The 72,089-nt window shown below is 36.6% G+C and overlaps 1 long non-coding RNA gene, 1 other non-coding gene and 1 pseudogene across 2 annotated transcripts; 1 reads left to right on the forward strand and 2 right to left on the reverse strand.

The window, feature by feature from the left end:
* The first annotated feature begins 14,787 nt into the window (after positions 1–14,787).
* LOC128289895 (small nucleolar RNA R71) lies at positions 14,788–14,894 on the forward strand. Its single transcript, XR_008279537.1, has one exon. It is a non-coding gene; the product is annotated as a small nucleolar RNA R71 (small nucleolar RNA).
* Positions 14,895–25,594: 10,700 nt separating this feature from the next.
* LOC108462609 (polygalacturonase-like) lies at positions 25,595–46,725 on the reverse strand (annotated as a pseudogene).
* Positions 41,642–44,094, reverse strand: LOC128285458 (uncharacterized). The gene is made up of 2 exons (XR_008275928.1): positions 43,986–44,094; positions 41,642–41,812 (listed from the first exon to the last, which is right to left on the reverse strand). It is a non-coding gene; the product is annotated as an uncharacterized LOC128285458 (long non-coding RNA).
* Positions 46,726–72,089: the final 25,364 nt, after the last annotated feature.

The following is a 72,089-nucleotide window of genomic DNA, read 5'->3' on the forward strand; positions in this document are numbered from 1 at the left end:
GCTAAAAGAGAGGCTCGAGTTGCGAGCAAGAGGTCTAGGGTTAAAACACTCTCATTCTCCACGAAGAAAGCTAGGAGCTAGCATGAATGCTCCACTTCGTCAGTGGGATATTCAGGTAGAGCAAGAAGCTCTAAGCGACGAGGTCAAAGGTCTTCCTCCCCAATGGTAACTAGTGTGGGGAGCGTAGATGATCAAAAGATGAAGTGTAAGATTTGCAACAAATTTCATTTCGGAGAGTGCCGAATGGAGAGTGGTGCATGTTTTAGGTGTGGTTCTTTTGATCACTTTCTCAGAGATTGCCCGTAACAAGTCGAAAAAGAAGTGGATGTATCTCTGAAATCGGGTACTCGTATTCCTCAAGGTAGACCTCTGAGATACCCTGGGAGTGCTAGTGGCAGTCGAATTGTGACTAAAGACGCTGCAAAATCAGAGGTTCGAGCCCCGGCAAGAAAGTATACGATACGCGCTCAAGATGAAGCCTCTGCTCCTGATTTTATTATGGGTACTTTTTCCCTTTTTAATACATGTGTTATTTCTTTAATTGACCCGTGGTCGACGCATTCATATATTTGCATGAGATTGGCGTCTAGAATGAACATACTTATTGAACCTACGAAATTTATTATTAAAGTGTCGAACCCACTAGGCAAATCAGTCCTGGTTGATAAAGTCTGTAAGAATTGTCCTTTGACAATTCAAGGTCATTGTTTTCCGGCTAACCTTATGTTGTTACCATTTGATGAATTTAATGTAATACTTGGTATGGATTGGTTAGCCCTGCATGATGTAATTGTAAATTGTGGTAGTAAGTATATTAAATTGAAATGCGTGGATGGTGAGATTCTACGGGTCGATTCAAGAGAATTGGATTCGCCACCGGTTGTAGTCACAATAATGGTTGCTCAGAGATATATGAGAAAAGGGTATAAAGCCTATCTTGCATTTGTATTGAACACTAAGAAAACCGAGTTGAAGATTGAGTGTGTGCCTATAGTATGTGAGTACCCAGATGTATTTCCAGATGAATTACCCGGATTACCTCCTGAAAGAGAAATAGAATTTGGTATTGAGCTGGTGCCAGGGACAGCTCCTATTTCAATTGCTCCATATAGGATGGCACCAATTGAACTGAGAGAGTTGAAAGCACAGTAGCAAGAGCTGATGGATAAAGGTTTTGTAAGGCCGAGCTTTTCACCTTGGGGTGCTCCCGTTCTATTTGTAAGGAAGAAAGATGGTTTGGTTATGCATAGATTACCGCCAACTGAACAAAGTAACTATCAAGAATAAGTATCCTTTACCAAGGATTGATGATTTATTCGATCAGTTGAGAGGAGCCAAACTTAAGGTCTAGCTATTATCAACGCGAGTCAAAGAATCGGATGTACTAATGACAGCTTTCAAAATGAGGTACGGTCATTATAAATTTCTCGTCATGCCGTTTGGGTTAATGAATGCACTAGCCGTATTCATGGATCTAATGAATAGAACCTTCCGACCATATTTGGATAAGTTTTTCATTGTGTTCATTGATGACATCTTGATTTAATCCAAAGATGAGTCAAAACATGAAAAGCACTTGAGAATTGTGTTGCAGACTTCGCGGGAAAAGTATTGTATGCTAAGTTTGGCAATAATGAGTTTTGGCTTCAAGAAGTTGGATTTTTGGGTCATATTGTTTCGGGTGAAGGCATCCGAGTCGACCCAAGTAAGATTTCTGCTATCGTCGAATGAAAACCACCTAATAATGTAACCGAGGTTAGGAGCTTTTTGGGCTTAGCCGGTTACTATCGAAGATTTGTGAAAGGATTCTCCATGATAGCAACTCCGATAATGAGAATTCTATAGAAAAGCGTTAAGTTTGAATGGACGGAAAAGTGTCAACAAAGTTTTGAGAAGTTAAAGACACTGTTAACTGAAGCTCCTGTTTTAGTGCTACCTGAACTGGGAAAAGAATTTGTGGTCTACAGTGATACATCCTTAAACAGATTGGGTTGTGTACTTATGCAAGATGGCAAGGTGATAGCTTATGCTTCACGACAGTTGAAGCCGCTTGAGAAGAACTATCCTACACACGACCGAGAACTTGCCGCCATCGTTTTTGCTTTGAAAATTTAGAGGCATTATTTATATGGTGAGACTTGCCGCATATTCACTGACCACAAAAGTTTGAAGTATTTGATGACTCAGAAAGAATTAAATTTGAGGCAGCGGAGGTGGCTAGAGTTAATCAAGGATTACGAACTGATTATTGACTATCACCCGGGAAAGACGAATGTAGTCGCTGACGCGTTGAGCAAAAAATCCTTGTTTGCATTAAGGGCCATGGATGCTCGTTTGGCATTGCTTGATGATGGTTCAGTCTTGGCTGAGCTAGAGGCTAGGCCAACATTCCTTCAGGAAATCTATGATGCTCAAACTAGTAATGACTTGCAAGCCAAAAGAACTCAACGTGAGTCAGGTATTGAATCAAATTTTCGGATTGGTTCTGATGGATGTTTGATGTTCAGAGATAGGGTTTGTGTACCCCAAAACAATGAAATTATTCAAAAAAATTTGCAAGAAGCACATAACAGCCATTTGTTAATTCACCCGAGAAGTACCAAGATGTACAACGATTTGAAGAAAGTGTACTGGTGGAACGGCATGAAACGAGATATTTCTAAATTTGTGTCGAAATGCCTAGTGTGTTAGCAACTTAAAGCTGAACATCAAGTGCCTTCAGGTTTGCTACAGCATGTGATGGTCCCCGAATGGAAGTGGAATAGAGTTACTATGGATTTCGTGACAGGATTGCCATTGACTCCGAAGAAGAAAGATGCTGTATGGGTTGTAGTGGATAAGTTGATGAAGTTGGCTCATTTCATTCCGGTGAGGACAAATTACTCCCTCGATAGATTGGCCGACTTGTACATTTCTGTGATTGTAAGATTACATGGGGTACCACTGTCGATTATGTCGAACAGAGACCTGAGGTTCACTTTAAGATTCTGGAAGAAGTTACAAGAAGCCTTGGGTACGAAGTTGAGCTTTAGCGTAGCTTTTCACCCTCAGATTGATGGTTAGTCTGAGCGGATGATTCTGGTTCTCGAGGATATGTTGCGTTGTTGCATCCTCGAATTTCAAGGTAGCTGGGAAAAATACTTGCCGTTGGTAGAATTTACCTACAATAATAGTCTTCAAACAAGTTTGAATATGGCACCTTATGAAGCCTTATATGGCAGGAAGTGTCGAACTCCATTGTACTGGATAGAACTTAAGGAAAATTAGATTCACAGAGTTGATTTAATTAAAGAAACTGAAGAGAAAGTTAAAGTGATATGAGACTGTTTAAAAGCGGCATCGGATAGGTAAAAGTCATATGCTGATCTGAAAAGAAAGGAAATTGAGTTTCAAGTTGGAGATAGAGTATTCTTGAAAGTGTCTCCATGGAAAAAGGTGTTGAGGTTTGGCCGGAAAGGCAAACGGAGTCCGCGATTTATCGGATTGTACGAGATTATTGAAAAAGTTAGACCGTTAGCCTATCGCTTGGCATTGCCACTTGAACTGGAAAGGATTCACGATGTGTTCCATGTATTTATGTTAAGGCGATACCGATTAGACCCCTCTTATGTGATTTTGTCGACTGAGATTGAAATTCAACCGGACATGACTTATGGAGAGGAACCGGTTAAGATATTGGCTCGTGAGGTTAAATAGCTGAGGAATAAAGATGTGGCCTTAGTAAAAGTTTTATGGCATCAACATGATGTAGAAGAGGCTATATGGGAACCAGAAGAAACCATGAGAAGCAAATATCCGAACCTGTTTATTGGTAAGACTTTCGAGGACGAAAGTCCTTAAGGGGGAAGAAATGTAACATCCCGAAATAGGGCTTAGTCGGAATAGTGGTTTTGGGACCACAAATCTGATATCAAAATATTTATTTTACGATTATTATGAGGCCTGGAATATGAGTATATGCATGTGTTAAAGTTTAATGAAGAAATTCTTTGAGTAAGTCCTTAATTGGAAAATTAGGGACTAAGTTGAATAAATTGTAAAACTTGGATTCTAGAAGCAATTTGCATGAAATTGTAAAACTTGGATTCTAAATTTTTGGACAAAAATGGGCTTGCATGGATGAAATTTCAAAGAAAGGGCTTAAGGGCATTTTGGTCATTTGGCATTTAAGTGAAATAAAATGGGAAAATTGAACCAAAAATTAGCCATTCTCTTTCTCCATGCTGCCGAAATTTCTAATGTTTCCATAGCTAGGGTTTTCAAGCTTTCCAAGCTCAATAGTAAGTGCTCCCAAGCCCCGTTTTTAATGTTCTTTGTATTTTTGAAATCCCGGTAACTTGCTCTCTCCATTTCTACCCATATTTCATGCTAAGGTTCATGTTTAAAAATTTACCCATGCATGAGTCACTTGTATTTTGATGGATTATGGAGGAACATGAAAGATGAATATGTGTTAAACATCTTTTCCTAGGTGATTTTCATGAAAAACCCTTATAGGGACCATTTTACAAAAGTTGTAAAATGTGTGGTAGAAGTGTGAAAATAATGGAAAATGAGGGCTACCATAAGAAGGAAAAGTGTTCGGCTAGGCTTGGGTAAGGTAGAAATTGCATGTGTTTCATTATAGGAGCTTAAGAACTAAATCGTAAAAATATCAAAGGTTAGGGGCAAAACGGTCATTTGGGTCGGGGTGAGAATTAGACTTGTGATGTATAATCTAGGGTATTAATGATATGATTTTGTTGTTATAGACCCCTAGGAACAAATTCCGGAGGTCAATCGAGGTAAACGCAAGGTTTCAGAATAACTGAAACACAACTCCGAAACAAATACCAGGTAAGTTCGGATAACTTAAAGTAAACCCCTAATATGCATAATTGTATAATTTATGAATGCATGATGATTGCATTTATTATTGGCATGAAATATCATAGAAATGCATATTTGATGGTAACATGTGAAAAATGTCTCGGTTGAGGTTAAGAAAGGGAATTCAATTGTAACCCGTAATTACATGTGATTTGAGATCCTGCATGTGTTGCAGCAAGGATTTAGCCCGAACGGGTGCTCCTTGAAGGATCGAGCCTCTCGAAGAATATGTATGCTTTATGGATTTAGCCCGGATGGGTAATCTGATTTATGTCTAAATTTAGCCTCGACTGGTAATTCAGATCCGAGCTCATTAAGGGTGTTTGTCGCTATAAGGGATTTAACCTGGACTGGTAATCCTGACATTACCCTATGAGTTTACATTGCAGTGGATTTAGCCTAGACTGGTAATCCCGTAGTAAGATGTGAGGTTCGCGGGAGTGCATATATGTGAAATGATCATTCGTAAGAATTGACGGATAATGGGTATTCCATCGAGATTCTTAGAAATTCAATGGGATTGTTATGATGTTTGTCAATAAAATGATGAATGATGAGCTCATCTACATAAATTACATGATGCTTTGTTATGTAACTAACTCATTGATTCAGTGCATATGATAGGGAATCATTTCATAATTGATAATTTCAGATTTAAATATGGATGGATGATAATTAGTCGGTAAGTTTACTTTCTGGTTATTCAAGCTTACCAAATAGGTAAATGCTTACCCTTCTCTTTTTCCATCTCACAGAGCTTGAAGACTCATTAGTACTGGAAGACGATTGGAGAGTCGACACACTATCAACTAGTCAAGCTTTGGTATAAAGAAATTTTTATTTTGTTCAATGGCATGTATAGGATTTTTGAGTATTTTGTTATATGTGTCATTTGATTTGCCAAATGAAGGCATGTAAAAATATGTTTATCTTTTTGTATATGGCCATGAAAACTGGCTTAATTGAAGTAGGCTATGACCTACGAATTTTTGTATAGTTTTATTTACAAGTGATGGGTTGTTACCAATTGGCAATGAGTTACATGAACAAGCCAATTTCGGATGAATTAAAGTGACATGGAAACCCATAAACACTGAATGAGAAATAACCTTTCATGTATGAAACCAATGATATGAGGTTTCCATACGACTAGTTTTATCAAGATTATTACAAGCGTATAATCATGTTTTCCTTCGAACTTGGTAACCACTAGGTATAAGGAGTAAGTAGGGGTGACTTAAGGTTTGGAAAATAGCCTATTAGGGTCCACATGGTCGGACACGCGGGCGTGTGTCTAGGCCGTGTGTGACACACAGTTCCTTCCCATGGGTGTGGGCTATGGCCGTGTGTCCCCTGCACTTAAAATTTTAAATAAAAAACACACACGAGTAGGCCACACGGGCGTGTATCCTTGCTGTGTCTAAAAGATAGTGTTGTCCACGGGCAGGCAGCACGGGCGTGTGCCACGGCTGCGTTGACAAGTCAGTGTCACACACGGCTGAAGGACATGGGTGTGTCCTAAGTCACACGGGCGTGTGAGTCCACACGGCCCATCTACAAGGCCATGTAACACTTTAAGATACGAAAAAATTTTCTGAGGAGTCTAAGGTTTATCGAACGTGCCCTAATTTGTCCCGTACTGCCTTTAGGTACGCTATAGACCTCGAAGGCCTATATAAGGGACAAGATATTCATGGCTGAAAGGTTTTAAATTTGAGCAAGAATTTGGGACCCAAATAGTGTGTTATAAGGGTAAAGCCCCGGTAATACCTCGAACCCTATCCCAGTGTCAGATGTGGGTGAGGGGTGTTACAGACACGATGACCCAGGTGATGTTTAGGATTTTACAAAGGGTTGCTGGAGCCCAAACTAGATCGGGGAGCAGGGGATCTGTTGCGGAGAGACTCCGAACGAATGGGTTAGAAATGTTCGAAGGTGTTGCTGGAAAAAATCCAACGGTGGCTGAGTATTGGGTGGAGTCGGTGGAGAGAATTGTGAAAGATTTAAACTGTACTTCAGAGTAGAAGTTGAAGAGCACAATGTCCTCGCTAAGAGAAGAGGCATATCATTGGTGGTAATTTGCCATACGAGGTATGCATGTTGACCGCATAAATTGAAAATACTTTCAAGAGGCCTTCCAGAAAAAGTATGTGGGCACGAGGCATACGGAGGCTCGTAGGCTGAAATTTATCGAGCTAAAACAAGGAGGCAAGTCCGTGGCAGAATATGAGGCTGAATTCCTGAGGCTTAGCGGATATGCTCAAGTTATGATCACCATAAAGCAGGATAAATGCTTGAGGATGAAAAATGGGATGCGTTTCGACCTCAAGATTCAAGTTGCTCAACACTAAAAACGAGTGTTTTAGACCCTAGTGGAGAAAGGAAAAATAGTGGAAGAGATTTGATGGTCGTGAAACTAACTAAAAATTCGACTGAAGGAAGCGCACCTATCGAACAGTAGTATAGTTATGGTTAGACCAGAAATATTGTTTCCACGAGGACTTAAAGTACTAGTAATTACTATCTTTTTATTATCTAGCCTAAGAGTTAAAGTGTGTTTTTAAACTGAAACTATTTATCTAATTAACTAAGATTACGATAAAGATAAAGTTTGGAAATACTTTAGGAAAAACCAATGGAGAAGATAATACCCAAGGAAGAATCCACCTAGACTTCACTTATTACTTCTGAATTAGACAATTTATTCACTTAACTTAATTCGTAAAAATCCCTAATTTATGTTAATTTCTCTCTCGAGAATAAGAACAACTGACTTTAGGTTGATTAACTGAAATCTCTTTCTAATTAAAACCCCTGTTGTCGCATTAACTCGATCTATGGATTCCCTTATTAGATTTGACACTAATCCGACAGATTTATGTTGTCCTATCTCTAGGATTGCATTCAACTCCGCTTAATTATAAATGATCTACTCTTAAACAAGGACTTTTGATTCACTAAAAAAGCACATCAAAACCTGAATTAATACCCTGGAATATGAAAACAAGAATTTAGAACTCACAATTAAGAATAAGAATAAGTCTTTATCATATAATTCAAATAGTAATAAGATTCCTCATAGGTTTCATATCCCTTAGGTATTTAGGGAGTTTAGTTCATAATATTAATGGAAAACATCTCAAATTTTGGAAAACAACAAAACATAAAGAAACCCAAAGAACTTCTAGGAAATTGGATGGAAATCTTAAGTCTTGAAGTAGATCCTGGCTCCAAGGTGATTCCGATGGCTGTTCTTGAATACTTTCTGCCTCCAACTCTCTCTGTCTCTTCTAATCCTCTTCTAGGGTGTTTATATAAGCTTTAGAATGCTTAAAAACCCTCAAAAGCTCCCTTTTCTGAATAGAACTAGGCTTGGGCTCGACAGAGACACGGCTGTGTGCCACGCCCGTGTAAAGTTGCTCAGGCCGTGTACAATACTGAGTTGGTTCTTAGTCGACACGACCATGACTCACGGGCATGTAGTCTACCTGTATGTCACACACGGGCATGTGGATCACCCGTGTGGAAGTGCCTAAGCCGTGTGAAACACTAATTTAGGCCCAATTTGTCTGTTTTCGGCCCGTTTCTTGCTCTTTTTGCTATCCTAAGCTCTCCTGAGTAGAAAACATGAAATTAAAGGATTAGGAGCATCGAATTCACTAAAACCAAGGAAAAAAACCATTCATAAATATGACAAGCACGAGGTAAAAATAAGTATATATTACGGTTTATCAAATATCCCCACTCTTAAGCATTTGCTTGTCTTCAAGCAAAATCCTCAACTCACAATCAAAATAAATTCTTCTCAACTTATAATTCTCATCAATAATGTTTCAAAATACTCCACAAGCAGTCATACATTGAAAATTTAACTCAAAGAACATTAAGGTTTCAAATAGTCAAAGTTGAGCATTTTAATCATAAAATTATAGGCATCCCCCTTTATCTAAGTAACTATCTTTAATTCCAAATTGACATTGATTGACATTCTCACTAAAGGTTCACTCAAATCACTCAATGTGTTTAAGGTTCAATGATTAAGCACTCATTAGTCAAACATGAGAAGTTATTATCATAGGCTTGCATGAAAATCAAATCTCCACCACTATAAATGAGATGATACACAAATCAAAAGGTCTTTGAAGGGTTGTAATGGGGCTTTGGGTTAAGGTGTGGATAAAGGCTGAAAAAGAAATGGTTAGAATCGAAATTAACTTGATAAATTACCTAACTGGAAAAATAACTAACATCAATTGAATAAACATGAGCTTCATCTTAGAATATGGAATTAAATACTTAAGCTCAAAAACAAATAATTACTACCAATATGTCTGTAACTATGTATGTTTTTTTTTAAGAATAAGAATAATTAAAAAAATAATAGAGAATTATATAATTCGAATGAAAGAAAATTGTTAGGCAATTAACCAATTCAAATCTCGACAAAAAGGGAATCAATAAAATGGGAAAAATTCTCAACGAATCAAAAAGTATGATAAAAGGGTTAAAATTTAAGGTAAATTAAAAAAAATAGTTTGTTAAGCTCAAAGGGGTTCACTAAGGGTCAATTGTGTAGGTAGGCTTTTTATGAGGAAAAAATGGGTTAAAACCTAAGTGCCTTTATCATTTTAGTATATCAAATCAATGGTGTGGTCTTGCCATGTATAATCGATGCAAGTTCTAGAATAACAAATCAATGTTGACACACTCATAATCAATAAAATCAGTGAACAAGAAGGATATATGCTCTAAAAGGCTCAAAATCTCACAGAAATTATGGGTGTTTGATGTCAGTCATGTAAATTCAAAACTTCAGGATAATACCTCAATTCAGGGAAACAACCTAGTAGTTTTAATTCTCAAAAATTTCAACTTATCATACTTGATTCTCTAATGTCTTAAAGTTTAAACAATCAATGCACAGTTACTTATGGTTCAATTCAAAACATATCAATAAAAATCATAGATCAATCAAAATTTACTCTAATAATGATATGAGAAAATTATTTGAGAACAAGATAAAAATTCAGGGATTTTCTGATAATCACATAAATAACTTCCCCACACTTAAGATGTACATTGTCCTCAATGTACAAAGATAAATAATAAGAAGATAAACATAATAGCAGAAGAGAGGGACTGAAGCGAAACTGCCCTGAATATTTGGATGAGATCCTTGGACTAACGAGAGCAAGAATTGTAGAGAAACTCGAATAAAAGGTATGATTCTGAGGTACTAATAAGAAAATAAATATCACTATGTAAGATAATTAAGGGATAATTCGATAACAATCATAAAGATGAGCAGAGTTTCAAAATATAAAACATAAGTCTTCAAAAATAAATAAGAGGAAAGAAAATTTAAATAAAAATAATAGTAAAATAAAGGGACTCAAAAGTCCTCATTATCGGAGTTGTGAGCCGGTGGCGCTGGAGGAGCGATATGGAGGTGCTTGTGAATCTGCCACAAAGTTTCGTCGATACTGTCGAACCTTGCATCAAGACTGTCAAACCTCTGAGCACAGTACTGACGGAAATCAGTTAACTCCTCGAAAGCTGGCAGCAGAAGGAGTGTTGCGCTGACTCGATGGTGGAGGCTGTGGTGGATCCTTGTGAGGAGGAGAGACATCATTAGTAATGTCTTCATCATCATCCTGGGCGTCAGAGTGCAACAAATGGTACTGATGAGGACCCACCCCACGTCGTCGCTCAATCATCCTCATATTTGTCATACTTGAGATGCCCTAAGGGGACATATGGCCTGCTAAGGTAAGCGTCGAGGACTACTCTGGTGTGTCGAGTAGATCGAAGTATTGAGTGATGCGAGTCACGTACGGGCCTAAAAGGGGACCCCTCCTATGTCGTTCAATCTGATGGCAGAATGATAGTGCGATGAAGTAGGACAAATAGATAATATGGCCGTAGGCCATGCTCCAATGGAAGTAGGCATCATGAGTGCTGACGACACTCTCTCTTCGACCGGTCAAGGTGTGAGCTAGGAGAGCGTGGATGTACCATAAGACTGGAAGGAGAGAAGTCGCTTTTGAGTGACTCACGTCATATGTAGTCTGACCACCTGTGAGATCGGTCCAACAACACAAAGGAGAATGATGAATGTATCGATGAAGCTAGAGGAAGTTCTCGGTAGACATGAACTCCTATGTATAAAGGCCCATAGCAGTATCGAATTCTGGGACACTCATGTGTCGCATCAAGCCACCGAGGTAGAAAGAAATAGTGTTGGGCTCGTCCTGGATCGCCATGACCTGTTGGGCTGAAAAGGTAGCACTAAACTCCAAGGTGAGCTTCGTGTAAGTGGGCTCGATGATATCGAAGAATCGGTCTCATGGAGTGGTAGCGATAATAGCACGCACGTCATCGGCAAGTCAGACTTGCTCCAAAGCAGCCCAATTGATACATCAGCCCAAACCAAGTGGTCGAGCTCGATGTAATTGGTATAAGTCCTCATGGGGGCCCGCCTGAAACCAGAGATAGGGATGGCAAGCCTCGGTAGATGGGCTCGATGTGGAGGTCGAGCCAGGTCCCTTCTACTTTTTCAAAGCGGGAACGGTAGTCTTCTGGCCTCGTGTCATGGTGTGCCTGAAGGAAGAGTAAAAGAATGGATTAGTACACAACATTACCAAATAGTCAACCACATGCTCGAATAGATAAAACCTAAGTAATAAGAATAAAACTATATTTCTAAAAATATGCCCGAACACTCGTAGTAGCAAAGGGAAGACTAATCACAACTATAGAGTAATAGAATAATAATATTAAGGAATAAAAAAAAGAGTGATGTAACATATAAAGAAAATTCATGGAATGAAATCATAAGCGAGATAGATGCAAACATAGAAAAATATGGAATAAATACTAACATAATAAAATAAGATAAAAGAAAATAAAAATAAAAATAAAGCTAAAACAATGATAATAATAACTAAACTATTATAATGACTATTAACAATAATAAAAATAATAAGGACTAAAATAGACAAATAAATAAATGAGATAATTAAGAAATGAAAAATGGTAGAAAGCGATGGACCGTCGGTGATTGGTGGTCGGAGTGGCGGTCGGCGGTTCGGGTGGTTAGGGAGGCTTGGGTTTGGGTCGGCTAGGACTGGGCACGAGGGGCATGGGCATAGGATTGGTGAGGTGCGAGGCTAGTGTGTGTGTGTGCGCGATGAGGGAAGAGTAGGGGGTGCATGGCCGTGGGGGAAGGTAAGGAGTGGGTGGCCGGACGGAAAGGGGAATGGGGGTTTGTGGCGTTTAGGGTTTTGAGAGGTAGAAGAACACAAGAGGAAAGTTAGGGGTTAGGGTTTTAAAGGGAGCACGTTCGTGTGAAGCCCGTGTTGGGCCACATGGCCGTGTCACACGCCCGTGTGGCTCTTGTTTAGCTCGTGTTTATCGCAAAAATTAAATGACCTTTTGTTACACGGCCTGGGGACACGCCCGTGTGTCCCAGCTGTATGGTTCACAGAGTCGTATCGCACGACCATGTACGATGCTATTCGCTTCTCCCATGGGCGTGTGGTACCCCACACACCCGTGTGTCCGAACACACGGCCGTGTTCCTTGCCCGTGTGGCTTCCTGTATTAGTTAAAGTTTGAAAATTTAGCTCCAGTTTTCACATAGCCTAAGACACGACCGTGTGTCTAGGACGTGTGCGTCACACGAACATGTCACACGACCGTGTGGATTGAGTTAATGACCGTGTGGCTCAATTTTTGGGGATTTTGTACCCCTGTTTCCACACGGCCAAGGACACGCCCGTGTGTCCAGGCCGTGTAGGCCACTGTACCTGCACAAAAACATTAAAATGGCTAAAATAAAATTAGTTAGTGGTGTTAGTGCTTGAGTTACCTCCCGAGAAGAACTTATTTAGAGTCTAAGCTCGACTTACCTCTCATTCGCATGATTAAGGCAGATCTCAGAGTCGAGACTCCTCTTTCTCACTCTTAATTCTATTATCCACATAGAGTCTAAGTTGAGTAATATTTACCTTAAAAGTGCCGAATTGAGAATGATTTACCTAGACTGTACCATATGGGAGAACATTCAGTACCGTGAAAGGAGTCGCTCTATTTGTATTAAGCTCTGAAGCAAAAATTTTGGGGTCCTTTTCATCTAACAATACTTTATCCCTGACTTTAAGTTGCTTTGTTTCATCCTTACGCTCATCGTGGTGTCACTTTGATTCTTAGTTTTCTTTTGGTTTCTCCGTGAAATGTGTTCGCCATTCGTCTAGTTCATCGATCTGAAGCCTTCATTCTTCGTGAGTCGCTCTGTTTTCGTTGCATGGATTAGAATGAGGCTCCATTACATTCTCCCTAGAGGACTCTTGCAAAGAAGTTTGAGTTGTAATATTATTTAAATTAACCGATTCATCTCAATTACTAGCTATTTTAACAGAATCACGAGCTTGGAGAGTAATTGTGTCATCCCCTACACGATGTATTAGTTCACCTGTGCTAACATCAATGATAGTTCTAACAGTTGCTAAAAAGGGTTGCCCTAAAATCAAAGGTACGTCATTATCCTCTTCCATGTCTAGAACAACAAAACCAATTGGGAATATAAATTTATCGATTTTAAATAGAACGTCTTCAATAATATCCCTAGGAAATCTAATTATTTTATCAGCCAATTGAATGCTCATCCTAGTTTGTTTGGGTTTCCCAAGACCTAGTTGTTTAAACATTTTATAGGGCATGACATTAATACTTGCCCCTAAATCAACCAAACCATTGTTAACATTTAAACTACCAATTAAACAAGGAATTGTAAAACTCCCTGGATCTTTCAACTTGTTGGGTAGCTTATTTTGTAGAATGGCTGAGCAAACTGCATTCAACTCCACATGCGATGCCTCATCCAACTTCCACTTATTTGCTAAATGCTCCTTTAAAAATTTAACTGCGTTCGGAATCTGCGAAAGAGCTTCAATAAACAATAAGTTAATATGTAATTTCTTTAATAATTTAAGGAATTTACCGAATTGTTCGTCCGTGTGGTCTTTCCTTATCGCACAGGGGTATGGCACACGAGGTTTATATTCTTTACATACTGATTTTTGCTCACTGTGGTCCACCTCACCTTTACCTTTACTTACCACAATTCCTTGCCTCAATTCTGGTTCAGGTTCAACTAACCCTTCCTCATCTCGAATAGTAATTGCATTAAGTTGTTCCCTTGGGTTAGTTTTAGTATTACTCGGCAAGCTACCTTGTGGTCGTTCAGAAATCAACTTAGCAAGATGTACTATTTGAGTTTCGAGTCCTTGAATTGATGCTTGTTGATTTTTAAGAGCTGTCTTGGTATTCTGAAAATGAGTTTCTGACACCGAGATGAATTTTGTTAGCATCTCCTCAAGGTTCAACTTCTTTTCCAGCTGGTAAGATGGTTGTTGAAAACCTGGGGGATGTTGTGGCCTTTGATTTCCTTAACCACCCCACGAGAAATTGGGATGGTTCCTCAAACCTGCATTATAAGTGTTACTGTATGGGTTATTTTGAGGTCTAGAATTATTATTACCTATATATTGAACTTGTTCCTCCTTGGTGCTAGGGCTGAAGGTTGGATAATTTGTGTGTACTACTCCTCCACTTGAATCACACCTCATTACTGGATGTACCTGAGTAGAACCGTACAAACCGTCAATCTTTTTATTTAAAAGCTCTACCTGGTTAGATAGCATAGTAACTGTGTCGAGGTTTAAAACACCAGTAGCTTTCGTCGGCTTCGTTCTTATGACTTGCCACTGATAGTTATTCAGTGACATCTCCTCAATAAATTCATAAGCCTCTTCAGATGTTTTGTTGTTCAAAGTTCCACCGGCGGCTGCATCGATAAGTTACCTTGTTGAGGAGTTCACACCGTTGTAAAATGTCTGAACCTGCAGGCATAGAGGTAACCCATGGTGAGGACACCTTCTTAATAAGTCCTTGTATCTCTCCCATGCATCATAAAGAGTTTCTAAATCCATCTGCACAAAAGAAGAGAGATCATTCCTTAGTTTAGATGTTTTAGCTAGCAAAAAATATTTAAGTAAAAATTTTTCAGTCATTTGTTCCCAAGTTGTAACACCCCTAACCCGTACCCGTCGCCGGAGGGTTAAGGAGTATTACCATACAAGCACGAAATTCCATTTAACTTTATTCGAATAACTCCCGTTGGCACACTTATAAAACCGAATTCCAACTTGTTTTTTTTTTCAATTATACAATATACAAAAGAGTCATCTCAAGTTAATGGGTACATTGATTCATTCTTAAGTTCAATTCACATCAAAACATGGAAAAAATTAATCGAATATCAACCACACATTCACATTAACTATGTGGAACACATATAGTAACTTAACAAGCCATTTTCGCATGGCTATACATATATACATCATCAAAAAGATACTTATTTAACATCAAAAAGTCAAGCCTATACATGCCATTATCAAAGTTTAGCTACTAGAGTACCGAATGGGCTTAAATAGTGTGGACGACTTCGACTTTGAGATTCCCGAGACCGTAGCTAACAAACGAGATCTATAAAACTGAGAATTAAGGACAACAGAGTAAGCATTTCTATGCTTAGTAAGTTTTAAGCAATGAAATCATTTAAAATTAAAGCATAGCATTCATAAGGCTTATCATCTTTTCTTTGACCGAATGTAACCATGACTAAAATATACCACTATTGTTCATGCATGTTATTTTAAATTTTTCCTTAAACACAAATTCATATCACGTAGATAACTTCTTTTTATCCAACCAACTTCATCATTTGGCCGAATACATCTAATTCAATTACAAGGCTAAATAAATACATATACGCATATTCACATATTCATGTTACTTCACACTTCAACCAATATACTCACATGCTCAAAGGCAATCTTAACATATTTCCACTTGAATCAAAATTCATGTATCCTGAATAAGCTATAGACTTCATACAACCCTAAGCAATGGCCGGAAGAGCACTATCCAAATGAATAATCACAATTTAAACCGAATCAAAATTTACAACGTATATATGGTACATACCTGACCATCTTAGGGTTGTGAGCACATTAATTGGAATTATTACGGCAAGATCACACATTTCCAACACAAATGCCTTCGGGACTTAGCCCGGATATAACACCAGCACAAATACCTTTGGGACTTAGCCTGGATATAACACCAGCACGAATACCTTCGGAACTTAACCCGGATATAACACCAGCGTGAATACCTTTGGGACTTAGCCCGGATATAACACCAGCAGGAATGCCTTCGGGACTTGGCCCGGACATAACATCAGCACGAATGCCTTCGGGCCTTAGCCCGGATATAAATCTCACACAAGGCCTGCGGGTCTTAGCCCGGTTATAATCCTCAATAATCATGCACAGATATATATATATATATATATCATAAAACATTAGCTTTTCATTTACATTACTAGAACACAAGCACAACATGCTTATCAACTATTCCACTTTTGGCTCAATAGCCACATACAAAAAACACGATTTCGTTTCGCTATCCAACATGATTTCTATAACCATTTAGCTACAAGTCATATACACAAATTATTTATCTCACTTCATAATTCAAGTAGAACCATTAGGTCACAATTTATTTATTATGCTTATATATCATGATTTTATCAAATCATAAGCTAAGTTCCATTACTCAAAGACTTACCTTGTATCTTTCTGAACAAATTTCGGGTTGGCTATTCTGTGACTTTAGCTTTTCCCTTATCCGATGTTGCCTTTCTATGCTCTTGAGCTATGTTAAACAAGTTTAATTTTATTAAAGCTTATTCATACCTCTCATTCAATAATTACACTTTCATTCCAATATGACACACACACACACACACACACAATTTTCCTTTACATACACATTCGGCCAAATACAGCTATGTTACAAGTCACAACTAAGTTATTGATTTGATCAAGTTTACATAATCTTTTAATCAAACTCATTATTCATGACATAATAATCATTAAGAGCCGAATATGTGATCACTTAGTAAGCTTAAATTCATGTGAACTTAAGTGTCAAAAATTTCTATGAAATATTTACTCACTATCTTCTATCTTTAACTCAATTTCCTAGCTCCCAATTGACACACTAGGACCATCTTAATTCATTTCTCATCTTGTTAACATAAACATGGCAAAGCTAATTCCCATAAACAATTATCATCAATTCATTCGTTCTCTAGGGACAAAGCCGAATGTTTAATAAGCAAATAAGGCACACAAAGCATGACTTCTTCAATTAAACCTACCATTCTCTATTTCATTGATTTTAACATCAATTTTACTTAGCAACTTCTCACTTTACAATTCGGCAACCATGAAAGCTTCTTTTTAAGCATATTGACAAAATCTCAATTATCCAAATATTAACAAAATCTAGCTAATGGCCGAATATAAATACTTTGCCCCATACCCACGAATTCACCTATTCTAAGCTCAATTTGGCAATTAAGTAAATAATACTAATGTTGAGCATTATTTGACAATTTGTCTTAAGTAGCCGACTAAATTCATGTTCCTAATTCTTAATTTCAAGTATTTCATTCACAAGTTACACAAATTATGCTCAAAACCTCAATTCAATTTCGGTAAGCACAAACATGTTAGCCAAAATTCCCCAAAGCACCTAAACCACTACTATGCATATCTAACAAGTTTAAACCTCACTTATCCATCTTTACTCATAAGAGCATAAAATAACCACCATTTCTTACCACCCATATCATGGCCGAATGCCCAAATCACCATAGAATTCAAAATTTCAAAATGGGCTAAGTCAAATACTTAGCTATCAACCACACTTAAAAAAAAATTCAAAGGAAATAACATGAAATTTTTACCTTAATCAAGCAAAAATCAAAGAGTGACTGAAAGCCTAGCTTTCCCTCCTATATTCGGCAAATGAAGAACAAAAGATGAACTAAGCCTTATTCTTTTCACCTTTCACTATTTTATTTATTTTATTTTAACACCAATAACATATATAATTATAATTATATTATAATAAAAATATATGTATAAAATACATACATTTCAATGATTATTCCACATAGACGGCCACTATAAAAAAAACATGTTAATTTGACATACAACTCCTTGTGTTTTAAAGTCACATAATACAAGGCCATTTCAAAATTTACCTAACACATTCTCAAAATTTTCACACAAGTCCATTTTCAATTAATTTCACATCAATTTGCAAAAATTAAAGCATTTAAAAATTCACACAGGCATAAACACATATTTTAGACATAAAATATTATATTCAAATATTTCGGTGACTCAGTTTAGCGGTCCCGAAACCACTTCCCGACTAGGGTCAAAATAGGGCTGTCACACAAGTAGTGATTAACCCTCGTGGTAACGAGTTCAACCATTGTTTAGCTTTGTTCCTCAATGAGAATGGAAACAACCGAAGGCGAATGGCATTTTCAAAAATGCCATTGATCTTAGAAGTGTTGCAGAACTCCAGAAAATTCGCCAAATGAGTGTTTGGATCCTCGTCCTGCAAACTATCAAACTGAACAAACTATTGTATCATTTGAATTGTGTTAGGTTTCAGTTCAAAATTATTTGCAGCAATAGCAGGTCTAACTATACTCGATTCAGCTCTTATTAAAGTAGGTTTAGCATAATCGTACATAGTACGAGGAGCACGATTTTGATTTACTAGTTCTGCAATAGCCACAGGAGGTAATTGATTATTTTGATTATCAGTCATCTCCTCGGTTGTGGTTTGAATATTGTCCTCCTGTCCTTCCTCTATGTATCGTAGGCTTTGCCTTATTTCTCTTCGATTTCTACGATCTGTGCTTTCAATCTCACTGTTAAAAAGTAGAGGTCCTGACGGGTTTCTACTAGTCATAAACTATAAAAACCTGCCAGAAGTAAATAAAAGAAGATTTAGTGATATAAACAAAATTAAAATTAAATTAAATTGTAATAAAATAAATGGCTAAAGTAATAAAAATTAAGCGTTCCTAATATTTTAGTCCCCGGCAACGGTGCCAAAAACTTAATGGTTGTGAAACTAACTAAAAATTTGACTTAAGGTAAGCGCACTTATCAAACAATAGTATAGTTATGGTGAGACTGGAAATATCGTATCCACGAGGACTAAAAGTACTAGTAATTACTATTTTATTATTATCTAGCCTAAGAATTAAAGTGTGGTTTTAAACTAAAACCATTTATCTAATTAACTAAGATTACGACAAAGATGATGTTTGGAAAATACTTTAGGAAAAACCGATGGAGAAGACAATACCCAAGGAAGAATCCACCTAGACTTCACTTATTACTTCTGAATTAGACAATTTATTCACTTAACTTAATCCGATAGAAATCCCTAATTTATGTTAATATATCTCTCAAGAATAAGAACAACTGACATTAGGTTGATTAACTGAAATATCTTTCTAATTAAAACCCCTATTGTCACATTAACTCGATCTATGGATTCCTTTATTAGATTTGCTCTAATCCGGTAGATTTATGTTGTCCTATCTCTAGGATTGCATTCAACTCCGCTTATATGAATGATCTACTCTTAAACAGGGACTTTTGCTCCACTGAATAAGCACATCAAAACTTGAATTAATACCCAGGAATATTAAAACAAGAATTTAGAACTCACAAATAAGAATAAGAATAAGTCTTTATCATATAATTCAAATAGAAATAAGATTCGTCATAGGTTTCATCTCCCTTAGGTATTTAAGGAGTTTAGTTCATAATATTAATGGAAAACATCTCAAAGTTTGGAAAACAACAAAAATAAAGAAACCCAAAGAACTTGTAGGAAATTGGATGGAAATCTTCAGTGTTGATGTAGATCCTAGCTCCGAGGTGATTCTGATGGCTGTTCTTGAGTACTTTCTGCCTCCAACTCTTTGTGTCTCCTCTAATCCTCTTATAGGGTGTTTATATAGGCTTTAAAATGCTTCAAAACCCTCAAAGTACCCTTTTTCGAATAGAACTAGGCTTGGGCTCGGTAGAGACACAGTCGTGTGCCACGCCCGTGACGGTGCTCAGGCCGTGTGCAATTTTGAGTTGGATCTTAGTCAACACGGCCATGACACATGGGTGTGTGGTCTACCCGTGTGTCACATACGGGCATGCGGATCACCCGTGTGGAAGTGCCTAGGCCGTGTGGAACACTAATTTAGGCCCAATTTATCCATTTTTGGCCCGTTTCTTGCTCTTTTTGCTATCCTAAGCTCTCCTGAGTATAAAACAAGAAATAAAAGGATTAGGAGCATCGAATTCACTAAAACCAAGGAAAAAATCAATCACAAACAAGCCAAGCATGAGGTAAAAATATGTATATATTACAGTTTATCAAGATTAAACTAGTGAATCACAAACAACGAGAGAAAAGTAAGGTCCTAGTTAAAAGAGATTTGGGTTCCACTAGTTCAAACTTTCTTCCTGTAAAATGATTTAGAGAGGGTAGACCGCAGACAAGGGGCGCAATAACTAACTCTAGGGGTAAGGTTTACCACTGTAAATATTCTAGAAACTGCCACCTAGGAGATTGTTGGAAGAAAATGGGTGCATGTTTGAAATGCGGATTAATGGAGCATTTGATGAAAGATTGTTCTCGCTCGAGTAATCAAGCACAAACTTTGACCCAAAATTAGGGAGTGGGCTAGCTACCTCTAAGGGGCCATTGGCAAAATAGGCCTGCAAATACTGTAGCAACCGGTACGATTAAAACCTAGGCTAGGCAACCAACTCTTGTTTAACATCGTTATAGGTCGTGAGGAAAGGGATGTGTCTGCGATCATCACAAGTATTTTTTCCATTAAGTCAATCTCATACTTTGCCTTAATTGAAATAGGACCGACCCATTCATTTGTTGCATGTAATATGTCTGTTAAATTAGGTGTTGTGGTAGAGGAAACCATTATTGATGTAACCATAGTAAGCTCTTTAGGATAGTCAGTTATTATATATAAAGTCTATAGGAGATGTCCATTGGAGGTTTAAGGGGTAGCGTCTCCAGTAGACCTTATGGAGTTACCGTTTGGGGAGTTTGATTTAATTATAGGTATGTATTGGTTATCAGAACACCAGTTCCCTTCTGGGTTGTTACAACCAATCAAAGTACCTTAGTGCAAGTGGAAGCGAATAACGATGGACTTTGTTAGCGGGTTACCCTTAACACCCATTAAAAAAGATCTAATTTGATTAATAGTAGGTCGACTGACTAAGTCAACACACTTCTTTCCTATCCACAAAGATTACTCATTGAAAAAACTCGTTAAGTTCTATGTTTTCGAGATAGTACGGTTGCATAGGGTGCCCATATCGATTATCTTTGATCCAGATAGAATTGTTAATTGAATGCGATTATTCTATATGTTATTATTTAATATGTTTTAACGACTGTTTGCTCTGATTTTCTTATGAAGTGACTCACACTAAGCGTCATAGCTCAATCCCCCATTTATTTCCATCCTTATAGGTGACCCACCAAGTTAAAACGTGGACACGACATCCAGAGGGTCTCGGCTCAGTTTTTATTTATTAAATTGTTTAGGCTTCTTATTCAATTTATTTAATTATTCAAAGTTTGAATAGATTTTATTTTAAACTATGGCATGGAATTTAGGGTTTAGGTTTTGTTTTTTTATATTGCATGACTCGTAAATAGAATTTAAGGATGACACTATATAGTTAAGTATAAACCCCCGGTTTTTATTAAAAATACATACTATTATCACTTAGCCACTGCTGAAGGAAATGAGCTTGCGAAAGTTCAGTGAATACACATGTACACAACACAAGAGAACACATCAATAATTTACAAACTAAATAACTCACTTATAGATAGATCGCATAAAGTAGTTCACACATAAATAGTTGTACACGTAGGTTGTTTGCATACAATCGGTTCGCATGTCACTAATTCACATATAATCAACCCCATTTAGTTTAATGATATATTAGAAGTTCATGAAAATGAAACATAATTAAATAATATACTTATTGGACAAACGGTTCTGCTAAAACACACCCTAAGACTCATAGAGTCACTCAAATCGCCATATAAGTGTAGCACAAATGCACACTATCTCCGGTGAATGAAGCATTACTAGACATTCCCTTATTTCTTCATCAAATCTTTGGGCCATAATGCCCTATCGCATTACATAGGTAAGCACTCACGATCCTATGGCAAGCCAACTATATCTAATGGTTCCAAAAATTCACAATGCCAACATATCATAGTAATACACATTTACAGATCATGTCATTTTAAGCTTACAATTTGTAATAGAGTTCATAGTACCACAACACATCATAGAATAGCTTGCAAAACAGAAAATTAAGCATAAAAAAAAAAAAGCTTAGTAGACTTAGGGTTCGCACACCACATATATATACATTTATATATAATAAATAGAACAACAATTTTAATGCAAAGATATATAAATATATTTTTATGTTAAAACCCACGCATGCATACATATAATACAAAACCCTTTTAATGCAAAGTTATGTACATATATTATTTCTAATAACCTTTGCATATGCATTCATTATATATAACAATTCCTTTTTACATCAATGTATATACACTACATCAATTAAAAGCCACAAACCTATATATAATATATAAGAGTACACACAAATTATATTATATAACAAAATTTAGAGGCCTATATATATCATATATTTATCCTAACCCTGGACGCATGTATAAATTTTACTCAAGGTTCGCATAGCATTTAAAAACACACAGACATAGATTCATGCTAAGAGTTCGTAGAACGCATAGATGAGGTTTGCACAATGCATGGAAGAGGTTCGCACATGCATATGTTCAATTCACGACAGAAGATAGGGTTCATACTTCTTGCTTTTGGTAGAGTGCGACCTCATTTCTGGATGCAGTATATAGTGTACTCACATTATTCACCACAATGTCGGTTATGTGACCTTTTCCTTCCCTTTGTCTCTACAATCGATACCCCTTTGGTATTTTTAGCTTTGAATGAATAAATACACATCACATATTGTCTAAAACAATTTAATTTATTCTCTATTCAACAATAGCCTACTACTTACGTTATTTCTTGGAGATTTGTATTATTCTAATACTTACCCCATTTCCTAACTTTTAACCCTCCTAACATACATATATTTGTAGATCTAAACAATTAATTAAACGTTAATCTCACCTAAATCTTTCCTTTAAGAATAAGCCACCGTTCATCATCTTCCTCAAGAGCAAAACCATTTTAAACAACATTTCTTAGCTTCGCCAGCTTCAATCCACCATTTTCATGAAGCCAAATCATAAAAAAACAAAGATTATATATTTTCTAACTAAACCGTTGATACTTTAGTCAAAAGCATTTCATGCATATTTAGTATGAAAGTAGATTGTTTACCTAGGGTCTTCCTATCCTTCGTGACTTTTGAGTGGTCTGCTCAATAACCGAACCAAAGTTTAAGAAGAAAAAGTTGGTGTTTTGCTTGATAATTTAAAAAATAAAATGGTGCTTGGGTGCTTAGAAATGTAATGCGCAATAAAATTTTGAAGGAAAATTAACTACCAAATGCAACAGCTTTTGAAATGAAGAAGGTGTAAAAAGAAAGAAAAAAAAAAGAAATTAAAACATGAGAAGCAAATGAGCAGTGACAGCTTATATAGCCAAATTCATTTATAAACTTGGTTTATTTATCTTATAGATCCCTCCTAATTCTACCCTTGTTTTAATAAATCCCACACTAACCATTAGTCCTAATTTACCTATTCAAGTTCTCTACTTAGCTATTATTCCTATTGAGTCCTAATTACTATCGTGATTTCTATTTACTCTATTTTTAATCTATACTTTAATGTCAATACCATCGGTCTGATTTCTAGGATGTGACAATCTAACGTTGGGATAAAAATGGGTAGGTATGGTTAGAATTAATACATACCTACAAGGCCGAAAAGTATAAAATAAAGTGCTGCAAAGATGGGGAAAGGTATGGATGCAAACACTGGTCCAAAATTTCCTACACAAAATATCATATATGTTAAGATTACATCACTATTTGGATCTATTTTAGTAACTTTTTTACATTGGAGTCTGCACTTTTTTTGCCAAAGTTAGGTTTTGAGCTTAGTAAATTGGTCTCCCATTGAGACTTGAATTAGGGAATTGTTCCCACTTTGGGCCTTAAACTTTTTTTTGTCCAGGTTAGTCCTTGAACTTGACAATTGTTCCCACATTGGGGCCTAAACTCTAGGGTTTTTGAGAACTAACTTGAACCAAAAAAAATTCAAATCCCATTCTGAGAACAACTACAAAATTCAAGGTTTAATTTAGAGAAAAAATTCCAAGCCCTAAAGTAGAATCAATTGTCAAATTTAAGGTTTTGGGTTCCACAATATGGGAAAATTTGTCAAGTTCAGATCTCAAAATGTAATTTAACCCTTTTTATTACCTAAATTTTTATTTCTTTTCAACATATATTCATGTATTCATATAAGTATGATTGTTCAAATCTATATATATATAAAAAAGATCAAGCGTATCAATGTTGGACTTATACCAAATATAGAGAAAAACAACATGAAGCCAACAATTATCTTATTAACTCGGCGACTTCCAACTCGGGTTATCCTAGGAGTCTGACATTTTCCTTGAAACATAACTATGATAGCGCCAATAAGGGATTGGTCCTTATTGTAAGGCCAATGAGGCCTTAAGTTGGAGTTTCATAATGTTTGAGTTTAATCTAAGGAGGATTTTCTTTAGTTATACGATGGTTTTTAGGTAACATGTTCTCGATTTTTCCTCGAGAAGGGCTTGTCTGATTAATAGTTATGTTAAACTATCATACCTACTAGCTAATGCCACGGTTAATACGTAAGCTGAAGGAGGGGTCACTAATTCGTTGCAATGATGGGTCGTTTAGTATATAGGCTATTGGGTTAAACCATCGTTTTTTGATTCAACCAGTTTGATGGATTCCATAGCCAAACATTTTATAAGACTTTGACAGCTTTTAATATTGACATGATAGTAATTTTAGCTCTCATTGTTTATACATTGTGTCAATTTAATCTTTATTCTAAAAAATTCAACTCCTAACATTTAAATAGTGCAATTTTGTATTTTTACAGCTTTTGCTTTTATTTGTAACATTCAAGGTTAAATTTAAAACAATAAAAAAGATAAAATTATTATATTAAATTTTTAGATTTTTAATTTTAATATATTTTGGATCAAATTTAATTGATAAATTTATTTTTTTAGCTTTTAAGGTGAAAGAGTCATAAAAGAACTAAAAGAAAATCAAATTATACAAGATGTAAACGTTAAAGGTTATTTTTAGAATCAAAACTGAATTGATACAATGTATAAATATTGATTATTAAAATTTTATTATGCCAATTTTATAAATAAAAAACAACAAATTTATATAAATAAAAACAAAATAATTAAATAGTATGTGGTCCAAAGAAGATTCTAAAAATAATTATATCATAAGCCTAAATGCATAAAATGTTATCACATTGCAATATTTTTTGTTGAAGTATATTTTTAAAAAAATTAAGTTTAAGAAAAATATTCTTAATAACATAGAATGTAAAACAAAAACAAAATTTGTTTGCAAAATAAATATAATTATAAGAGTTACAACGTCATCAAAAAAAATTATACCTATGCTATTGATTAAGCGGCCGGGGTAGGTTTTGCTGGGATAGGGCCAGAACATGCAGCTGGATTTTGTTTACCACTAACTTTAGGCTTCACATTAGAACATTGTGATACTGCAGATCCAGTCGGTCCACTGTGCGTAATTTCAGTGTCTGCAAGTTCCACATTTTCACAAGGCAAAGTAGCACTACAAATAATCTTTGACAGCTTCTGGACGCGCAGAAGTGCCGTGAATGTTTTTGAAACTAATGTTGCTTAGTTTAACTTTTGATTCTTCCTGCATCAACAAAATAATGATTCAATGATCAGTTAACTCTTTTTGGTCTCTTACGATTTTGATAAATATGTACATACATTTATTTTGCATTTGTTCCATGGGCAATATTTCTGATCAATTATAATAGGAGAACTAACATTGGTCACGGTAATATCCTCAAAGTGAATGTTCGAACAAGTGCCAGGTTCAGCACCTGGCCAAGTTTTTATCCTAACACCATTGGAAGTATTAGTCATGGTGCAATTTTTTACTATAACTCCATTAACTGGCTCTTCATTTTTAAACAATCCAAGACTGCCAATACTGATACCATGTCCTGGTCCACAAGTTACTCCATTGATAACCAAATTTTTGGAACCATCCCCAATTAAAACACAATCATCACCAGTTTTAATCTTTGAGTTAAGAACATTGACCCCATCTGATCTCCCAATGTGAATCCCATCTGTGTTTGGGCTTTCGTCAGGAGCAGATATGGTGAAATGTTCGAAAGTAATGTTTTTGCATCCTAGAACATTAGCCTGGAACTACTTGCTGTCTTTGGTAGCTATATCTTGTATCATTGCGTTGGTTAAAAAATCAAACCTTAGGTTCTGTTTAATTCTAGAATGAAACAAAAAATAATTATTACTTAAATCTATTTATAAAAACAAAAGTCATACCTTCTCAATAAGAAAATAACTTACAATAGGAAGTGAACCACAATAATCATGACCTTTGCAACCTTCCCTTTTATAAGCAGTGTAACACCCCAAACCCGGCCTGGAAGTTTGGCTCGAACTTGGCGTGTCACATTGAAGTGTTTTTCGAAAACCATGTTTCCATTAAAAACCCTTCTTAATAATTAAAAACTTATACCCTTTTTAAACCTTGTTAGAAAACCTCAATTGAATAACATTCTTAACAACTTTGTAAAAATCTTGGTAGTTGTGGAAACTTACTTTAAAAACAATTGCGGTTACGTGATGTTTTGAACAACGATGAGTTGCTTTGGAAAATCGTGTTCTAATACTAGCAATTATAAGAACAATAAATAAAATTCCAAATTTGAAATCCGAAAATTACAACGGCTTTACTACAACCCACATAAAAACATTTAAAAGCAATAATCAAAAGCGTAACATAAATAGTGTGTGTGGCTTCCTCCGAGCCCTCGCATGACCCGATCCATCTAAGGTGGAAATTACCGAAGGTTAATAAACGGGTGAGTTTACGAAAACTCAGTGAAATCCCTACTATAAAAAGGAACGATCAGGTCATATAAAAGAATTAAAATCGCCCCACCTTTACTTGCGCCAAGATCAATTGGGCCTTAGCCCACTATAATGACAGATGCAGATAGGCTTTAACCCATTACGAATAAGAAACATTATCGAACTAGAATCGAATCGTAATCGAATCGAATCGGTGATGTAATCGTAATCAAAATCGATGATCGTAATGTAATCGAATCAAAATCATTATCAAGTAATGTAATCAAAATCAAAATGTGAATGCAATCCCAACCCAATCCAATCGATACACCCCGTACCAACCCTACACTCCATGTGGGAATAGCTCAACCCACCCAAATTTACACTCCACAGTTGCGGCATTGATTGCCGAATGCATATTGTGACAGAGTCACCAGATCTGATATTTGTGGCATAGCCACGAGATTAGATAATGTGGCAAAGCCACTTAATGAAATACATGGCACAAAGCCATCGATAACTGTAATAACTTGGCATATAGCCATCGGTGGATTTGTAATATAACCGCACACGACCTTCGATAAATATGATCGACATAGAGTCGTCAACAAATATGTTAGGCACATAGCCACAGGTAAATACGTTTGGCACGAAGCCATAGTCAAGATGGCACAAAGCCATATTTAGGTTGGCAGAGAGCCATTAATAACGGGTCTATAATCGGTACGAAGCCCACAACAACGGCACACAGCCTTCGGTAACGTGATCGGCACTCAGCCATCGATCGGTCAACAGATATTGTGACAGAGTCACTAGATACAGATATTGTGGCAGAGCCACCAGAACAGATATTTGTGGCATAGCCACCAGAATGCTTCCTCCGTAAAAAATCCCAACCCATGCAACATGTCATGTATGCAGAATGTCATGCCCATATTTGAATCAAACAATCACAGTCAAGTCATTCATATCACCAACATATATTCACAATCAAATCCACAACCACACAAATCCAAGTCACCACTTGCCCACAAGGGCAAAATAAATCATCTAACACCCTAGGGGCAAAATGGTAATTTTACCCCACAAAGGTATCTCGGTAATTCTACCCTACAGGGGTATTTCAGTATTTCTACCCTACAAGGGTATTTCGATAATTCTACCCTACGGGGGTATTTCGGTAATTCTACCCTATAAGGGTATTTTAGTAATTCTACCCTATAGGGGTATTTCGATAATTCTACCCTACAGGGGTATTTTAGTAATTTCACAATTGAGGGTAAAATAGTAATTCTGTAAATCGAGGGCGAAACGATAATTTTGTAAACCAAGGGTAAACCAGTAATTCTATAAATCGAGGGTAAAACGGTAATTTTACAAATCGAGGGTAAAACAGTAATTCTGTAAACTGAGGGTAAAACGATAATTCTGTAAATCGAGGGTAAAACAGTAATTTTACAAATTGAGGGTAAAACGGTAATTCTATAAATCGAGGGTAAAATAGTAATTCTGTAAACTGAGGGTAAAATGGTAATTTTGTAAATCGAGGGTAAAATGGTAATTCTATAAATCAAGGGTACTTTGGTAATTTTATAAGTCGAGGGTATTTTAATAATTTTACAGGTCGAGGGTATTTTAGTAATTTCACAAATCAGGGGTATTTTGGTAATTTTACAAACTAGGGGTATTTTGATAATTTTACAAACCAGGGGTACTTTGGTAATTTTACAAACCAGGGGTATTTTGGTAATTTTATAAACAAAGGGTATTTTAGTAATTTTACAAACCAGGTATTTTGGTAAGTTTGTAAACCAAGGGTATTTTAGTAATTGGTAAACTAAAGTATTCTAAACATAGATAACAATACGAATGGGCCTAAAGCCTATTCTCGGCCCAAACGGGCCCACACGCTCGTGTGGCCCTTTTAGCCCAAACCTAGCCACAGATATGCGATTCACCTAGCATAGTCCAATATTTACTACACAATCAAACAACTTATCCAATTGGGCCCGTAGGCCCATTAGGCCCACATGGCCCATTTCAGCCCATCGCGGCCCGAAGTAGCCATCCTACAGCTAGAGTAGCGAGAAATACACACCTGATTGGAGACTGGAGTTAATCCACGCTCCGAGCACTCTTAGCCGACGCCCAACCCAAACGAGCACGCCATAAAGCGAAAGGGATCAGCCAAGAAAGGTACCTTTACTCTCCTCATGGTTCTCTCTATTTAAAGCCAGCTTCCCATCCACTCTTATGTTAGCTTCCCGATGTGGGATCCCTCCAACATCAGAGTTTAAATTCAACACCAACTCTTGCCGCCCCCTGTTAGCAAAATAAATGCTCTTTGCTTGCCATGGGATTCAACCCATGCCTCCCTCGATGCTCCACACTTTTTACCACTAAGCCACAAGGCTTTTTGTGTCACATTTCTCCAACAATATTCTTAAGGCCTACCCTCTTTTTCGTGGTTTGATTCACCTTAAACCAAATTTTTGCTAGAGTCCGTGTTTAAACCCAGGACTTCTCCAAGACTTCTCAACACACTTAACCACTAAAACAAGCCTTCATTAACGAAATTTGCATGCACAATGAATATTATAAGTCGCCTTCAACCGCTCCCATGCTCAAGGCCCAAAACTTCTAGGCCCAAATTCAGGGTGTTACAACTCTACCTCCCTTAAAGAATTTTCGTCCTCGAAATTTCCATCTAACAGGTAGTCGTGTAACATCTACCCCACTACGCTACCATCACAAGACTCGATCCTACTATCACTATCACACTTCAACTAGAACTTGAAACATCTCATACATACAACACTTATTCACCGAAGCAGACACATATTTATCACACATATAGACAATTTCTATATCCAAACATCACATCCACATAAAATAAATACCAAATTTAAATTCAGACCAATATCTAAGGAATCCATAGTATTTCAATTTCTAAATAGACAAAAGTATTCAGAAGACTTACAATTAATGCAGGAGACTCGGTGTGCCACACTTTTTAAGAGAAATACTTCAAACAGACCACGTGGTTGAAAATAATTTTCTAAAATTCAACCTTTGAAAACCCAATCCACAGCCGAGTTGTTGCAACCCAAGCTCTGATACCACTAAATGTAACACCCCAACCCCAGCCTGGAAGTTTGGCTCGAACTTGGCGTGTGACAGCCCAAAATTGACCCTAGTCGGAATGTGGTTTCGGGACCACAAAACCAAGGCATAAAAATAATTTAAAATTTATTTTGATGCCTATGATATGTGTTAAATTGTGTGTGACATTTTTGATGATTTGATTTAGTGTTATAAATGTGAATTTCACTAGAAAGGGCCTAGTAGTAAACTTTGAAAGTATGATGTGGGATGACTAGTTGATCATGCATGCAAAAATAAGGGATTTGCATGTCAAATTTCCCCAAAAGAAGCATAGTGGCCGGCCAAGGTAGGTGTTGATGGGCAAGGGAAACATGTTTCCAACATGTTTGGTTAGTGAGTTATGTATGAAGAAATAAAATAAGAATTAGCATTAAAGAAATGAACAAAAAAAAAAAGATGAGCATGGATGCCCCCCCTATTGCCGTGCAACTAAGAAAGAAAACAAAAAAAAAATTTGTTCATCCTTGTTCTCTCCTTTTTGGCCGAAAATACTAAGAGGAAGAAGAGATTTTTGCTTCATTTTCTTTGTTTAGAAGAGATCTAGAAGGAAATTTGGCTAAACTTGCATCAAGAGTAAGGTATGTATGAGGTTGTGTTATGAGTTTCATGCATGTTTTAGTTGCTAACTTGATGTTCATGTTAGCCATGGTTCAAATCCTTGTTATGCCATGGGAATGGTATTTGGCCAAAGTTGTTATTGTGTTAAAGCCATTGCATGCTAAATGTGAAGCTTGCTAATGATGCATGCAATGATGGATTTTCTACTCTTGAAATTTCTTTGTAGCCATCTTGAGTAAGACATTGAGTTTTCTTTTGTTTAACCATGATTGAAGTTGAAAGGGCATGATTGTGATGTATTCGGCCATGATGCATTCATGAGCATGGTTCATGCTTCTTGCATGTTAGTAAAAATTTGTGTTTTGGATGGCTATGGACACCTTGAAATTGACCTTGCACCTATATGTGTATATATGATTGCACATGATATTTTGATTATGAAGAAAGTGATAAATATGTTGTTTAAAGAAGAAATTTGTTGAAGAATGTTGTGAAATTTGCATGTACAATCGGCCTAGTACACATATGATGTGAAAATCTTGCAATTTATTGTTGATTTTGTGCAAGTATGACTAAGTATAATCGGCCACATGGGGGAATTATTGTGCATGTATTCGGTTAGAGGCAAGCTTAATGATGCCTATTCTTGACTTAGGTAATCGGCTACCTTGTTGTGAGCTAAGGCCGAATGTGTGCGTAATTAAAGAAAATTGACTAAAGTGCTTAGTTATGTGATGTTGAGTCAATGATATGTGTATTCGCCAAGGCTAGCAAGCGAGACTTTAATGAATTGAATTTGTTTGAATTAGCTCAAGAGCTTAGAGGGCCACAATTGGATAAGGGGAAGGAGAAAGTGATCGATTAGCCGTCGAAGCCGTTCGACAACATCCGAGGTAAGTCCTCAAGAAATGACCCTACTCGAATTATGTGAAATGAAATATGGATGTGTAATGATTATTGATTTATGTGTGTATGAGTATTTGAATGATACCCGGCTAAGTCCCAAGGCGATTATGCAAGTGATATGTTTGTGTTTGAGCCTTAGTAACGAAAATGAAACATGGATGTGTAATGATTATTGATGTATGTGTGTGCATGAGCAATTGAATGATATCCGGCTAAGTCCCAAGACATTTATGCTAGTAATTATATCCGGTTAAGACCAAGGCCATTGTGCTAGTGACCACATCCGGGCTAAGACCAAGGCATTCGTGCAAGTTGTTAAATCCGGGCTAATACCAAGGCATTTGTGCAAGTCGTTCTATCCGGCTAAGACCAAGGCATTCGTGCATGTGGTTATATCCGGTTGTATTCAAGAAGCTTGGGCTGAAGGTGAGCGTTGGTTGCTGTAATAAATTTAATTAGTACGCTCGAAAAGCCCAAAGGAAAAGGTATGTTTATATGTGCATTGGAAAAGTCGATATGTTTGAGTAACATTCGTTCAATCGACTAACGAATTTTCAGCTATTGAATTGGTTGATATCTTGTGAAAGTATACAATGATGAAGTGTGATGTAAGTATGATTATGTGAATGTGTATTAATGAAATGATTCATTTGGCTATGTGAGTGTAATGCCTTAGTTAAAGCTGATTTTATTGCTTGAGACTTACTAAGCATAAAAATGCTTACCCCGTTGCTTTGGCTCTCTGTTTTATAGATTTTGCTCGTTAGCGATCGGATTCGGGATCATTAAAGTCGAAGTCATCTACACTATCAAAGCCTCCATTTTGGGTATAATTTTGGTTGAACTTTGAAATGGCATGTATAGGACTACCCTATTGTAGAAGGTCATGTACCTTTCGGTTTTATGTAAGCTTGGATAGCCATGCAAAATGGCTTAGATCGTTGTTAGTATGATTCTATAATCGTTTGTATGATTATCATTATGGGGTATGGAATGGTTTTGAAAAGATTAGCCATTGGAATGGTTAATCATGATCACACTTGTGCTATGTATGCAAAAAGGGCCTATTGAATCGTGGAAATCATGAAATAGGTAAAGGTTACCTTGAAAACAGATGCTGGCAGCAGCAGTGGTGTGGTTTTGAAAAATCACCAAAATTTGTAGGAATGGTATTAAATAGTGAATAAGTTATGTAAATGAACCTTGATGAGTCTACTTTCATATGGAAGAAACGAAACGGTCATAGGAGTTACTTGTTAAGAGATATTAAAGTTATTGTGAGACAGGGCCAGAACGGTTTCTGGGTCCCCTGTCGCGACTTTAAAAATTTGCTATAAATTATCCAGAAATAATTAGAAGTCATGCCTTATATGTGCAGATTCCATTTTGAGTCTAGTTTCATTAGAAACAAACGGCACCAGTATTAAAGCCCTGTACAGAGAGATATTCAAGTTGTAACGCGAGAAGGTCAGAGCAGTCGATCCCTGTAACATGGGTGACTTTAACTAATAAACTGTACCAATTGGCCTGACCAAAAATTCTAGAAATAAATCCATGGAAGAATATATGAGTCTAAATTCAGGGAAAATTTACGGAATCAGTTTCTGAGTTTTGAAACTAGAGATATGATTTTTAAGGCGACAGTGATGCAGTTTTCCAGCCTGTCTGGAAATGCCAAATTGGTCGGTACTTTAAGAGGATTTAGCTCGTCAACCCCTCGCGTCCGACATCAGCGAGGGTCTCGGGCTCGGGGTGTTACAATTTTATTGGTATCAGAGCTACGGTTTAGTCGATTCTAGGACTACCGTGATATGTTTGGGGTCTAGCTATACATACCATTAAATGATGAATTGATAGTGTGGTGATTTCTGACAATTTGATTTTGTGTTTGTTTATAGCAATGGATCCCGATCCCAACCGAGCAATAGCTGATGATGTAGAGAGTGTGGCGCTGCTCCGCGCAAGGGACAAATGCCATGGACTCTCAACCTATGGCCAGCAATCCGAATGATGAGGCTAGGCAAGCCTTTTATAGTGTGATGAATGATTGGTTTAACCAATACATTCGAACTAACACTACTGTTCCACAACCTCCATTCCGACAAATGCAACCCCGACCTACAATACCTCCGTGAATCGACCAAATAAGGTCAAGTAAGCCCTCGATCGATAGGATTCAAAACATGGGGCCACTGAATTTAAAGCTACGGATGATGACGATGCCGAGCAAGCTGAATTTTGGTTGGACAACACTATCCGGTGCTCGATGAGCTATCTTGTACACCGATGAGTGCTTAAAGTGTACCATCTCCTTGTTACGTGATTCCGCCTACTATTGGTGGAGTACTCGACTTGTGGTGCCTAGAGAGCAAGTGACTTGGGAGTTCTTTCAAACCGAGTTCAAAAAAGTATATCGATCGAGATTCATCGACCGAAGCGAAAGGAATTTCTTGATCTTAAGCAAGGCTCTATGTCGATTACGACTACGAACGAAAATTTGTGAGGCTTAGCCAGACGCTGCGAGAATGCATTTCGTCCAAGCTATTATGTGTAAACGCCGAGGATGGGCTGAATGATGATATAAGGATGTTCGTTGGTAATCTCGAAATACGAGAGTTTGTAGTACTTGTTGAGCGAGCTTGTAAAGTCAAGAGCTTAGGAAGGAGAAACAAAAGTTGATGTGGAACCGGAGAATTCGAAAAGGTCCTCGGAAAGTCTCTTCAACAGCATCAAGAGATTTCGAGATGATGTGAGCCGGTCTAGAGGAGCTTGGGCTTTTCTAGACGAGATCGCGGTCGACCTCCTGTGACCACACGAGTCACTCCGATCGCCATGGTGGAAATGATCGCCGAGAGAGCGCGAGTGTCTCAGATTGTGGCAAATGGCATTCGGGAGTCAGAGGTTCCGTGATCGCTCTGCTATAAGTGTGGATCGGTGACCACTTTATCAAGGACGCCCGAGGTTGCTTGAACAAAATGTAAGTCAAAGTGGAAACCCGGTGCTACCATCGCCGAGGTAGGCCATCCAAATGCGGGCAATGCTAGTGGCGGTCGAGAGGGTCGAGAGATGCTACAACGAGACCCGAGGCTCAGACTCTGCTAGGACTTATGCCATACGCAAGACGCGAGGATGTTGCCTCACCGATGTTATTACCGGTACTTTCACTCTTTTCGATACTAATGTGATTGCTTTGATTGACCCCGGTTCTACTCATTCTTATATATGTGAAACCTTAGCATCCAAAGAAGACTTTGCCTATTGAGTCTCTCGAGTTTGTAATTCGGTGTCAAACCCTTGGGTCATTACGTGCTTGTCAACAAAGTGTGCAAGAAAAGTCCCTTAGTATTCCGAGGTTCTTGTTTTCCGACGGACTTGATGCTTTTGCCGTTCGATGAATTCGACGTTATTCTTGGTTTGGATTCGTTGACCATGCATGATGCGGTTGTAAATTGCAAAAGCAAGACTATCGATCTGAGGTGCGCGAATAACGAGATAATTCAGGTTGAGTCTACGGACTTAAAGGGGTTGCCAGCTGTAATATCAGCAATGTTGGCCCGGAAATATGTAAGAAAAGGGTGCGAAGCATACCTTGCGTATGTGCTCGATGACGAGGAGTCAGAAAAGAAACCCGAATCGATGCCGTGGTTTGTGAATACCGGATGTTTTCCTCAAGAATTGCGGGTTTACCACCGTTCGAAATAGAGTTTGGCATCGAATTGGTACCTAGTACCACTCCAATTTCGATAGCTCCGTATCGTATGGCACCGACGGAATTAAAGGAGTTGAAAGCTCAGTTGCAAGAATTGGTGGATAGAGGTTTTGCCCGCCCGAGTTTTTCGCCTTGGGGTGCGCCAGTGTTGTTTGTGAAAAAGAAAGATGGGACCATGAGGTTGTGCATCGACTATCGTTAGCTTAATAAAGCGACGATAAAGAACAAATATCCGTTACCGCGTATTGATGACTTGTTCGATCAACTGAAGGGAGCCTCAGTGTTCTCGAAAATAGATTTGAGATCGGGCTATTATCAATTGCGAATTCAAGATTCGGACGTACCTAAGACTGCCTTCAGAACGAGATATGGTCACTACGAGTTTCTAGTGATGCCGTTTGGACTTACTAATGCCCCTGCGGTATTTATGGGTTTGATGAATCGGATCTTCAGACCATATTTAGATCGGTTCGTAGTCGTATTCATTGATGACATCTTGGTCTATTCAAGAAATGAGACCGAACATGCTGAACACCTGAGGTTAGTGCTGCAAATTCTACGGGATAAGCAATTATATGCTAAGTTCAGCAAGTGTGAGTTCTGGTTAAGAGAGGTTAGCTTCTTGGGGCATGTGATATCTCATCGGGCATTCGAGTCGACCGAACAAAATTTCAGCCATACTTAATCTGAAGCCTCAGAAATATTACCGAGGTTCGGAGCTTTTTGGGGCTTGCCGGTTATTACCGACGATTTGTAAAAGGTTTCTCAACGATCCCACGGCAATGACGAATCTACTTCAAAAGGATGTTAAGTTCGAATGGACGGAGAAATGTCAGAAGAGTTTCGATCAATGAAAACTTATTTAATCAAGCCCCAATTCTAGTGCAACCCGAATCGGCAAAGAGTTTGTCATCTATAGTGACGCCTCCCTACTTGGGTTAGGTTGTGTATTGATGCAAGAAGGTCGAGTTGTGGCCTATCGCGCGAGGCAATTAAAGCCACATGAGAAAAATTATCCGACCCATGATCTCGAATTGGTCGCCATCGTATTCGCCTTAAAGATTTGGCGACATTACTTATTTGGTGAGAGGTGCCATGTGTACTCGGATCACAAAAGTCTCAAATATTTGATGACCCAAAGAGACTTAAATCTGCGACAAAGACGTTGGCTCGAGCTGTTAAAGGATTATGAGCTGGTCATTGACTATCACCCGGGAAAGGCGAATGTGGTTGCGGATGCCTTGAGTCGTAAATCATTATTCGCTTTACGAGCGATGAATGTGCACTTGTCCGTTTGATCCGACAACGTGTTAGTAGCTGAATTGAAAGCCAAACCATTATTGATACATCAAATTTGTGAGGCTCAGAAGGTCGACGATGAGTTGGTTGCAAAACGGGCCGAGTGTGTTCCGAATAAGAAATCGGAGTTTCAGATCGATGATGACGATTGTTTGAGGTTTAGAAGTCGTCTGTGTGTTCCAAAGAATTCGGAACTTATTTCGATAATTCTGAACGAAGCCCATTGTAGCCAAATGGCAATCCACCCGGGAAGTACGAAGATGTACAACGATTTGAAACGTCGGTTTTGGTGGCATGGTATGAAACGAGACATCTCCGACTTTGTTTCGAGGTGTTTAATATGTCAACAAGTGAAAGCGGAACATCAAGTGCCTTCAGGATTACTTCAGCCGATCACGATACCCGAGTGGAAATGGGATCGAGTCACAATGGACTTCGTGATTCGACCGCCATTGTCGGTGAGTAAGAAGGATGCGATTTGGGTCGTTGTAGATAGATTGACTAAGTCGGCTCACTTTGTCCCCGTACGTACGGATTTTTCAATGGACAAATTAGCCGAATTGTACGTTTCTCAGATTGTGAGATTACACGGGGTGCCTATTTCTATCGTGTCGGATAGAGATCCGAGATTTACCTCGCGATTTTGGAAGAAGTTGCAAGAAGCTTTGGGTACCAAGTTGCATTTCAAAGACCGCCTTTCACCCCCAAACCGATGGTCAATCCGAGCGGATAATTCAGATACTTGAGGATATGTTGAGATGTTGCATCCTCGAGTTCAGTGGTTCATGGGAACGGTATTTGCCTTTGATTGAATTCGCTTATAACAATAGTTTTCAATCAAGTATTAGGATGGCACCTTACGAGGCTTTGTACGGTCGTAAATGCCGTACACCATTGTTTTGGACTGAGCTCGGTGAAAGCAAAATTTTCGGGTAGATTTGATTAGAGATCTTTGAGCAGAAAGTGAAAGTAATCCGTGAAAGTCTGAAGATAGCCTCCGATCGTCAGAAGTCGTACGCGGATCTGAAGCGTAAGGACATCGAGTATCAGGTGGGAGATAAAGTGTTTCTCAAGGTTTCGCCTTGGAAAAAGATGCTCGATTCGTAGTAAGGGCAAGTTGAGCCCGAGGTTCATTGGACCATATGAGATATCCGAGCGAGTCGGTCCAGTGGCATATCATCTGATTTTGCCCCCTGAACTCGAAAAGATTCACGATGTCTTTCATGTTTCGATGCTTCGACGCTATAGATCTGATCCATCGCACGTGATTAGTCCATCGGAGGTTGAAATTCAAGCCAATATGAGTTATGAGGAAGAACCGATTCGTATCCTATCACGTGAAGTGAAAGAGTTGCGAAACAAGCGGGTTCCGCTAGTGAAAGTGTTATGGCTCAAACACGGGATAGAAGAAGCTACTTGAGAAACCGAGAACTCTATGAAAGAGCGATACCCAACCCTATTTACCGGTAAGATTTTCGGGGACGAAAATTTCTTAAGTGGGGAGAGTTGTGACAGCCCAAAATTGACCCTAGTCGGAATGTGGTTTCGGGACCACAAAAACCGAGGCATAAAAATAATTTAAAATTTATTTTGATGCCTATGATATGTGTTAAATTGTGTGTGACATTTTGATGATTTGATTTTGTGTTATAAATGTGAATTTCACTAGAAAGGGCCTAGTAGTAAACTTTGAAAGTATGATGGGAAGATGTGGGATGACTAGTTGATCATGCATGCAAAAATAAGGGATTTGCATGTCAAATTTCCCCAAAAGAAGCATAGTGGCCGCCAAGGTAGGTGTTGATGGGCAAGGAAACATGTTTCCAACATGTTTGGTTAGTGAGTTATGTATGAAGAAATAAAATAAGAATTAGCATTAAAGAAATGAACAAAAAAAAGATGAGCATGGATGCCCCCCATTGCTTAGTGCAACTAAGAAAGAAAACAAAAAAATTTTGTTCATCCTTGTTCTCTCCTTTTGGCCGAAAATACTAAGAGGAAGAAGAGATTTTTGCTTCATTTTCTTTGTTTAGAAGAGATCTAGAAGGAAATTTGGCTAAACTTGCATCAAGAGTAAGGTATGTATGAGGTTGTGTTATGAGTTTCATGCATGTTTTAGTTGCTAACTTGATGTTCATGTTAGCCATGGTTCAAATCCTTGTTATGCCATGGGAATGGTATTTGGCCAAAGTTGTTATTGTGTTAAAGCCATTGCATGCTAAATGTGAAGCTTGCTAATGATACATGCAATGATGGATTTTCTACTCTTGAAATTTCTTTGTAGCCATCTTGAGTAAGACATTGAGTTTTCTTTTTGTTTAACCATGATTGAAGTTGAAAGGGGCATGATTGTGATGTATTCGGCCATGATGCATTCATGAGCATGGTTCATGCTTCTTGCATGTTAGTAAAAATTTGTGTTTTGGATGGCTATGAAATTCGGCCTTGCACCTATATGTGTATATATGATTGCACATGATATTTTGATTATGAAGAAAGTGATAAATATGTTGTTTAAAGAAGAAATTTGTTGAAGAATGTTGTGAAATTTGCATGTACAATCGGCCTAGTACACATATGATGTGAAAATCTTGCAATTTATTGTTGATTTTGTGCAAGTATGACTAAGTATAATCGGCCACATGGGGGAATTATTGTGCATGTATTCGGTTAGAGGCAAGCTTAATGATGCCTATTCTTGACTTAGGTAATCGGCTACCTTGTTGTGAGCTAAGGCCGAATGTGTGCGTAATTAAAGAAAATTGACTAAAGTGCTTAGTTATGTGATGTTGAGTCAATGATATGTGTATTCGGCCAAGGCTAGCAAGCGAGACTTTAATGAATTGAATTTGTTTGAATTAGCTCAAGAGCTTAGAGGGCCACAATTGGATAAGGGAAGGAGAAAGTGATCGATTAGCCGTCGGCCGTTCGACAACATCCGAGGTAAGTCCTCAAGAAATGACCCTACTCGAATTATGTGAAATGAAATATGGATGTGTAATGATTATTGATTTATGTGTGTATGAGTATTTGAATGATACCTGGGCTAAGTCCCGAAGGCGATTATGCAAGTGATATGTTTGTGTTTGAGCCTTAGTAACGAAAATGAAACATGGATGTGTAATGATTATTGATGTATGTGTGTGCATGAGCAATTGAATGATATCCGGGCTAAGTCCCGAAGACATTTATGCTAGTAATTATATCCGGTTAAGACCAAGGCCATTGTGCTAGTGACCACATCCGGGCTAAGACCAAGGCATTCGTGCAAGTTGTTAAATCCGGCTAATACCAAGGCATTTGTGCAAGTCGTTCTATCCGGGCTAAGACCGAAGGCATTCGTGCATGTGGTTATATCCGGTTGTATTCAAGAAGCTTGGGCTGAAGGTGGCGTTGGTTGCTGTAATAAATTTAATTAGTACGCTCGAAAAGCCCAAAGGAAAAGGTATGTTTATATGTGCATTGGAAAAGTCGATATGTTTGAGTAACATTCGTTCAATCGACTAACGAATTTTCAGCTATTGAATTGGTTGATATCTTGTGAAAGTATACAATGATGAAGTGTGAAGTAAGTATGATTATGTGAATGTGTATTAATGAAATGATTCATTTGGCTATGTGAGTGTAATGCCTTAGTTAAAGCTGATTTTATTGCTTGAGACTTACTAAGCATAAAAATGCTTACCCCGTTGCTTTGGCTCTCTGTTTTATAGATTTTGCTCATTAGCGATCGGATTCGGGATCATTAAAGTCGAAGTCATCTACACTATCAAAGCCTCCATTTTGGGTATAATTTTGGTTGAACTTTGAAATGGCATGTATAGGACTACCCTATTGTAGAAGGTCATGTACCTTTCGGTTTTATGTAAGCTTGGATAGCCATGCGAAAATGGCTTAGATACGTTGTTAGTATGATTCTATAATCGTTTGTATGATGATCATTTGGGGTATGGGATGGTTTTGAAAAGATTAGCCATTGGAATGGTTAATCATGATCACACTTGTGCTATGTATGCAAAAAGGGCCTATTGAATCGTGGAAATCATGAAATAGGTAAAGGTTACCTTGAAAACAGATGCTGGCAGCAGCAGTGGTGTGGTTTTGAAAAATCACCAAAATTTGTAGGAATGGTATTAAATATGAATAAGTTATGTAAATGAACCTTGATGAGTCTACTTTCATATGGAAGAAACGAAACGGTCATAGGAGTTACTTGTTAAGAGATATTAAAGTTATTGTGAGACAGGGCTAGAACGGTTTCTGCGTCCCCTGTCGCGACTTTAAAAATTTTCTATAAATTATCCAGAAATAATTAGAAGTCATGCCTTATATGTGCAGATTCCATTTTGAGTCTAGTTTCATTAGAAACAAACGGCACCAGTATTAAAGCCCTGTACAGAGAGATATTCAAGTTGTAACGCGCAAAGGTCAGAGGAGTCGATCCCTGTAACATGGGTGACTTTAACTAATAAACTGTACCAATTGGCCCGACCAAAAATTCTAGAAATAAATCCATGGAGGGATATATGAGTCTAAATTCAGGGAAAATTTACGGAATCAGTTTCCGAGTTTTGAAACTCGAGATATGATTTTTAAGACGACAATGACGCAGTTTTCCAGCCTGTCTGGAAATGCCAAATTGGTCGGTACTTTAAGAGGATTTAGCTCGTCAACCCCTCGCGTCCGACACCGGCGAGGGTCTCGGGCTCGGGGTGTTACATGGCATGTCACATTGAAGTGTTTTTCGAAAACCATGTTTCCATTAAAAACCCTTCTTAATAATTCAAAACTTATACCCTTTTTAAACCTTGTTAGAAAACCTCAGCTGAATAACATTTTTAACAATTTTGTAAAAATCTTGGTAGTTGCGGAAACTTACTTTAAAAACAATTGCAGTTACGTGATGTTTTGAACAACAGTAGTTGCTTTGGAAAATCGTGTTCTAATACTAGCAATTATAAGAACAATAAATAAAATTCCAAATTTGAAATCCAGAAAATTACAACGGCTTTACTACAACCCACATAAAAACATTTAAAAGCAATAATCAAAACTGTAACATAAATAGTGTGTGTGGCTTCCTTCGAGCCCCTCGCAGCCCCGATCCATCTAAGGCTGGAAATTACCTGGAAGGTTAATAAACAGGGTGAGTTTACGAAAACTCGCAGAAATCCCTACTATAAAAAGGAACGATCGGTCATATAAAAGAATTAAAAATCGCCCCACCTTACTTGCGATTTCAAGATCAATTAGGCCTTAGCCCACTATAACAGACAAGATACGGATGGGCTTTAACCCATTACGAATAAGAAACATTATCGAAACTAGAATCGAATCGAATCGAATCGAATCAAAATCGGTGTGAGTAATCGAATCAAAATCGATGATCGTGTAATGTAATCGTAATCAAAATCGATTATCGAATGTAATCAAAATCAAAAAGTGAATGCAATCCCAACCCAATCCAGCCGTATACACCCCCGTACCAACCCTACACTCCATGTGGGGAATAGCTCAACCCACCCAGCCCTACACTCCACAGTTGCAGCATTGCTGCCAGAACAGATATTGTGACAGAGTCACCAGATACAGATATTTGTGGCATAGCCACCAGAATCAGATAATGTGGCAAAGCCACTTAACAGAATACATGGCACAAAGCCATCGATAACTGTAATAACTTCGGCATATAGCCATCAGTGACGGTAATATAACCGGTACACAGCCTTCGGTAAATATGATCGACACAGAGTCGTCAACAAATATGTTAGGCACATAGCCACAGGTAAATACGTTTGGCACGAAGCCATAGTCAAGATGGCACAAAGCCATATTTAGGTTGGCACAGAGCCATTAATAACGGGTCTATAATCGGCACGAAGCCCACAACAACGGCACACAGCCTTCGATAACGTGATCGGCACTCAGCCATCGATCGGTCAATGATATTGTGACAGAGTCACCAGATCTGAATATTGTGGCGAGCCACCGAAGCAGAATATTTGTGGCATAGCCACCGAATGCTTCCTCCGTACAAAATCCCAACCCATGCAACATGTCATGTATGCGAATGTCATGCCCATATTTGAATCAAACAATCACAGTCAAGTCATTCATATCACCAACATATATTCGCAATCAAATCCACAACCACACAAATCCAAGTCACCACTTGCCCACAAGGGCAAAACAAATATTTAACACTCTAGGGGCAAAATGGTAATTTTACCCCACAAAGGTATCTCGGTAATTCTACCCTATAGGGGTATTTCGGTATTTCTACCCTACAAGGGTATTTCGATAATTCTACCCTACGGGGGTATTTCGGTAATTCTACCCTATAAGGGTATTTTAGTAATTCTACCCTATAGGGGTATTTCGGTAATTCTACCCTACAGGGGTATTTTACTAATTTCACAATTGAAGGTAAAACAGTAATTCTGTAAATCGAGGGTAAAACGATAATTTTGTAAACCGAGGGTAAACCAGTAATTCTATAAATCGAGGGTAAAACAGTAATTTTACAAGTCGAGGGTAAAACAGTAATTCTGTAAACTGAGGGTAAAACGATAATTCTGTAAATCGAGGGTAAAATGGTAATTCTGTAAACTGAGGGTAAAACGGTAATTCTATAAATCGAGGGTAAAACAGTAATTTTACAAATTGAAGGTAAAACGGTAATTCTATAAATCGAGGGTAAAATAGTAATTCTGTAAACTGAGGGTAAAATGGTAATTCTGTAAATCGAGGGTAAAAAGGTAATTCTGTAAATCAAGGGTACTTTGGTAATTTTACAAGTCGAGGGTATTTTAATAATTTTACAAGTCGAGGGTATTTCAGTAATTTCACAAATCAGGGGTATTTTGGTAATTTTACAAACTAGGGGTATTTTGATAATTTTACAAACCAGGGGTACTTTGGTAATTTTACAAACCAGGGGTATTTTGGTAATTTTATAAACAAAGTGTATTTTAGTAATTTTACAAACCAGGTATTTTGGTAATTTTGTAAACCAAGGGTATTTTAGTAATTGGTAAACTAATGTATTCTAAACATAGATAACAATACGAATGGGCCTAAAGCCTATTTTCGGCCCAAATGGGCCCACACGCTCGTGTGGCCCTTTTAGCCCAAACCTAGCCACAGATATGCGATTCACCTAGCCTAGTCCAATATTTACTACACAATCAAACAACTTATCCAAGTGGGCCCGTAGGCCCATTGGGCCCACATGGCCCCTTTTGGCCCATCGCGGCCCGAAGTAGCCATCCTACAGCTAGAGTAGCGAGAAATACACACCTGATTGGAGACTGGAGTTAATCCACGCTCCGAGCACTCTTAGCCGACGCCCAACCCAAACGAGCACGCCATAAAGCGAAAGGGATCAGCCAAGAAAGGTACCTTTACTCTCCTCATGGTTTTCTCTATTTAAAGCCGACTTCCCATCCACTCTTATGTTAGCTTCCGATGTGGGATCCTCCAACATCGAGTTTAAATTCAACACCAACTCTTGCCACCCCTGTTAGCAAAATAAATGCTCTTTGCTTGCCATGGGATTCAACCCATGCCTCCCTCGATGCTCCACACACTTCGACCACTAAGCCACAAGGCTTTTGTGTCACAATTTCTCCAACAATATTCTTAAGGCCTACCCTCACACCTGTGGTTTGATTCACCTTAAACCAAATTTTTTGCTAGAGTCCAGGTTTAAACCTAGGACTTCTCCAGCACTTCTCAACACACTTAACCACTAAAATAAGCCTTCATTAACGAAATTTGCATGCACAACAGAATATTATAAGCTGCCTTCAACCGCTCCCATGCTCAAGGCCCAAAACTTCTAGGCCCAAATTCAGGGTGTTACAAGCAGTGGTTCCCTGGCCGTCGAAAACTCCTCCGCCAGACAATTTGAAATTTTCAATTCTATTGAAAGCAATCCCTTTAGGCTCATTGAAAGCACCAGGGTCTGCCGGAGCCTTCACAGTGCCTTGAACTTGAATAGAATTACTAGTATTAACATGGATGATATGGATAGAATTACTAGTATTAACATGGATGATATGGATAGAATTACTAGTATTAACATGGATGAAACAAAATTAAATTGAATTGCCATACTTTATTTTTATTTACTACAAAGAGAGAATGATTTCTGTCTTTTGTTTTGTTTCGAACCATCTTATATAGATAGAGTAAGGCCAAATTACAACCAACTAAACATTTTCTATTTTAATTAGCGTGGCTAAATAGTATGACCAAGTTTTGCTTACAATAATTAGCACTTCTTTTTCTTTTTGGAAGCAATTAACTCGTTAATTTGCCAACAAACTTGATATAGTAAAAATAATTAACTAACACGTGACGTAATATAACTATTTAAGGTTTCTATATATAAATGAAAATGATGAATAAAATTGTCGACTTAGCTCGATTGGCATCGACCTTGTTGCACATGCAGGAGACCGTGGGTTCGAGCATGTTGAAGGGCATTAATGATCTCCTATATTAAGGGTTGGGGAGGAGTTATGAGTAGTTCTAGGGATTGTATAAAAAAACGATGAATAAAATTATCCATTATTAATTTCTTTTCTATATTATATTAATAATTTATTATATGGTTAGATATAGATAATTAAATATGTATGTTTAATAATATTGAAAATTATAGTATTTTATTAATTATAAATATTTTTAAAATAAAAATTTATTAATAATATAATAATAATAAGCTTGACTTAAGTTAATTTTTATGTAAAAATAAAATCACCCATAAAGGTTAAGTCATTCTAGAAGGAAAGAAAAATGGCTTATTTTTGGTTGACTTGTAAGTTATTTTCCATTGACCAAACTGTTTTTCATGAGACAAACACAGGAAAATGTAGAAAATATTTTTCGGAAACCATTTTCAATGAAACAAACAGAGCCTGCCTTACTGAGTTGGTATCACAAGTCAAGCGAAACCAACTCTGGTGGGTAGATTACTTGAATTCAAAGTCTCATTGCAATTTCATATAATTATTTCATGTATCAGCAATGGTATAAAAGTGTAGTTATAATGCTACTAGGTATCTTTAAAAAACAAAATATGCAAGTATGCTTTTATTTTATTTCAATTTAATGGTAAGGTTTTTTTTTTAAAAAAATAATATCCATTCAATGAAAAAAAAGTACAAGTGAGGATCAAATCTCGGATAAATGTACAAAATAAGATGTAAATACAAAATGAATTACAAAAGAAAATCATACTTTGTTTGAATCAAGTTGAAAACTCTATCATATGTCGGTGTTTAGCCATTAGGCTGTGAAGATTAGACCTTGATGTGTATTGTTTTGTCATGCCTTCACTGCTGTTACAATGGGCACACCACAAGCACCCAATAAATGCAAAAATCTCGAGCAAAAATAGGCAAACTAAAGCTACTTGAGAGCTCTCAAAAATGGGAAATCGAACCCTTAGTAGAGGAGCCAAGTAATGCAATATTATGTTGGAAAAGAGGATGCTCATTCGCATGTCATTGGCGTCCACAGGCCGATACTATGCTGGCTAATACAAAACTCAATGAGAAGGAAGATAAAGGGGGAAGCAAGGGTTGATTTTCAGCCACATAATCGTCAACAACCACTTTGCCAGCCGAAAGGTTAAAGCCTTACTTTAATAGCAATGTTGACAACTTTGAAAGCTCATATTTAAATTACTCTTGCCACTAATATTTATAAAAAAATAATAATTTAAATAATCTAAATTAATAAACAATTCATAAATTATTTTAAAAAAATTACACGAATTGTCGTCTCCTACTACCCATATTTATCAAAGGAAAAACGGGTAAAATATATGCAATTACCTAGCCTAATTTTGGGAAATTTTGATTGGTGGAAAAAACCTATTACGACTAAAAGGCATAGTATTAAATTCTTCAATACTATTATCTCCTCTAAACGATCAAAACTTAACCCCCCGTGGCATCCCTCTATCTGTCTTCGATTTCTCCACTTTTATCGTGTTGTCTAAGATCACCGCCATCATCAATCCCACCATTATCGGCAGTGAGAACACGATGTTCACGAATGCACTAAATTGAAAAAATCATTCACTTTATTTTACCCTCTTTTATCATTGAAGATTATGGGATTGGAGTTTTCAAAAATAAAAATAAAAACACTTACTCAGGCTGTATCGGTGTGAGCGAGGCCATGATGGGATGGGTTCCAATATTGATTGCAGAATTGAGGGATGGAAATCCCTAAGAAGAGTGATAATCCTGTTATGATAAGGTTTCTCGTGTAATTCATGTTTCTGAATTGCAGACATGATAATCTAACGGAACCTGCAATCAACAAAGCAACAATATTTTCATTAAGGTTACTAAGATTAGATAAACCAATATTTAGTCCTAAATGAAATAAATTTTTTTCATCTTGGTCCATATTTGTCTTTGACAAAATTGGGAAATTTTGTCATGAACTTGGATTCGGATGATGTAACACTTTTAATTTACGACGCCATCACCTAAAATTTTAAAATCTAAAAAATGTAAGAAATATATTAGAATATTAATTAAAAAAATCAGGTGATGGCATAGTAGAATTTAATAATATCATTTTAGTGTACTTTAATGGAATCTAAATTTAAGGATTAAATTGAGAAAAGTTATCAAGTTCTTAAACTAATATGACCTTTTTTGCCAAAAAAAATTTATATCGAGCTCAAATTTGGATTAGTCGAGTAAAGATCTATATGACACCCCAAACTCGACCGGGACGGTCCGACCTAAATTTTGAGCGACACATTAGCCATCGAGGTGATTCTCTGAAAAACTACCACAAATCACACCAACCATCCATACTCACCATACATATACAGAATATTTCATACAAGCATTTACTCCTAAGAGCATGCTTTTCTAAATTAAACTATAAGTCATATAATAAGCGGAATAAGGCGTACCTAGATTTTGGCAAGTTGTACTAGCTGCAAAATGTCTCGTTAGATCATATGGGCAGTATCATATAATTCAAACAGCAAATTTAGCCAAACAAGCAAACATGGAGATTAAAAAATCCCAAAATTTAAAATAGACCAAAAAATCCAATTACAACCCTCTAAAAAATTGTTTTTAAATTGTCTAAATTTATCTAAGCCCCATTCCAATTCTCTAGGCTAGAAATGTCCCACATTCCCTTCTTGGGATTTTATAAGCTTGGCGAACATACTGTAAAAACAAAGTTTGTGTGATGGATCATTGAACTGCTGCCCTACTCGTTATCCCATGCACTAATTATCGTGAAGGGAGAAGAAAGCAAAGAGATGAGCTCAGGAAAGCTCAGTGAATACACATGTACACAACACAAGAAGACAGAGATCAATAATTTATGTACTAACCAATACTAAAATTTAGGGTAATAAATAAATTGATAATAAACTAAGTTTTCTTCTAAAGCTAAACAAATGTTTAAAAATATTTGTTTTCAAAACTTCGATAGCTTACTGGGCCATTTTGGTGGCTAATGTAATCTTCCGAATTCAAGTCTAACGTCTAGGCCGGGTTGGGGACGTTACATTTGCTGGCATCAGTGCCTAGTTTTTCTAAATTTGCATCGTGAAATTTTGAAATATGTTTGCATGTGTGCATCAAAAAGGGGTATTTTGGGAAAAACCACGCCACAAGATTTTTGAAAATTTTATTTTTCTGTAGGAAATTAAATCCAAGATTATTGTTAAAAATTTAGATAAATTGTGAACTTTAGATTGTGAACATTTAGGAGGATAAATAATGCTTCAACTTTTGTTTGAAAACTATAGATATACTTTAGATTTAAAACTTTAGAAAGATCACTATGAACACCAAAGGCTGACGTGGTAGGGGTTGGCCACGTAGGGCTGCACCTATAGAGTTACCCATTGTCCAGGGAGAAAACCCAATACCAGAGGAGGATTATGTTGAGAACGAAAATGGTGATGACACGATGACCCAGGTGATGTTGAGGATTTTACAAAGGGTTACTGGAGCCTAAACTGGATCACGAAGTGGGGGATCTGTTGTGGAGAGTGTAACACCCCTCACCCGTATCCGATGCCGGCACAGGGTTCGAGGTGTTACCTAACTTAAACTCAACCAATCACACAAAAATCGGGCCGTAAAATTTTGGTCAATTTAAAAATTTTCATTTCACATACATTTTGTCCCTTAAACGGTCTCACGAGGCCCAAAACATGCATTAGAGGTGGTTCGAGACTAAATCGAGAACTTAAGAAAAACTTAAAAAAATTTCACGCTTTAAGTCTCCACACGCCCGTGTGGATACAGACCGTTTAGTCACACACACCCGTGTGGCTTGGGACACACCCGTGCCCTTAGCCCGTGTTCAACACTGACTTTAAAACACGGCCATGGCACACGCCCATGGGGCCAGACCGTGTGTCACACACGGTCTAGACACACGCCCGGGTGTCTACCCGTGTAGACAATTACAAGGCTATTTTCCAAGCCATTTGTCACCCTCACAACATATGCACACATACTTATCCAATAATATACAACACGGCATAAATGAGCTCTTAAACATCTACAAACATGTTATGCTCATGTCAATTTCTTATGCAATAAATATCATTGAATTTACTCATATCATTACCACATACTTGTTATAACTACCATTCCGTCACAAACCTCATGTCCATCACTAGGCATGCATAATCATATCCACAAAACATTCATGAGACATTATTAACTATTTACAATCACTTAATCTTGCATCAGTTACTTACTCATCAATGAATTTCAATTTAACCTCCAGGCATACATGCTGTAAGCCACATCACAAGAGATAATAACATACATGCATAAGAATAATCATATAGGCCCATAATGTCATTAGCCAACATAGGCCCATTCACATGACTATATACTACCTGAAGAACAAGCCAATTCCTTTGGCTATATCATAATACCACATACTCAACATTAAAACCCTATACATGCCATAAAATCAAAACACTAGGATTTACTTACGCCGATAGTGTTAACTCGACAGTGTGATAATATCTCTGACGGCCTCCAACCCGAGCTAGCCTGGCAACCCTAGGGAACATGGGAAAGAAGGGGGGTAGGCTTTACGCTCAGTAAGTTCATATGAAAACAATAAGCAATTCATTAACATGTTTTATCAATGTTTACAACATATTCTCAAATTCATGACAAGCTGTCTTCCTGGCAATAGTCACGAAATTATTTATATCTAGAGCTATGAAACTCCAAATTAAGTTCCATTAATTTTCCTTGAAACTAGACTCATGTACCTTTCAACCATAAAATTTACAGAATTTTTGGTTGGAAATTAGTACAGTTTATTCCTCAAAATTACCCCTGATTCACTATCTGACAGTTCAGAACCTTCTGCACGAAAGTTCAATTATCTCATAGCACAAAACTCGAATAATGTTCTCGTCTATTTCTCTTGAAACTAGACTTATAAAGGATTCTAATAATATAAATCATAATGCATAACCATTTTTTTAAAATTTATAATGATTTTCTCAAATCAGAACAGGGGATTTCAAAGTCATTCTGACTCTGCCCCACACAACTTCAAATATCTCATTATAGGAAATTCTTTCGCTTACACAGTTTATTTTATAAGAAACTAGACTCAATAAGATTTATTTTTATATTTTATTAAGTTTCTAACTCATCTTCCACTATTTTTAGTGTATTTTCAAATTTACACTACTGCAGTAACTCAAATCTGTCAAGGCTAAGTTACCCATTCATGATCATTGTTCACAAATTTAGTACATCATCATTTCATCCATCATGGTAAAAACACATATTTATGCATCATAGATCATCACATACCAAGGTATTCTCATAGGCTTAGTGTACATACCTGCACAACTCGTAACATAACTCAAGTGCATACTCACCAATGACTTACCTCATTAGGACCATCATCAACTCTTTCCCCGGATTACTCATTGAACACTTAGAATACTAATTGGATACTCAGAAAAACCTTTGCACATAAGTGCCTCAACTGTAGCTAAAGATACCTCATATCTCATGGCATTTAAATGTTCACTCTCGAGCTAGTCATCTAGACTCATAATTCCTAATGACATGTCACTCGTATCCTATTTTATTCTTAAGGTTCAAATGAGATTTTTCCTCGCTTATCAAGGCTTTGTCTCATCATATTTATATTAATCAATACACATTAATATTTGTACAATTCATGTGATGATAACATTTAAATACATGTATAGCATGGTTTTATTTACATATGAACTTTCCTCGATGCCACAAAGGTGAAAAGGACGTAATCGTCCATAAATTGATTTTCCCCGTTCTAGGCCCAAATCACATTTTTCGACATCTAAAACATCAAATTTAGCTAATTAAAACAATGTACTGATCAAATTAGTTCATTGACACACTTTGGAAAAAATTACAATTTTGGCCTCTATTTTGCCAAAGTTACCAAATTGCACCTAGGCTCGCAAAATGATTTTTATTAAATTTATTTACCCTTTTAGACTAGATGAACCATTTTCATAACTATAGCAACTCACAATATCAACTATTTCATACACTTACACTTATTATACTACTTTGCAAAATATCCCATTTTTAGGAGTTTTCATGCTATCTTCCTTCACAAAAAATTGTTTATAACACTACCAAGACTCATTTTCTTCCACAAAAATTCAGAAAACAACACATATACTTTCATGAAAAAACCCTAGACTCTTAATCATTTCGCAAAATAGTCTCCTCTTATGAAAGCTCATGCTTTAGGGGTTCCAAAAATGTAAAAATCTTCAAGAAAAAGCATTAAAATCACTTACTTTCAAGGGAGTTTCTTTGCTGAAAGTTCACAGCTCCAAAACCCTTTTCTTTTCTGGTATTTTTGATCAAAGAAGAAGGAAGAAAATGAAAAAGTTGAAGCTAAGTCCTTAGGGTACCATTTTATTACCTAATATGACATCACCTTACCAAATACATTGACCATTTGAAATTTCTTGTCCCATGGCTGGCCAAGCCATATTTAGGGGTATAATTTCACTTTAAAGGCCCCCAATTTTAATACTCTAGCTATTAGACACATTTGGGTACTAAAATATAACTTTGACCTTTTACACGATTTAGTCCTTTTTCGAAATTAGACTAAAAATCGCTAAAATTAATATACCAAAATTTTCATGCACCTTTATAAACATGTTATATCACATAAAATAATATCAAAATAATTTTCTCCAACCTTAGAATAGTGGTTCCGAAACCACTGTTCTGACTAGGCCCAAAATCGGGTTGATACAATTCTCCCCCCTTAGGGATTTTTGCCCCCGAAAATCTTACAAGAATAAGTTGCTTTCAACTTCACAAGTTACTACCACTCTTTTCTTAATATTACAAATCAACTCAGTCTCATACTCAGGATTTCTTGTAGCATTTCTATAGTTGCTATATAAACCTCGACTTAATTCAAAACACTAGAGGCTGACATTCTAAAAACTATAAACTCAAAAGCATACGATTCAGTTACATCTATCGAATAACATATTTGTACATACCATAACCATACGGACTTTCATCATCAATCTATCATAATTCAACTTGCATCCCTGCTTTTTCTCAGGGATAAATGATATCCCAATACGAAATTCATAATAACCCCTTTCTCATTTTCTTTCCACTGTCATCACTGACAGTAATAATCTCGAATACATTAAATATTTGGCTTTATCGGTAGACAATTCAACATCATTTGGAAAAATAGATAAGATACTGCTGTGAACTTTGTACTCAATTTTTTGCATAACCCGAAGTTTCTCGGTACTCATATCTTACTCGGAAATAATAATAACAGAAATAAAAAATTAAGTCCTCTCTTTCCAAATTGAAAGTCGAATCATGCTCTACTAGTTTAATTTACCACTTATAGCCACATTTCTATACCCTGGTCACCAACTGTTTAGAAACTTTACTAACATGAATTAAATGATTTCAACTTCATAAATGGAGTCTCTTTATTAATCAGGATAACTATACTTATAACCACATCACTTGAATAAGAAAAATCCAACTAATATATTTCCATATCATACTTTCAAGAATACAATTCCTTCATTTCCGACTACACATTTACATACCAATGAATGTGCAACATTATTCCCGGGGTAGAGAATAAAATTAGATGTACATAACTTAGATTTACTTTTGCAGAATAACCATTCTTTACCCCAAGAATTTTAAAGAAATTTCAACACTGAAATCCCCGCACTTCTATAGTTGAGCAAGAAGCATAATCATAACAGATTCTAATATCGTAAGTCAAAGATTACTCGTAAAGATAAGCCAAGCTCGATAAATCTCGAAACAAGAATGAGAGAAAAACCAATATATGAAATTCCAAGATATAAGACTATACCAGAAATCCGAGAACATAATCCAAAAGAAAATAATGAAGAAAATCTGAAAAATCCCTCAGAGAAAACTATAAGGAAACTACCATCCATACGCTCTGGAATTCCATCATAACAGGGAAAAATATTTCCATAAATATATAAAATCATAATCAATAGAAACATCAAAATGATCTCACCTGAATTTTCATCTTTGACTTCTTTCCAGCATATCAAAAAAGAATTTCGAAATATAATGAATGTTGATCATAACCAACCAAATTAACAAAACTTCCTGTCTAATATCACAATTGCTAACAATCTCATCCAATAAAATTTTCACTAGGAATGGACAACCATACATATTCCCAAGGATAGAGGAAAATACATAATATTCAAAAGAGAGAGGTAGCTAAAATTTTACTTAAATGAATCCATCATACACAGACATCTTTGCAAATCTGACTTCATTCCTCTGATTAATCCTATCCTCACTAATCCAAATATTCTATTATTGCACTCTTTAGTTCACATTTGTAAACCCATGCAACTTATCTATAGCAAATTTCGTCATATAACTATTTTGGTAAGGGGGTGAAGATTGTAAAGCCTTAAACTTCTCAACTCTTACACAAATACACATTTAACAGCATCACAGCATCATGCACATCTGATTCAAACATTTCAAATTTCTAACTTGTTATAAACACACTTTCACATATCGTAGTAGCACATGCAACTTTATTGCACATGAATACTAGCCAAACATCAATGAATTTGTCACAATACAAATTTTCATTTCCTTCACTCGAACTATTATTAATGTCTTATCAAGTTCCTACATTTAGTCTTAATCACTTGCCAGTATTTATCAAATTGGAGAACGTCTTACGGTTTTGAGTACATCGCTTACTTGATGCCATAGTCCAATTATGGTCTTATACTAGCTCCCGTCTATCTGTGTCTATGCTGTGTCCCAGACAGGTCTTATACTGACACATGTAACTGTGCCGATGCATGTCCCAGACATGTCTTATACTAGCACATCTCGTAGCCGACGCATATCCCAGACATGTCTTACACTAGCACATCTCATAGTCGACGCATGTCCCAGACATGTCTGACATTGGCTAGCATCTCGAGGCCGATGCATGTCCCAGACATGTCTTACACTAGCACTCGTCTCAATGCCGATGCCATGTCCCAGACATAGTCTTACACTGGCTCTCATTATGTGGCTGATCATGTCCTAGACATGTCTAACACTGGCGCACATATCTCATGTATTGCCATGGTCCAACCATGGTCTTTTCTGTCAATTCATTACTAAACGATCGTACTCATTCCCTGCGTTCCACCCAACTTGGTCTTTCATTACAACTTTCATGCTATTGTGACATTTATGATTCTATAACTGAGATTATAAAGCATAACATTACAGCATCTTGACTTCATTAATCTAGACATAAATGTCAACCACATGTATATACTGATTATTAATCATGCAATAAAAGGATTCATACATACATTCTGTCATTTCAAACAAATTTTTTTATAAACACTTGGTCAATCAAGTTGAACATTTAACATCGTATGAATACTAACATGCATAAAAGAGCTTTTCACAACTTAACTTTATTTTATTCCACTATTTCACATTCTTTAACTCAAGAGCATCACATAATGGATACTAGTTCATGTAAAAATCATGAATTTCTTTTCATACCTTTCCCACTTTCATCATATCACAAGCATGATTCAATAATCTCAACTTTACTCTTATCTCTATCAAGATTTGCTTGGTTGAAACTCATTCCTGTCTTAACCAACAGTTTTCTTAGGGCCGGAAGATATCACACTATCACGATTAATACTATGGCATGTATAGCTAGACTCTATTACGCTAGGTTAGTCCGAGAATCGACTAAACCATGCTCTGATACCACTAAATGTAACACCCCTCGCCTATATCCAACGTCGGGACAGGGTTCAAGGTGTTACCTAACTTAAACTCAACCAATCACACAAAAATCGGACTGTAAAATTTTGATCAATTTAAAACTTTTCATTTGACATACATTTTGTCCCCTAAACCGGCTCACGAGGCCCAAAACATGCATTAGAGGTGATTCGGGACTAAACTAAGAACCTAAAACAAACTTAAAAACTTTTCATGCTTTAAGGCTCCACACGCTCATGTGGATATAGACCGTGTAGTCACACACACCCGTGTGGCTTAGGACACACCCGTGCCTTTAGCTCGTGTGCTACACTAACTTTAAAACACGACCATGGCACACGCCCATGGGGGCAAACCGTGTGTCACACACGGTCTAGACACACGCCCGGGTGTCTACCCGTATAAACAATTACAAGGCTATTTTCCAAGCCATTGTCACCCTCACAACATATGCACACATACTTATCCAATAATATACAACATGGCATAAATGAGCTCTTAAACATCTACAAACATGTTATGCTCATGTCAATTTATTATGCAATAAATATCATTGAATTTACTCACATTATTACCACATACTTTTCATAACTACCATTCCATCACAAACATCATGTCCATCACTAGGCATGCATAATCATATCCACAAACCATTCATGAGGCATTATTAACTATTTACCAATCACTTAATCTTGCATCAATTACTAACTCATCAATGAATATCAATTTAATCTCTAGGCATACATGCTGTAAAGCCACATCACAAGAGATAATAACATACATGTATAAGAATAATCATATAGGCCCACAACGTCATTAGCCGACATAGGCCCATTCACATGACTATATACTACCTGAAGAACAAGCCAATTCCTTTGGCTATATCATAATATCACATACTCAACATTAAAACCCTATACATGCCATAGACTCAAAACACTAGGATTTACTTACGCTGATAGCGTTAACTCGACAGTGTGATAATATCTCTGACGGCCTCCAACCTGAGCTAACCTGGCAACCCTAAGGAACATGGGAAAGAAAGGGGGGGGTAAGCTTTAAGCTTATTAAGTTCATATGAAAGCAATAAGCAATTCGTTAACATGTTTTATCAATGTTTACAACATATTCTCAAATTCATGACAAGCTATCTTCCTGGCAACAGTCACTAAATTATTTATATCTGGAGCTACGAAACTCCAAATTAAGTCCCGTTAATTTTTCTTGAAACTAGACTCAAGTACATTCTACCATAAAATTTCTATAATTTTTGGTATAGCAAATTAGTACATTTTATTCCTCAAAGTTACCCCTAATTCACTGTCTGATGGTTCAGATACTTCTGTACTAAAGTTCAATTATCTCATAGCACAAAACTCGAATAATGTTCTCGTCTATTTCTATTAAAACTAGACTCATTAAGGATTCTAGGAATATAAATCATAATTCATAATCATTTTTTTACAATTTATAATAATTTTTTTAAATCAGAACAGGAGATTTCGAAGTCATTCTGACTCTGCCCCACACAACTTCAAATATATCATTATAGGAAATTCTTTTGCTTACACAGCTTCTTTTATAAGAAACTAGACTCAATAAGATTTATTTCCATATTTTATTAAGTTTCTAACTCATTTTATACTATTTTTAGTGTATTTTCAAATTTACACTACTGCAGTAACTCAAACCTATCAAGGCTAAGTTACTCATTCATGATCATTGTTCACAAATTTAATATAACATCATTTTATCCATCACGGTAAGAACACATATTTATGCATCATAGATCATCACATACCAAGGCATTCTCATAGCCTTAGTGTACATACCTGTACAACTCGTAACATAACTCAAGTGCATACTCACTAATGACTTACCTCATTAGGACCATCATCAACTCTTTCCTCGGATTACCCATTGAACACTTGGAATACTAATTGGATACTAGGAAAAACCTTTCCACATAAGTTCCTCAAATGTAGCTAAAGATACCTTATATCGCATGACATTTAAATGTTCACTCTCGAGCTAGTCATCTAGACTCATAATTCCTAATGACATGTCACTCATATCCTATTTTATTCTTAAGGTTCAAACGAGATTTTTTCTCGCTTACCAAGGCTTTGTCTCATCATATTTATATTAATCACATACACATTAATATTTGTACAATTCATGTGATGATAACATTTAAATACATGTATAGCATGGTATTCTTTACATATGAACTTACCTTGATACCACAAAGGTGAAAAAGACGTAATCGTCCATAAATTGACTTTCCCCGTTCTAGGCCCAAATCGCATTTTTCAACATCTAAAACATCACATTTAGCTAATTAAAACATTGTACTAATCAAATTAGTCCATTGACACACTTTGGCAAAATTTACAATTTTTCCCTCTATTTTGCCAAAATTACCAAATTTCCCCTTGGCTCGTAAAATGATTTTTATTCAATTTATTTACTCTTTAAGAATAGATGAACCGTTTTCATAACTATAGCAACTCACAATATCAACTATTTCATACACTTACACTTATTATACTACTTTGCAAAATATCCCCTTTTTAGGAGTTCTCATGCAATCTTCCTTCACAAAAAGTGTTTATAACACTACCAAGACTCATTTTTTTCCACAAAAACTCAGCAAACAACTCATATAATTTCATGGAAAAACCCTAGACTCTTAATCATTTTGCAAAATAGTCCCCTCTTATGAAAGCTCATGCTTTAGGTGTTCCAAAAATGTAAAAATCTTCAAGAAAAAGCATTAAAATCACTTACTTTCAAGGGAGTTTCTTTGCTGAAAGTTCAAAGCTTCAAAACCCTTTTCTTTTCTGGTATTTTCGGTCAAAGAAGAAGCAAGAAAATGAAAAATTTGAAGCTAAGTCCTTAGGGTACCATTTTATCACCTAATATGATATCACCTTACCAAATACATTGACCATTTGAAATTTCTTGTCCCACGGCCGGCCAAGCCATATTCAGGGGTCTAATTTCACTTTAAAGGCAGCCAATTTTAATACTCTAGCTATTAGGCATATTTGGGTACTAAAATATAACTTTTACCTTTTACGTGATTTAGTCCTTTTTCGAAATTGGACTAGAAATCGCTAAAATTAATATAACAAAATTTTCATGCACCTTTATAAACATGTTATATCACATAAAATAATATCAAAATAATTTTCTCCGGCCTTAGAATAGTGGTTCCAAAACCACTGTTCTGACTAGGCCCAAAATCAAGCTGTTACAGAGAGGCTCCGAACGAATGGGTTAGACATGTTCAAAGGCGTTGTTGGAACAAATCCAATGGTGGTTGAGTATTGGATGGAGTTAGTGGAGAGAATTGTGATGGATTTAGACTATACTTTGGAACAAAAGTTGAATAGCACTATGTCTCGCTAAGAGAAGAGGCATATCATCAGTGGTAGTTTGCCGTAAGAAGTATGCAAGTTGACCACATAAATTGAAAATACTTTCAAGAGGCCTTCCAGAAAAATTTTGTGAGCACCATGTATGCGGAGGTTCGTAGGCTCAAATTTATCGAGCTAAAACAAGGAGACAAGTCCGAGGTAGAATATAAGGCTGAATTCCTGAGGCTCAATGGATATGCTCAAGCTATGATCACCATGAAGCAGGATAAATGCTTGAGGATCGAAAATGGGATGCATTTTGACCGCAAGATTCAAGTTGCTCCACACTAAAAACGAGTGTTTTAAACCCTAGTGGAGAAAGCCAAAATAGTGGAAGAGATTAAACTAGTGAATCACGAACAACGACAAAAAAGTAAGGTCCTAGTTAAAAGAGATTTGGGTTCCACTAGTTCAAACTTTCATCCCGTAAAATGATTTAGAGAGGGTAGACCACAGAGAAGGGGCGCAATGACTAACTCTAGGGGAAAGGTTACCACTGTAAATATTGTGGAAACTGCCACTTGGGAGATTGTTGGAAGAAAATGGGTGCTTATTTGAAATGCAGATTAATGGAGCATTTGATGTAAGATTGTTCTCGTTCGAGTAATCAAGCACAAACTTCGACCCAAAATTATGAAGTGGGCTAGCTACCTCTAAAGGGCCTTTGGCAAAATGGGGCTGCAAATACCAGAGCAACAGGCATGATTAGAATTTATTTTGCCTTAATTGAAATAGGGATGAGTCTGATGTCTTCACAAGTATTTTTTCCATTAATTCAAACTCATACTTTGCCTTAATTGAAATAGGATCCACTCATTCATACGTTGCATGTAATATGTCTGATAAATTAGGTGTTGTGGTAGAGGAAACCATTATTGATGTAACCATACTAAGCTCCTTAAGATTGTCAGTTATTATAAATAAAGTCTATAGGAGATGTCCATTGGAGATTTAAGGGGTAGTGTCTCCAGTAGACCTTATGGAGTTACCTTATTGGACGTTTTGTTTTTTATATTGCATGACACGTAAATAGAATTCAAGGATGCCACTATATAGTTAAGTATAAACCCCCGGTTTTTATTAAAAATACATACTATTATAACTTTTCCAGTGCTAAAAGAGATAAGCTTGCTAAAGCTCAGTGAATACACATGTACACAACACAAGAAAACACATTAATAATTCACAAACTATATAACTCACGTATAGACAGATCGCATAAAATAGTTCGCACATAAACAGTTCTACACGTAGGTGGTTTGCATACAATCTGTTCGCATGTCACTAATTCACATATAATCTATCCTGTTTAGTTTAGTGATATATTAGCAGTTCATGAAATTGAAACATAATTAAATAATATATTCATTGGATAAAGGTTCTGCTAAAACACGCCCTAAGACTCATAGAGTCATTCAAATCGCCATATAATTGTAGCACACTCTCTGAAAAACACCCCCTTATGATCCCCGGTGAATGAAGCATTACTTGGCATTCCCTTATTTCTCTATCAAATCATTGGGCGATAATGCCTTATCACATTCACGATCCTATGGCAAGCCAACTATATCTAATGGTTCCAAAAATTCATAATGCCAACATATCATAGAAATACACATTTACAGATCACGTCATTTTGGGCTTACAATTTTTAATAGAGCTCACAATACCACAACACATCATAGAGTAGCTTGCAAAAAAGAAAATTAAGCATAAAACAACAGCATAGTAGACTTAGGGTTCGCACACCACATATATATACATTTATATATAATAGATAGAACAAAAATTTTTAATGCAAAGGTAAGTAAATATATATTTTATATTAAAACCCACACATGTATACATATAATACAAAACCCTTTTAATGCAAAGTTATGTACATATATTATTTATAATAACCTTTGGGCATGTATTCATTATATATAACAATTCCTTTTACATCAATGTATATATACTACATAAATTAAAAGCCACAAACCTATATATAATATATAACAAGACACACAAATTATATTATATAACAAAATTTAGACGCCTATATATATCATATATTTAACCTAACCTTGGACGTATGTATACATTTTACTCAAGGTTCGCATAGCATGTGAAAACACAGGGACATAGATTCATGCTAAGAGTTCGCACAACGCATATATGAGGTTTGCACAATGCATGGAAGAGGTTCGTAGATTCACATGTTTAATTCACGATAGAAGATAGGTTCACACGTCTTACTTGCTTTCGATAGAGTGCGACCTCGTTTTCAGATGTAGTATATAGTGTACTCACCTTGTTCACCACAATGTCGATTATGTGACCTTTTCCTTCCCTTTGTCTCTACTAGTCGATGCTCCTCTGGTATTTTCAGCTCCAAATGAAAAATGCACATAACATATTGTCTAAAACAATTTAATTCATTCTCTATTCAACAATAGCATACTACTTACATTATCTCTTGCAGATTTTTATTATTCTAATACTTACCCCATTTCCTAACTTTTAACCCTCTTAACGTACATATATTTGGAGATTTAGACAGTTAATTAAACGTTAATCTCACCTAAATCTTTCCTTCAATAATAAGTTACTATTCATCTTCTTCCTCAAGAACAAAACCGGTTTAAACAACATTTCTTAGCTTCGCCAGCTTCAATCCACCATTTTCATGAAGCCAAATCATAAAAAACAAATATTATATATTTTCTAACTAAATTGTTAATACTTTAGTAAAAAGCATTTCATGCATATTTGGTATGAAAATAGATTGTTTACCTTCGGTCTTGCTATCCTTCGTGACTTTCGAGTGGTCCGCTCAATAAACGAACCAAAGTTTAGGAAGAAAAAGTTGGTGTTTTACTTGAGAATTTAAGAAAGAAAATGGTGCTTGGTTGCTTAGAAATGTAATGCGCAATAAAAATTTGAAGGAAAATTAACTACCAAATGCAACAGCTTTTGAAATGAAGAAAGTGTAAAACGAAAGAAAATAATAAAAAAGGAAATTAAAACATGAGAAGAAAACGAGCAGCGACAACTTATATTGTGACAACCCGAATTAGGGCCTAATCGGAATAGTGGTTCCGTGACCACAAATCCGAGATAGAAATAATTGTTTTATAATTATTTTGGGGTTTATGATATGATTGCATGATTGTGTGAAAATTTCGTGATGAAATTCTATGCCTAAAGTGCTTAAATTGAAAGTAGGGACTAAATCGAATAAGTTGCAAAATTTGCATCCCGGAAGTTTTTAGTATGAAATTGTTTTGGAATATTAATTAGGAGGTCTTAAATAGCAATTTGACCAATTTTAAGTTCATGGAAAAATTAGGACATGGAAGGAATTTTTGAAAGTTTAGTTAGGAGGGCATTTTGGTCATTTGGATATTAAATGAAATAAAATGGGAAAAATAACACAAAATTGATCATCATCCTCCTTAGTTGCTGCCGAATTCTCCCTCTCTCCATAGCTAGGGTTTCTTCAATTTTCAAGCTCCATAGTAAGTGATTTCAAGCCCCGTTTTTAATGTTCTTTACGTTTTGGAATCCGGAAGCTCGATTAAGCTTATGCTAGTAATAATTTAACCTAGGGTTCATATTGGGAAAAATACCCATAGGTGAAATTTGTGTATTTTGATGTTTTATGATAGAATATGAGGTTTTAAATTATGTTAAATAACTTGTGCTACTCGGTTTTAAGTGAAAACGAGTAAAAGCAAGATAATCGGTAAAAATACCTATTGTTCATAACTATATGATAGAGTGAGAATTTGATGTTGTTGTAGAAGAGAAAAATGTTCATCATATCATGAAACATAAGAATAAGGGCTGAAATTAAATTCCCGAGCCTAGGGGCAAAATTGTAATTTTGTAAAAGTTAGGGGGCAAAAATGTAATTTTTCCATGATGTGATTTTTGGATTGAAATAAATAGTATGAGTATTAAATGAGCTAAATGTGTTATTATAGATCAAGAAAGACGCGAATTGATCTCGAGCAGGGAAAGGAAAAGTTTTGGACTAAATTGCAAAATTTCCACATTTTGCACCAAGGTAAGTTTGTATGTAAATATTACAATAATTTCATGTACATTCTTATATTTCAGCCTATTATATAAATATACTAGCTGATGTTAAAATATAAATCGACTATTGGAAGAATGGAAATAAATATAGAGAGAGATCCGGTTGAACATTCGGAGAGATCGAATGAAATAGAGGAGTGTAGCTAGGTCACATGTATGATGCCGAGTGCACATCATGTGTACAAGAAAGCTACTGAGACACCTGTAGTAGCTAGGTCACATGTGTGATACGAGATGTATCCCATGTAGACAAGAGAGCTACGTGAAAGATAAATGTAGCTAGGTCGCATGCGTGATTCCAAGTGAAGGACACCATGTAGACAAGAGAGCTACGAGACAAATCGGTTGGGTCGCATGAGTGGTACTAAGTGTTCACCATGTGTACAAGAGAGCCGAACTAAACGAAGTATGATGGTGGGGCGTGTTTGAAACCATTAAATATCGAGGATTGATCCGAATTGTTCAACAGGATGGTTTTGTGGTGATATTGTGGTTTGGACCTACACTTATGGTGAATGAAATGTGGTGAAAATGATTTGTGGTATATACATATATAAGATAAAATGAGGTTAGCATAAAGAATGTGTGAAAGAGTGAAATTAGCATTAAAACTGTTTTTAGATGATAGCAGTGACGTGATTTTGAAAAATCACCAAAATAGGAGGAATATAATTAGAGGTTGAATGAGATGTGAAATTAAATTTTAATGAGTCTACTTTCATATAAAAGAAACAGAGCAAGCAAAGGAATTCTATATTTTGAGATATTTACAATTGTATGTGACTTGCTCAGGATGAATACGTGATCCCTGTTTCAACTTTGAAAAATCATTAAAAATTGTACAAAGCAAATTAAGAAATATAGTTTACATGCCTAAATTCCTTATTGAGACTAGTTTTAAATGAAACAGACTTCAGGGTTGTTTGAATTGTGTACTGAGAGAAATTCAATTTGTAGTGAACAGAGGTCAGTTCAGTCTAGCTGTGTAACAGGGAAACTTTAACTAATAAACTGTACTAATCGGCTGAACCAAAATTATAGAAAAAATTATCAAAAAGCTTTATGAGTCTAGATTCAGGGAAATTTTACGGATTTGAATTTCGAGTTTTGTAACTCAATTTATGATTTATTTAGTGAATATGACGCAGCAGAGACAAACTTAATCAAAGTGGAATGAATAGTGAAGTTAAAGTAGATATACTTGAATTGTTGTGTAAACATGTTAGATTCTTTAATTAGTATTTACATACTTACTTACTAAGCTATAAGCTTACTTTGTTTCTCTCTTTTGTCTTATAGTGTCCTCCGGCTTGCTCGGGAGTTAAGGATCGTGAAGATCTACCCGCACTATCATACTTTAGGGTATTTGAACTAAACGTTTTGAATTATGGCATGTATAGTAGGCTTAATTATTTTGTTACGTGTCATATTTGTCTAGGTTTAAAATATTAGTTCTGATTACTCGACCAGCTACTTTGTACAAGCCATTAAAGTTGGCTAATATTGTTCAAGACATATGTTATACGATGCACTATCAAATTGGATGACATATTTATATCTCGGTTATGTTTAATGGTATGTGTTATGTTACGTAATACCTTGTATCTGTTCAAATGACGGTAATGGGTAAGGGTGTTACATTTAGTGGTATCGAGCTATGGTTTAGTCGGTTCTTGGACTAATAAAGTGTGTGTAAAAGTCTAGCTATACATGCCATAAAAATATTGTGATAGTGTGGTGACTCTGATTATTCTAAAGCGTGTTTTGTTTTAATATAGTAATGGATCTCAAGGAACTGCGGTGATGATCTTTGCTAATGTAATGCGCCGCTCCCTTTACAAGGGACCGCGCCTGTGGAAAGTAGACCTGAGACATTGAGACAGGGAGATGAGGCTCGGGATGCCTTTCTCCAAATGATGAACAATTGGTATACTGAATTTATTCGAGCAAATCCAAATGCTCAACCTCCTCCACCCCCTCCTATACCTCAGGCGATTCCTGTAGCTGCTCAAGGCATAGATTTGGTAAGAATGAACAAGCCTCCGGTTGACAAGATTCGAAAACAAGGGGCCGAAGAGTTTAGAGCAAAGGTCGATGATGATCCTGAGAAAGCGGAATTCTGGCTTGAAAATTCTACCCGTGTATTTGATGAGCTCTCATGTACACCGAGGAATGCTTAAAGTGTCTTGTATCACTTTTGAGAGATTGACTTACCACCGGTGGAAGACTTTGGTTGCAGTGGTGCCAAAAGAAAAAGTTACTTGGGATTTCTTCGGGAAGAATTTAGAAAGAAATACATAAGTCGGTGATTTATTGATCAAAAACGGAAGGAGTTCCTTGAATTGAAGCGGGGAAAATGTCTCGTGGCAGTATGAACGCGAATTTGTAAGACTCGACAAGTATGCCCGAGAATGTGTGTCCACCGAGGCTATTATGTGTAGAAGATTTGAAGATGGGCTGAATGAGGATATTAAAGTGCTTGTAGGAATTTTGGAGTTGAAAGAATTTGTAGTATTGGTTGATCAAGCTCTTAAAGTCAAGAATTGAACAAAGAAAGAAGAAAAGCGCTATTGAGGCTCGAGATCTCGAGAAAAAGGCAGATAAGCAAGCCATTTCAATCTCAACCAAAGAGGTCCAAAGAGACAAACCCTCGAATGACAGTTTCAATTGGGGATTCACACGAGATCGTCGTAGAGCATATTCGGGTCTAAAGCTCAAGCTACTTGGTGGCAAGTGTGGGTAATGTGCGACCTAGAAAGCCCGAGTGTCAACAATGTGGCGAGCAACATTATGGTGAGTGTTGGGGGACCGAAGCGAGCTTGTTTCAGTCTTGGTTCTCGTGAGCATTTTATTAGAGATTGTCCGGAGAAAGTTAAAGAAGAAAGATTTGAGTGCTAGATGAAATACCACCGCTAGTAGAGGTAGACCACCGAGAAATCTGGAGGTGGGACTAGTAGTAAACTGTGATGAAAGATTTAACGGCAAGATCGAAGCTAGAGCACCTGCTAGAGCTTATGCTATCGTGCAGAAGATGCATCATCTCCCAATGTCATTCTTGGTACATTTTCTCTCTATGATACTATTGTTATTGCATTGATTGATCCGGGTCCACTCATTCCTATATTTGCATAAATTTAGTATCCAATAAAAAGTTGCTGTTGAATTTCTTGAGTTTACAATTAAAGTGTCGAACCCTTAGGCCAATATGTGCTAGTTGACAAGGTTTGCAAGAATTGCCCATTAATGATTCAAGGTCACTGCTTTTCCGCCAACTTGATCTTGTTACCATTTGGTGAGTTTGACGTTATCTTGGGAATGGACCGTTAACATTGTATGATGCTAAGGTAGATTGTAAACAAAAGACACTAGAGTTGAAATGTGAAAATGGAGAAATTCGTGGGTTGAAACAGATGAATCAAATAAATTGCCTATGGTGATTTCGCACATGTCTGCACGTAAATACATGAGAAAAGGGTGTGAAGCTTATCGGCTTATGAAATGAATATTGAGTTGCCTCAACTGAAATTTGAATCGATCTGATAGTCTGTGAGTTTCGGATGTATTTCAAAGGAATTGCACAGGTTGCCTCCGAACAGAGAGATAGATTTTGCCATTGATTTGTTGCTTGCATCGCACCGATCTCGATTGCTCCATATAGAATGGCTCAATGAATTAAAAGAATTGAAGGCTCGATTGCGAGGAGTTAATAGACAAGGGATTTGTGAGACCGAGTTTCTCTCCTGGGTGCTCTGTATTATTCGTGAAGAAGGATGGTTCAATGAGACTTTGCATTGATTACCGTCGACAATAAGGTGACTATAAAGAATAAGTACCCATTGCCAAGGATTGATGATTTATTCGATCGGTTAAAGGGGACACAGTGTTTTCAAAGATTGATTTGAGGTCCGGTTACTACCGACTAAGAGTTAAGGAGTCGGATGTCTTGAAAACCGCCTTTAGGACAAGGTATGGACATTATGAGTTTCTTGTGATGCCTTTCGGCTTAACAAATGCTCCAGCTATATTTATGGACTTAATGAATCGGATCTTTTGGCCATATTTGGATAAGTTTGTAGTAGTGTTTATAGATGACATTTTAATTTATTCTCGAGATGAGTCTGAACATGCCGAACACTTGAGAACTATATTGCAGATCTTGAGAGAAAAGAAACTGTTTGCCAAGTTTAGTAAAAGTGAGTTCTGGCTTCTTGAAGTCGGATTTTTGGGACATATAGTCTTAGGTGATGGTATTCGGGTGGATCCAAGCAAGATTTCTGCGATCGTTGATTGGAAACCGCCAAGAATGTATCCGAGGTTAGAAGCTTTTAGGCTTAGCCGGTATTATAGACGTTTTGTTGAAGGATTTTCGATGATTGCCTCTCCTATGACTAAGTTGTTGCAAAAGAATGTTAAGTTTGAATGGACTGATAAATGTCAACAAAGTTTTGAAAAGTTGAAAGCACGATTGATTGAAGCACCAATTTTAGTACAGCCCGAGTCGGGAAGGAGTTCGAATTTATAGTGATGCATCGTTGATGTGCCTTGGATGTGTGTTGATGCAAGAGGGTAAAGTGGTAGCTTATGCTTCGATCTGATTAAAACCGCATGAGAAGAACTATCCTACACATGATTTGGGCGGCATTGTTGTTTTTGCCTTGAAAATTTGGCGACATTATTTGTACGGTGAAAATGCGAATTTTCTTGATCACAAAAGTTTGAAGTACTTGATGAATCAAAAGGATCTGAATCTGCGACAATGAAGATGGCTTGAATTATTAAAGGATTATGATCTAGTGATTGATTATCATCCGGAAAAGCAAATGTAATTCTTGGCGCCTTGAGCGAAAAATTTCTTTTTACTTTGAGAGCCATGAACATGGGGTTAGCATTGTCGATGATGGGTCAATCTTAGCGAGATGAGAGCTAAACCATTATTTCTCCGATTGATTTGTGATGCTCAAAAGAATGATAGTGAGTTGCGGATCAAGAGAACTCAATGCGAATCGATTCGACTCGATTTTCGAGTTGGACCGGATGATTGTTTGATGTTTCGAGACGGGATATGTGTCGAAAAACGATAAATTGATTCGAAAATATTACATGAGGCGCACAATGGTGTTTATCGGTTCATCTGGTAGCACAAAATGTATAATGCTTTAAAGAAGTCATATTGGTGGCGGTATGAAAAGGACATTTCTGAATTTGTAACCAAGTGTTTGATCATCAACAAGTAAAAGTTTGAACATCAAGTGCCTTGAGGATTACTTCAACCGTAATGGTGCACGAGTGGAAATGGGACAAGATTACCATGGATTTTGTAACCGGTTTGCCTTTAACTCCTAAAAGAAGGATCTTGTTTGGGTAGTGGTTGATAGATTAACAAAGTCAGCCCACTTTATACCAAGACGTACGATTACTCACTTGATAAATTAGCGAATTATATATTGCTGAAATTATGAAGTTGCACGAGTACCTATATCTATAATATCGATAGAGATCCAAGATTTACCTCGAGATTTTGGAAAAAGTTACAAGAAGCTTTGGGTACAAAATTGAACTTTAGTACCGCATTTCATCCACAAACAGATGGTCAAGCGGAAAGAGTAATCCGGTACTCGAAGATATGCTTAGATCTTGTGTTTTAGAATTTGGAGGTAGTTGGGAGAAATATCTATCTTTGATTGAGTTTGCCTACAATATGCTTATCAATCAAGTATACAAATGGCACCGTCTGAAGCCTTGTATGGTCGTAAGTGTCGGACTCCTTTATATTGGACCGAGCTTAGTGAGAAAGCAGATTCACGGAGTTGATCTAGTTAAAGAAACCAAGAGAAAATAAAAGTAATTCGGGATTGCTTGAAAGTCGCTTGGATAGACAAAAGTCATATCGATTTAAAAGAAAAGAGATTGAATTTCGGTGGGTGATAAAGTGTTCTTGAAGGTGTCACTATGGAAAAAGATTCGAGATTTAGTCGAAAAGGCAAGTTGAGCCCGCGTTTTATTGGGTGTGTCTGAGATTCTTGAGAGAATTGGACCATGGCATATCGGTTGGCCTTACCGTGAGTTAGAAAGAATTCATAACGTGTTTCATGTATCAATGTTGCGACGTTATCGTTCGATCCTTCACATGTGATTTCCCAACGAAATTGAGATTCGATCGGATATGACCTATGAGGAGGAACCAATAAAGATTTTGGCTCGAGAAGTTAAGCAGTTAAAAATAAAAGTATAGCCTTAGTGAAAGTATTGTGGCACGGACATGGGATAGAAGAGGCTACGTGGGAACCCGAGGAAGCTATGAGGAAACAGTACCCAAACCTCTTTACCGGTAAGATTTTCGGGGACGAAAATCGCAAAAGCGAGGAGAATTGTGACAACCCGAATTAGGGCCTAATCGGAATAGTGGTTTCGTGACCACAAATCCGAGATAGAAATAATTTTTTTATAATTATTTTGGGGTTTATGATATGATTGCATGATTGTGTGAAAATTTCGTGATGAAATTCTATGCCTAAAGTGCTTAAATTGAAAGTAGGGACTAAATCGAATAAGTTGCAAAATTTGCATCCCGGAAGTTTTAGTATGAAATTGTTTTGGAATATTAATTAGGAGGTCTTAAATAGCAATTTGACCAATTTTAAGTTCATGGACAAAATTAGGACATGGAAGGAATTTTGAAAGTTTAGTAAGGAGGGCATTTTGGTCATTTGGATATTAAATGAAATAAAATGGGAAAAATAACACAAAATTGATCATCATCCTCCTTAGTTGCTTCCGAATTCTCCTCTCTCCATAGCTAGGGTTTCTTCAATTTTCAAGCTCCATAGTAAGTGATTTCAAGCCCGCTTTTAATGTTCTTTACGTTTTGGAATCCGGAAGCTCGATTAAGCTTATGCTAGTAATAATTTAACCTAGGGTTCATATTGGGAAAAATACCCATAGGTGAAATTTGTGTATTTTGATGTTTTATGATAGAATATGAGGTTTTAAATTATGTTTTGTGCTACTCGGTTTTAAGTGAAAACGAGTAAAAGCAGCATAATCGGTAAAATACCTATTGTTCATAACTATATGATAGAGTGAGAATTTGATGTTGTTGTAGAAGAGAAAATGTTCATCATATCATAAAACATAAGAATAAGGGCTGAAATTAAATTCCGAGCCTAGGGGCAAAATTGTAATTTTGTAAAGTTAGGGGCAAAATGTAATTTTTCCATGATGTGATTTTGGATTGAAATAAATAGTATGAGTATTAAATGAGCTAAATGTGTTATTATAGATCAAGAAAGACGCGAATTGATCTCGAGCAGGAAAGGAAAAAGTTTTGGACTAAATTGCAAAATTTCCACATTTTGCACCAAGGTAAGTTTGTATGTAAATATTACAATAATTTCATGTACATTCTTATATTTCAGCCTATTATATAAATATACTAGCTGATGTTAAAATATAAATCGACTATTGGAAGAATGGAAATAAATATAGAGAGAGATCCGGTTGAACATTGGAGAGATCGAATGAAATAGAGGAGTGTAGCTAGGTCACATGTATGATGCTTTGAGTGCACATCATGTGTACAAGAAAGCTACGAGACACCTGTAGTAGCTAGGTCACATGTGTGATACGAGATGTATCCCATGTAGACAAGAGAGCTCTGAGACAAATCGGCTAGGTCGCATGAGTGGTACTGAGTGTTCACCATGTGTACAAGAGAGCCGAACTAAATGAAGTATGATGGTGGGGATGTGTCTTTGAAACCATTAAATATCGAGGATTGATCCGAATTGTTCAACGGGATGATTTTGTGGTGATATTGTGGTTTGGACCTACACTTTTGGTGAATGAAATGTGGTGAAAATGATTTGTGATATATACATATATAAGATAAAATGAGGTTAGCATAAAGAATGTGTGAAAGAGTGAAATTAGCATTAAAACTGTTTTTAGATGGTAGCAGTGACATGATTTTGAAAAATCACCAAAAATAGGAGGAATATAATTAGAAGTTGAATGAGATGTGAAATTAAAGTTTAATGAGTCTACTTTCATGTAAAAGAAACAGAGCAAGCAAAGGAATTCTATATTTAGAGATATTTACAATTGTATGTGACTTGCTCAGGATGAATACGTGATCCCCTGTTCCAACTTTGAAAAATCATTAAAAATTGTACAAAGCAAATTAAGAAATATAGTTTACATGTCTAAATTCCTTATTGAGACTAGTTTTAAATGAAACAGACTTCAGGGCTGTTTGAATTGTGTACTGAGAGAAATTCAATTCGTAGTGAACAGAGGTCAGATCAGTCGAGCTGTGTAACAGGGGAAACTTTAACTAATAAACTGTACTAATCGGCTGAACCAAAAATTATAGAAAAAAATTAGCAAAAATCTTTATGAGTCTAGATTCAGGGAAATTTTACGGATTTGAATTTTGAGTTTTGTAACTCGAGTTATGATTTATTTAGTGAATATGACGCAACAGAGACAGCTTAATCAAAGTGGAATGAATAGTGAAGTTAAAGTAGATATACTTGAATTGTTGTGTAAACATGTTAGATTCTTTAATTAGTATTTACATACTTACTTACTAAGCTATAAGCTTACTTTGTTTCTCTCTTTTGTCTTATAGTGTCCTCCAGCTTGCTCAGGAGTTAAGGATCGTGAAGATCTACCCGCACTATCATACTTTAGGGTATTTGAACTAAACGTTTTGAATTATGGCATGTATAGTAGGCTTAATTATTTTGTTACGTGTCATATTTGTCTAGGTTTAAAATATTAGTTACAGTACTCGACCAGCTACTTTGTACAAGCCATTAAAGTTGGCTAATATTGTTCAAGACATATGTTATACGATGCACTATCAAATTGGATGACATATTTATATCTCGGTTATGTTTAATGGTATGTGTTATGTTCTGGTAATACCTTGTATCCTGTTCCGGCGACGGTAACGGGTAAGGGGTGTTACATATATAGGCAAACTCATTTATAAACTTGGTTTATTTATCCTATAGATCCCTCCTAATTCTACCCTTGTTTTAATAAATCCCCCACTAACCATTAGTCCTAATTTACCTATTCAAGTGCTCTACTTTGCTATTATTCTATTTAGTCCTAATTACTAACGTGATTTCTATTTACTTTATTTTTAATCTATAATTTAATGTCAATACCATTGGTCTGATTTCTAGGATGTGACAATCTAAGGTTGGGTAAAAATGGGTAGGTATGGTTAGAATTAATACATACCTACAAGGCCGAAGAGTATAAAATAAAGTGCTGTAAAGATGGGGAAAGGTATGAATGCAAACACTGCTCCAAATTTTCCTACACAAAATATCATATATGTTAAGATTAAATCACAATTTGGATCTAATTTAGTAACTTTTTTACATTGGAGTCTGAACATTTTTTTTCCAAAGTCAGGGTTTTGGGCTTAGTAAATTGTTCTCCCATTGAGACTTGGATTAGGTAATCGTTCCCACTTTGGGGCTTTAATTGTTTTTTGTCCAAGTTAGTCCTTGAACTTGACA

Source organism: Gossypium arboreum, chromosome 2, assembly GCF_025698485.1.
Source record: "Gossypium arboreum isolate Shixiya-1 chromosome 2, ASM2569848v2, whole genome shotgun sequence".
NCBI lineage: Eukaryota > Viridiplantae > Streptophyta > Magnoliopsida > Malvales > Malvaceae > Gossypium > Gossypium arboreum.